This window comes from Panthera tigris, chromosome C1 (genome assembly GCF_018350195.1).
Source record: "Panthera tigris isolate Pti1 chromosome C1, P.tigris_Pti1_mat1.1, whole genome shotgun sequence".
NCBI classification, from domain to species: Eukaryota; Metazoa; Chordata; class Mammalia; order Carnivora; family Felidae; genus Panthera; species Panthera tigris.
Genome location: NC_056667.1, coordinates 9,460,019 through 9,530,561, shown reverse-complemented (window position 1 = coordinate 9,530,561; position 70,543 = coordinate 9,460,019). Strand labels below are relative to the sequence as shown.

General features: G+C 52.0%; 1 protein-coding gene and 1 long non-coding RNA gene across 3 annotated transcripts; both read left to right on the top strand.

The window, feature by feature from the left end:
* The first annotated feature begins 644 nt into the window (after positions 1 to 644).
* LOC107179762 lies at positions 645 to 4,685 on the top strand. Its single transcript, XR_001510476.2, has 4 exons — positions 645 to 1,609; positions 1,949 to 2,094; positions 3,981 to 4,111; positions 4,646 to 4,685. It is a non-coding gene; the product is annotated as an uncharacterized LOC107179762 (long non-coding RNA).
* A 10,272-nt stretch (positions 4,686 to 14,957) lies between these two features.
* LRRC38 (leucine rich repeat containing 38) lies at positions 14,958 to 50,814 on the top strand. Of its 2 annotated transcripts, none has more exons than XM_007083792.2 (2): positions 14,958 to 15,612; positions 49,389 to 50,814. In XM_007083792.2, the coding sequence occupies exons 1-2, from the start codon at positions 14,958 to 14,960 to the stop codon at positions 49,643 to 49,645; spliced, it is 912 nt and encodes a 303-aa protein (XP_007083854.2). In that variant the 3' UTR covers positions 49,646 to 50,814. The 2 variants fall into 2 exon arrangements, 1 of the variants encoding a protein (XP_007083854.2); XR_006221155.1 differs by lacking the exon at positions 14,958 to 15,612 and adding an exon at positions 45,756 to 46,029 and having other exon boundaries at positions 49,389 to 49,471.
* Positions 50,815 to 70,543: the final 19,729 nt, after the last annotated feature.

The following is a 70,543-nucleotide window of genomic DNA, read 5'->3' as shown; positions in this document are numbered from 1 at the left end:
TGTTAGGAGGTGGGGCCTTTGGGAAGGGATTCAGTCATTAAAGTGGAGCCCTCAGGAGTGTGGCCAGTGCCCTTGTAAAAGACACCCCACAGAGCTCCCTAGACCCTTCTGCCATGGGAGGACAGAGCGAGAGGATGGCCATTTATGAACCAGGAGTAGGCCCTCACCAGACATGAACTGATTGCTGTTGTCTGTAAGACATAAGCATTTTGTTCTAGCAATTTGAATGGATGAAGACAATATTTCCAGTTGTTTCTTTCCCTTTCTTGCTTTCCTTCTTTCTTTCTCTTTCCTCCCTCCCTCCCTCCCTCCCTCCTTCCTTCCTTCTTTCTTTCTTTCTTTTTCTTTCTTTCTTTCTTTCTTTCTTTCTTTCTTTCTTCTTTCCTTTCTCCTTCCTTCCTTCCTTCCTTCCTCCCTCCTCCCTCTTTCTTTCTTTCTTTCTTTCTTTCTTTCTTCTTTCTTTCTTTCTTTCTTTCTTTCTTTCTTTCTTTCTCCTTCCTCCCTCCCTCCCTCTCTTTCTTTCTTTCTTTCTTTCTTTCTTTCTTTCTCTCTTTCTTTCACCATTATAAATAATGTGATGAACATCTTTGTGCACATCTCTGGTCATCAGAAGGCTCTAGGCGAAGATCAGATCTCTCTTTGGAAGACCACAGGGGTAGGAATGCTGAGCGAGATTTAGGTGGTGGCAGAGACTGGAGACAGGAAACCAGCTAGGAGAAATGTCTCATAACCATCAAGACGATGAGGCTCACTCTCCTGGACCACAACTGTGCTCAGCTGGGGAAGGGGATAAGGACACAAGAAATAGATGAAGGGAGATGTCCAGGACTTGCTGTCAGTGGATGTGGGAGAAACAGCAGCATCTGGGGACATAATAGTGATAATGGTGAAGACAATTAGAGCATTAGAACTCATACTTATCAAGGGCTATTCTAAGCTTGTATTATTCTTTTCATCCTCACACAACCCTTGGACGGGGATCCTATGATTCCCATTTTACGGAGGAGGAGAATAAAGCACAGACCGTTTAAATAACTTGAGCTAACCTCGTGTAACTAGCAAATGGTAGAGCTGGGACTCAAATGCTGGCAGAGTTTTCTGCACCGTCTGCAAGCTCAGCTGGGTGCTCACACTGCCCACCTGTCCTCGCAGCCTGGACCACAGCATGGTGGCCGGTGGCCCTTCTAACACGGGAGGGGAGGCGTTGGACAGAGTACGAGCGTTTTATCTCTGAATGGAGCGCAAAGTCCCTGAGGCCCCAAATGACCCCGTGGGATGCCTGTCTGCATTCCCAGGCCGGTGCTTTGTACCTGGATGTTTGCACAACAGGTCTGAAGTATAGATTTGTCCAACGAGTACATGGCCACGTGACCAATCAGAGGCCCTGCCTTAGAAGCTGGGTGTGGTTGGAGGAACACACTGGTGACTGGGACCGGCTAGGCTGCCTGCTTGGTTTGTGGGGTCTTGGTGCATCTGCAGAGCCCCAGCCACTGAGTGCCCCTGGACCGGCAGCCACCTGCCTGGCTGACCCAGGGCCATGGCTCTCACCTTGACGGCAGCCCGGAGGAGATACCACAGAGAGAAAATGCTACCAACTGGCTATTGACAGGTAACTTCAGTGTCTCCTTGTATGCTTGCCTTCTTTTCTCATCCCTGCTCCCCGCCAGGGAGGGGGTCAGCCTTATATAGAGGTGCAGTAGGCAGTGATCAGAAGTGCAGTGACCACGAGGGACAGCCAGAAGCCCCCCAGTCCCAAATCTGCCCTGCCCCCCTCATTGTTACCCGTCTCCCCCCCCCCCCCGACCCCGCACTGGCTGCTGCTTCCCAACCTCCTGCCATCCCTCACCACTGTCAGTATTGGCCGTTCCCTCTGATGCACTCGACCATTTTCTTTACATAACCATACACTTTTAAAGTCACTTACTGACTTCTGCTTTGTGCTAAGCAGGAAGAGCTGTGAAATGCCCAGCCATTAAATGCAGATGTCCTGCAGATCCGCGGGAGGTCAGTTCTACAAGGTGCTGGTTGGTCCTGGGAGACTCCGTTTGGTCAGCGCCTCCAAAAGGACCTTATTTGATGCAAAGGCATTTCCTGGTGAGTGAAGCTTATTAATCCAACTTTACCCAGGAGTAAGATTCAAAAATGAGGGGGTCCTCCATAAAAGCAGGTGCTGGTATATTCAATCGGTTGGAATGGAGGGCGGTAGTGGAGGGGAAGTTGGAGGATGGCAGGAATGGACTATGGAAGGGATGTCCGGCACTCTCCGGGAGTCATGGCCGCCAGCAGACCTAGGAAAACAGCTGCGGGGGTGGTGGCTGTTGCTAAGAGTAGGTGAAAAATTGGAAGTCAAAATCTGGCACCCACTGAGGACTTCCATGTGCCGGGCCTCTCCTTAATCCTCAACAACAGTCATATGAAGGAAAGATGTTGGTCCACTTCACGGATGAGAAGATTGAGGCTCACCGTCTCAGCTAGTCCACAGCTGGTAAATGGCACCAGGGTACAAACTCACCTCTCTCCAGCTCCAGCACCCTCTGTCCTCCCGGGAAGAGGCAAAGATAGTGGACCATTCACATGACAGGGTCTCGACATCTCTGGTCTCAGCCTGGAGCTGCACACCAGCCCGAAGTCCATTTGAAGTTAAGGCCAAGTCCCTAGAACTATGCCCCCCTCTCCCCACAGTTGTCTTGGCTGAATTGTGTCCCCCAGCACTAACTCCTGCCCATTTCACCCAAGTCTTCCATTTGAAGATGAGGTATTGAGCAGTGAGGATAAGAAAAGGCAGGGTAGCGGGCTTTGGGGGCTCCAAAGGCAGGTCAGTGGGACCTGTGGTGGGCACACCCCCCACTCCACTCCTGTCCCTCACATCTGCCCCTTAAGAGATTTCCAGTCTCTTATCTCCCACTACCCAGACTACAGGTCAGAGCCCCATCGTCACCCTTGTTTTAAATAACGTTATTAAAATATAACTTACACCCTGCCAACTTACACTCATTGTAAGTGTACAATTCAATGATTTCTAATAAACGTATAGAGTTGTACAACCATCACCACGGTCCAGCTTTAGAACATTTCCATCATGAAAAGTTTCCCCCTGCTTGTGTGTTAGACCCCACCGCCACTGTTTTCCGTGGGCAGATGTGTTTTCAGTCTCTCTAGATTTCTAGATTTCTAGTCTCTCACTCATGATGTGCCACGGATCACTAGTTCATTCTTTTTTATTGTTAAATAGTATTCCACTGTGTGGACGTGCAAACTTTATCAGTCTCCTGTTGGTGGACATTTGGGTTATTTTCAGTTTGGGGCACTTATGAATAATGCTGCTGGGAGCAGTAGCCTTGATGGTTTGGGGTGCACTTAGATTGTCCTTTCTTTTGGGTAGATTGCTAAGAGTGCTGGTGACATCATCTCCCCCTTAAATTGCTGTGGAAGTCTTCTAGAACTGTCTCTCCTGACTCCAGTCTCGCCTCTCTCCAATCCAAGCCCAACGTTGTCCTCATAACCATCTCTCTGAAAGGCACACTCAGTTATGTCTTTCCTCAGCATAAAGCCTTGCAAGAGCTCAGAACAAGGTCCAGAGTCCTGACCCTGAAATATATATACAGTGTTCTCCCTGGTGCCACCCCACTGCCCCCTCTCGAGTAGCCCTCTCACAGTGGGGCTCACGCCATCCCGGGGATGTCATTGTATCCACAATATTCAAGCCCACTTAGAAGGCGCCCAGTCAGTATTGTTGGATGAATCCATGGAGCTAGTAGCTGTGTGACCAGAGCTTTTCAAATACTGATACAACACCCAGGTATTGGGCCACCAGACCCTGGGACAGCTGCTAAAGAGGGTCAGATAAAAGCATGGACTAGGACTCAGGAGGCCTGGGTTGCTTTCCAGCATTGATTTTAGAAGTTTAAAGAACCTTTCTCAAACATTCCTGGCCAAATTCGGAAGGATGCTGTAAGATCTCTTTGCCTTTATATACACAGTTCTCCCAGAAACGTATTTTTCTTACGTGGAGCAGACTCCTCATCTGCTTGAAGAACTCCTATTCATCCTTCAAAAACATGGTCTGCCATCACCTCTTCTGTTCATACCTTGCCTGTTCCCTCCCACCCAGGTAAAATTATCATTCCCTTCCTCCTCTGTGCGCTGCATTTTGTATACATTTTGATCTGGGCATGTTTAAAATTTTTTTAATGTTTATTTATTTTTGAGAGAGAGAGAGAGAGAGAATGGGGGAGGGGCAGAGAGAAGGAGACACAGCATCTGAAGCAGGCTCCAGGCTGCGAACTGTCAGCACCGAGCCCAACGCGGGGCTCAAACTCATGAACTGTGAGATCATGACCCGAGCTGAAGTCAGACACTTAACCGACTGAGCCACCCAGGCGCCAAGATCATGGCCTGGTTCACAAATTATTTGCTTGCAGGCCTGTATATGACACTAAGCTCCGTGTCACGGGATCTGGGGGAACTACCTCCCATTTGCCTCTTTATCCCAGGGTCTTGGCACACAGGAGCTCAGTGCGGTTTATTCTTTAACTGAACACTCTCAAGCTTCTCCTTCCCCCGTTGTCAAAGGGGAATGACAACATTTGCCCTCGCCGCCTGAAGGCATTTTTTTTTTTTTAACATTTATTTATTTTTGAGACAGAGACAGAGCATGAACGGGGGAGGGGCAGAGAGAGAGGGAGACACAGAATCGGAAGCAGGCTCCAGGCTCTGAGCCATCAGCCCAGAGCCCGACGCGGGGCTCGAACTCACGGACCGCGAGATCGTGACCTGAGCCGAAGTCGGATGCTCAACCGACTGAGCCACCCAGGCGCCCCTGAAGGCATTTTTTAAATGAGAGTAAAAGGACCAATAAATAAAAATCCCTTGAAAACGAGCATGAGAGTCTCCATGAAGGCCGAGTCCAATAGATGCTGCTTGGCCAGAGCCTCTGGTTACTCAGCTGGACACAAGTTGGCCTCACTTGGCTCAGGAAGTGCCTGGGGCTCTCCTAAGCCTTCAGGACCATCACTGTGACCATGGGTGTGGTTGGGGGGGTCAGTTCAGAACTGTGATTAAGAGCTCATGACTGTCTAAAAATCTGTCCTCATCACCCTCCAGCCCCTTCCCCTGCCTTGTTTTTCTCCCTTGTCCTTATCACTCTGGGACATCATCCAATTTAGTGATCTGCTTGATGAATGTTATGCTGTGGCAACAGCGGCTGTTTGCCCACCCAGATCCTCTGGCCCATCCTCTTTGGTCTCCGGCCAGATCCCGCTCCCCAGCCCCTCTTGAGGTTGAATGTGGCCACGGGACTAAGTTTCGTTCACAGAAAAGAAAACGAAAATGATGGTTGCCTCTACCCCCAGGCCTAGGCTTTAGCACGCTGGTGGTAGTCCCTCGGTGCTCCCTTCCACATTCCTGCCCACTACACAGACATAGTAGCAGCCAAGCTCTCTCCGACCAGGTGAAGACAGTGTCCCAGGTGCTGAGCAGAGCAATGGCTTGGAAGGAACCTGGGTTGTCTCCAGTGACCATGAGGGGCAGGGCTGCCCCTCCCACCCCCCAATCTGGGAAACACGCCTTGAATTGCTACTTGAGAGAGGAATCTACTTCTTTGTTCCTTGAGTTAATACATCTCCAGATCTCTTTGTTACCGCAACCCAGCCTTCCCCTAACTAATGCACGCTGATGCTCTGGGATAGCTGGGACTTTGTCTTTTTTTGTTGTTCACTGCAGTGTTTCCACTGCCTGGCCCATAGTAGATGTTCGAGCTCAAATTTGCTGTATAAATAAATGAAGCCAGATGTCCAAGTTTGAACAAGGGACGAGCCATGTTACCCTAACCCTGTGGACCTCAGTTTTCTCACCTGTAAAGTAGGGATAGTTATGGGACCCAACATTCAGATTATCAGCAAGATTAAGATAATATAGTTACAGCCCACAGAGCAGTGCTTAACATATAGCAAGCCCTCCATGTTAGATACCGTTATTATTATTATTGTAAAAATGTCATGTTCTCGGCATCCTTTGAGGTCTTCAGTAATATTGAAAATGATTTCATGTCAAATGAGAAGAAATCTCAGGGAAAAAATGAGCCAAAGCAGCTAGGAGAGCAGATGTGTCTACTTTTGCCAGTGGCTGGCACCAATGAAGTGTATTCACCCATTAATGGCTTGCTTCCTGAACTTGGGGAGTGATGGCTTTGGAAAATACATGCAAATTTATGCAAATCACATACAAAGTCCCATAAAAATAGCCTCCGGTGTGCCCCCGCATTTACTAGAAAGAAGTCGGGTGGCTCTACACTATTTGTTCCCATCTGCCCTCTCAGAAATTCCGACACACCTGGAAGGAGAGAGGTGCGTGCACGCACGTGGAGGTGTGCACGTGGGGGCACGCGCAGGGCTGTGTGCGGTAAGGTGGGGGGAGGGCAGGAGAGGCTAGCGAGGACAGCTTAAATACTGCTGTGCAATCAGAGATGTGTGGCTCGTCCAAAATAAACTTTAAAATGCCAGGCTCTGAGGGCCTGCCTCCAATCAGTGCCTCCACTCTGCAGCCCTGCGCTCGTTACTACAGACCCCGCTTGAGGACACGGGAGCCACAAATGGAGCACAGGAACCTCGTTCCTGGTTTGAAAGAGCTCGCCAGCTGTGCAAAGCTGAGCCCTCGGAGTCTTGGTTTCTGTTAAACGGACACAACGACCCCTGGCCTGGTCAACCAAGTGCTTTGAGGACTATCTGCGATTATGGGTAGAAGGGGCTTTGCAGTCTGACAAGTGGTTCATGAGAGTGCTTGGGACCACCGTGCTTATTACTGTGAAGGAAGATGTAGGCAAGGGGCAGAAGCCACAGGGCCACAGAGCAGTCTGCAGGCCTTGTGATGTTGAACAAATAATTCTGTGGCATCATTACAGAGACCCATACCTCTTGAACTTTGCTTTGTTTTATATAGATCTTTTCTTTTTTTTTTTTTTTTTTGAGACAGAGCATGAACGGGGGAGGGACAGAGAGAGAGGGAGACACAGAATCTGAAACAGGCTCCAGGCTCTGAGCTGTCAGCACAGAGCCCAACGCGGGGCCCGAACTCACTGACGGCGAGATCATGACCTGAGCCGAAGTCGGACGCTCAACCGAGCCACCCAGGCGCCCCTATATAGATCTTTTTTTATGCTTATTTATTTTTGAGAGAGACAGACAGACAGAGACAGAGTGTGAGCTGGGTAGGGGCAAAGAGAGAGGGAGACACAGAATCTGAAGCAGGCTCCAGACTCCGAGCGGTCAGAGAAGAGCCTGATGCGGGGCTCGAACTCACGGACCGCTCGAGCTTTGCTTCAAAGCTTTGGAAAGCTTCAAATACTTCCATATGGCAGAATCATTCATTCATACATATGTGCACTCATTGATTCATTCAGCAAAGACATGGGGCACCTGCCCCAGGCGGGGCCCTATGCTGGGTTCCAAGATTCAAAGATGGCAAAGACACGATCTTTGCTCACAAGGACGTTTCTCTGCTGTGTCCTTGCTCCCAAGGACCTCTTTCTTCTCACACCAGAGCTCACTAACCATCCAGCAGGGGAGACAAGTACGTCATCAATAACTGCCATGCCGCATACAAGAAACAATAATAGAAGCCTGGAGAGCAAGAGGTGGAAAATAGAGAAGATTTGGCTGCACCTGGGAAGGTCAAGGCCACCTGGAAAAATGCATGGTGTCTTCCAGGGTGAGCAGCAGTCTGCCAGGTGGGCCGGCAGAGGGAATGCTGTGTGCCAGGGTACAGAAGCATGAAGCCACATGGCCATGTGCTCCAAGATCTGATTTGGGAAATATGGCCAACCGTGTCAAGATGCGCCTTTCCCCACTCACGCCAGCCCGGGCATCCCTGACGCCTCCAAATGCCTGTGACACTTACGAACCCATGAGATTTGTGTGGTGGTTATATTATACAGCGAGTCCTTGAATGGCTTGCTGCCTGCTGCTCCCGTGTGTCCCGTCTCCTCAAGGGGACTGTGAGTCATCTGAGAATAGAGGTTGTCTCCTCCATCTTTGTCCCTCTAGGACCCAGGTCAGTGCCTTTCTTGTGACGATTAGGCAGGCAACAGACGTTTGTTGCGGGAAGTGTCCAAACGGATGACAGTGTTGGGACATTGGTACTTTTGAGATGTTGTGCCACATGCTGACTTGTACATTATCTCATTTAATCCTCCCAATAACCCTACGAAGTGGCTACTACGAGTCCCCATTTTACAGATGTAGCAACTGAGGCTTCGCGAGATTACTTGCAGGCGAGATACAGCTTCATCCTGGTGAACTAGGATTTGAATACTTGGGTGACTGGCCCAAGGACCAATGGTTTTAGCTCTGACTCTACCCAACTTTACTGCCCTTGTTCAGTGCACTTAATAAAACAGTATGAATTGGAGTTTTACAGACGGGCATGTAAGTCCTAAGCTCTAACCAAATTGTGGTTATTTCTTCTCATGGCTGCTTCCTAAGCCATGGCTCCGAAAGCATGTGCCTGTTCTGTCTTTGTATCCCCACAACTAGCACGGCACCTATTCTCCCAGGATGGAGAATAAGGGGACCAGGGAATTGTCTGAGCAATTCTGGAAGGACTCCCCGGAAGAGGCCAAGTTTCTTTGAGCCAAACTGGGAAGCTGGTGAGAGGCAAGACAGAAAGAAGGTGTGTGCGAAGGCTTGAAGGTGGGTGTGATAAAGCCATTTGCGGGTGGTGCGTGCTTTTGATGGAGTGGAGAGGAACTAGAAATGTATTTGGAGGAGCCCCCAAATCCCAGACTACTTTAGGGGTGTCACTGGAGCACTATGTGCTACACACACAGTTGCCTTTCCCTCCATGAGACCAGAGTTGAGGCCAGTTTTGGAGGGATGACAGTCCTTGCTCCCCAGAAGAGGTGGATGGACATCTTCAGGTGAGACACCACTGGAAGCTATTGATAAACTGGTAGGCCAGTTGAGAAGCATCACCTGCAGGTAGCAATGAACTTGATTAAACATTTCTTCCGGGCCTATTATGCTCTGGGGCTGAGTCTAGGAACTGGGTCTACATAATGGCCAGGTATTCCATTTAGTGGCAGAAGGTAAGTAAAGTGACAAGCAAGCTAGGTAATGTCAGGTGGTAATAAAAGCTTGGAAGTGGGTGAAACAAGATGGTAACATAGAGAGTAACTGGGGAGAGAGTGAGGCCAGTGAAAGCCAGTCCAAGGAGGTGACAGTTGAGCTGAGAAAGCCTGATGACCAAATGGCACCAGCCATGCTAAAAAGCTGGGGTGTACAGATGAATTAGAAGCACAAAGGATCAGAGTGGCTAGAGGGTGGGGAGCCAGAGGGGGAGTGGCCCCCAAATGGCGTGGGAGAGGCGTGTGGGGCCAGACTGCACAGGGTCTGGTAGGATTTTATGCCAAGTGCCACAGTGTATTAGCTAGCTATTGCTGTGTAACAAGTTACCCCAAGAAGTAGCACTTTAAAACAAAACACGCTTTATTTTTACCTCCCAGTTCCTGTGGGTCAGGAATCTGGGATGCCCTCACCGTGCCCTCTACTTCAGGGTCTCTTACAGTCAACCATCAAACTGTTGGCTGGGCTCGTGTGGTGGCTTGCTGCCCATGTGGTTGTTGGTAAGATTCAGTTCGTCACAGGCTGCTGGTCTGGAACCATCCTCACTTCCTTACCATGCAGGCCACTCCAATGTAGCAGCTTGCTTCATCAAAGCACACAAGCCAAAGAGGCAGCAGAGAGAGAGTCTGACAGCAGGACGGAAGTGACCGTCTCTTGTAACCTAATCTTAGAAACGGCATCTGTCACCTTGGCCATATCCTACTCATTAGAAGTAAGTCATGGGCCTTGCCCCCTGTCAAAGAATATCAGCAGGGGGCATCACCGGGGAGGTCCTGTTAGAAGTCTCTTGGCCTCGGGGCGCCTGGGTGGCTCAGTCGGTTGAGCAGCCGACTTCGGCTCAGGTCATGATCTCGCGGTCCATGAGCTCGAGCCCCGCATCGGGCTCTGTGCTGACAGCTCAGAGCCTGGAGCCTGTTTCAGATTCTGTGTCTCCCTCTCTCTGACCCTCCCCCGTTCATGCTCTGTCTCTCTCTGTCTCAAAAATAAATAAACGTTAAAAAAAAAAAAAGAAGTCTGTTGGCCACACACAGAAGGCCACTGGAGGTGTCTAAGCAGGGAGATGATGTGATCTGATGTATATTTTCAAAGGATCACGTTGACTTTCTTGAGGACGTGCAGTGTGGGCAGGGGTTGGGTAAGAATGGAAGCAGGGAGGCCAGTGGGGGCTTCTGTGTGAGATGATGCTGGTTTGGACTAAGGAGGTAACAGTGGAGAGGCAGAGGACAGCCAAGGATGCCTCACCAACAGATAGGAGGGGCTGGGGACAAGCACAGAGGAACTGAGGATGACTCCTGAGCTTGCAGTCACATGGCAGGATGAGGGTGCCTTTGACTCCTGGGACGCACGCTCTGCGTTTCTTCTCCCCCTGGGAAAGAGAATCCTCATCCTCCTCTGGCCCTCCCCAAGGTCACACGTTCGCTGGACGGTTAGCCAGCATCAGGAGCACCGGCCGGCAGCACAGCACAGATGTCTCCTTGTGCCGGGCTGAGGGACTGACCCCCATGTCCTCGATCTGATTAGTCCGCCCACGCTCAGACCAACCAAGCCAGCGAAGCAGGGACGTGGTTGGAGAACCGCTCGCCTGGAACTGCCCTGGCAAAGTCGTTCAGCGCCCCCTGGTGCGTGCGTGCGTGCGCGTGCGTGTGCGTGCGTGTGTGTGCGTGCGTGTAGGTCTCAGACGGTCCACGGTTGGAGTGGGGAATACGGTAGAGGGAAGGGAGAGTTCTGAAAACCCACCGTCAAGTTTTAGGCCATTCCAAACAAATACGTTCCAGAGAGACGAACACGTTCTTCACCTGAAGAACACCACCTCTGTGGGCGAAATGAGAGATGATTATGTGGCTGCCATTTGCTGTGACGGCCCCGTGGCTAAGCACTTGACAGATACCTCGCTTCATCCCCATAACAACCCAGTGAAGCAGGCACCAGGATTACCCCATTTCACAGATGGGAAACCCGAGGCTTCGGGAAGTTAAGCAACTTGCCCAAGGTGACAGAGCCAATGAGCGGGAGAGCCAGGATTTGATCCAGGTCTGTCCGACTCCAAACCCGCGTTCGAAACCACTACCACCTACTGCCTCTCATTTAGGCCGATCGGAGATTCGTTTCCTGGCTCGAGGGATGAAACTAGGGGCAGGAGATCTTCTTCTAAGCGGGCCCAGGCTCATTAGAGCTCTCGTCAGCCCTGACCTAGTGGTTAGGAGACGGAGCAGTCACCCCAAGGAAGGGTCCAGCCCTTACCAGTGCAGGCAGCGGATAGCGTGAGAAAGGGTGGGGGGGGGGGGATATGGAAGAGCTCGGGGTTGGCCAGTTAGTTGGGGGGACAGAGTCACAGCAGTGTCCATGGAGCAGGGAGCCGGCTCCATGGAGTCAGGCTGTCCCAGGCCGTCCCAGGCACAGCCTCCCTTCCTGGGGCCCTTGGGGTGTCCTCACGCCTCCTTCCCAGGTCAGCCAGGCGCTCATCGGAGGCAACACCCACCAGTAACCCAAATGACATCACCAAACACCAGCCACACTCATCATTCAAACCTAACATCCGCTCCTAAACCCAGACTCCTGCACATACCATACCGGCATCAGCTTGCTTACAATTTAGGGCCTGGGATTTTGGCTCATTTAGAGGTCTGTCTGCCAACCAAAGGGAGAAAACCTCATGACTGGGTTGTTTCTTTTTACGGGGAGCAGGCCCCCACATAGGAAATTTCCTGGGGGGGGGGGGGCATTGTCCACATAGCTTCCCAAGACCCAACCTCACGGGGAGACAGATATGGGGCACTTATAAAACAAGGCGGGGAGGGCTCCGGGAGCACAGGAGGAGTGGGGAGCTCTGCTTGGCTAGTTGGGGAAGGCATGACATCAGGTTTTGAACACATCAGAATACCTTGGGTATTTGCCACCTCTTGAATAGGAATCACAAAGAAGGAGCTGGCTGACAGTCTCTGAAGGTCTGTCCCTGTCACCTGCAACATTTTCCCTCAGGTTGCAAGAGGCCCCCTTCCTGGGGCAGGAGCAGGGTGAGCAGAGCAGCTGGGGAGTCTGGATGCCTGTGTTCTATTTCCAGCAGCTATCACTGACTCACCGTGTGACCTTGCTGAGGTCACAGCTATGTTTTCTTTGCCTGGGGAAAATCAGAGGTGGCAAAGTTTGCATTTCCCCAAGGCATAGGAGTCCTGGGACATTAGGGGCCCCTCCCTGCCCCCCACAAACCCCAACAGAGTCTTCTCCCACTGACATTAATGAAAAGGGCTTAGATTTAGATTCGAGGGACTTTGGGGGAACACTCAAAGCAAGAAGCAAAGAGTTCCTGCCATAGCGAGACTTACGGCCACTTTTTAATGTAGTGTTCCTCTAAATACGCTTCAGATCACGTCCCCTCCCGGTATTTCCCCACGTGGGCCTTACATAGTCTGTGGAAGAGGAGAGGGAAATTATTTTCTCCCTGGTTTCACGATGAGGAAATCCAGGCCAGGAGGGGGTATTTCTCAACATTTTTCGTTACCGGGAGCCCCTTTTGTTACGTTGCCTACCACCCTGCATCTCCGTTTTGCAAGCCCTTGCTAAGTAAATACTCCGCATTTATTAAGTAGGGATGCATCTCTGTTTTCATTCATCAAAGTCATCCATGAGTGCCAGCTTCTGCTCTGCACAAAAGAACTAGGGCTACCGTCAAGTTCATCACCAAGAATTCCAGCATTGGCTCCGGGTGAGCTCTTCACAGGTAAAGGTCCAGTTCTCACCAGATTTTTACAAAACTCTGAAAAGAGTTCACCATCAAGGGGCCCAAGGACCCCAGGCGAAGAAGTACTTCCCCAGAGACATCAAGGGGCCCGTGAAAGTTTCTCTGGCTCGTGGTGGGGCCAGGACCGGGCCAGGAGCCTGACTCCCAGGCCAGGCTTCCAGCAACCACACTACTTTGGTAGGAATGGCTGGCACACACTGAGACACACTCGCAAGGTGGCCGCCACCAAATGCAGGTGTCCCAAAGCAAGGACGCTGAGGGCTCAGCCCCGTGACAAACGGGTTCTCCTGGGGACTGCAGTGAGCAGCCGGAACCAAGCCTGAGACGGGAAAGGGGGAGGAGGTAACAGATCGGCGCAGGGTGTTCCCGGAGAGTTGCAACAGGGGGACCTGTCTATTCTGCCACCTGCCTGTGCTTTGTCTGACATTAAAATACTACCTCATTTATGCAGCCTGGGGTACTCTCACCCACTCTAGGAGGATTCGGATTATTTCTCCCTGCACCTGCCTCTTCAAGGGAATGATGCCAGAGCCGGGGCTGAACCCCTGCACCTGGGGATGATAAAGGCAAGCTGGGACAGTAGGGGCACAGAGGATTCGGGAGGTCTGGAATGGTGGCCTGGAGTACAAGCAGAGAAAAGAGCCGCAGGGCCCCAAGAGCTGTTCCCTGGAACTCTTATCCATGACCGCTCCCCACCCCCCACCCCCACCCGCCACCACGCCCTGGTCTTCTGCAAACACTTGTCATCTGTTGAGCTGTTGGCTCAGCCCCAGAGGCTCAGGTTTTTGATCCATCGGAAGGCATCAAGACTGCATGTACCTTTGGAAAAAGGCTGAGGCTTAGCTCTTACGGTTTTAGAATCTGAGCCTCCACCAGTCTGTGTTGGGCCAGGGACCAGGGCAGGGTCTCCGGGGGCCTGTTGCCCAACAGCTGTTCCCTGGGTTATTTTGGTTCAGTGGGAGCTTATCAATTCCAGCGTATTTGGATCAAGAGAGCCAACAGCAAGAGAATCTCCGGGTGGTTCTGTGGGGACCTCTCCAACATTTCTGAAATGAGCTGGGGTGGGGGAAAGAGTTGCTTGGGGAGTAGTTTCCCCAGGAGGGAAATCTGTCAGTATCATACCTATCACCTTCTCCAATTTTACTCGGGGTCCAGAGAGGTGAGGCCCTGGAACTGACGCCACACCCCTGGGGAGCCAGGTCTCTGACCCCAGGCCACAGTGCCTCTCCGCTGGGCCTCGGGCAGACCAGCAAGCCAGGTCGGATCGTGCCAAGGGGGATTCCGGTTCCCGACAAGCTCCGGCCAGCATGGAAAGCGCTGACTGGCCCTGGCTTCCTTTTGGGCCACAGCGAGGGGGGAGGGGGGTGGGGCAGGCAGCTGCCCGCCTCACTGACCCCAGTGCCTCCCTGAGATGGGTCGAGTGCGGGTGGGCGGAGTGAGGCAGGAAAACGAGCCACTCTGGAGCCCCGCCCAGCCCTAGGTCAGCAGCTCCTGGCTTGGCCCCCCAGAGCCCGCGGGGACTGCCCCCGGGCTCAGAGCCAGAGGGACCCAGGCCGCGTTCCCTTTGGCGACCGGGCTGGCGCCCGGGGAGCGCGCTTAGGCACCAGGCGGGCGCACGCCCCCCACACGCCCTCTGGAAATCGCCGGGGTGGGGGGCGCTCCGTAACCGAACTTAGTCGTCGAGCGCGCTCCTGGCAAGTCCCAGCGACAGTTCTTATTGCCGGATCTCAGAAAATGAGCGGCGCCGGGCGGGGCCGCTTCGGCGAAGTCCCCTCGGCAACCTCTATCGCTCCCGCCTCTCCCTGGGATTTTCCAGCGGGTTAATTTCCCGTCCCGGTAAGTCCTTCGCGAGTCCTCGCCCCTCCCTCCCCGACTCTCCCCGGTGCGTCCCCGCCGCCCCGGACTCCCCCAGTCCGTCCGCGTCGCGCTCGGTCGCCCCCGCGCGCCCGGGCGCACGCCCTCCCCGCCCCGGCCGCCCTCCAGCTCCCGGCGCCCGGCCGCCCGGGGCCCCGCGCACCGCCCCGCGCCAGGAGGGCTCGCCCCGAGAGCCGCGTCCGCGTAGCCGCGGCTCGCGCGGGTCCCCCCCCCCCCACCCCCCGGCCATGCGCCCCCGCGCCGTCCCCCGCGCCCCCTCCGGCGCCCCCGCCGCCGCCGCGCTCGGCGTCCGCAGCCTCCTCCTGCTGCTACTGCTCCGGCCCGGGCACGCGTGCCCCGCGGGCTGCGCCTGCACCGACCCGCACACCGTGGACTGCCGCGACCGCGGGCTGCCCAGCGTGCCGGACCCTTTCCCCCTGGACGTGCGCAAGCTGCTGGTGGCCGGCAACCGCATCCAGCACATCCCCGAGGACTTCTTCATTTTCTATGGCGACCTGGTCTACCTGGACTTCAGGAACAACTCGCTGCGCTCGCTGGAGGAGGGCACGTTCAGCGGCTCGGCCAAGCTGGCCTTCCTCGACCTCAGCTACAACAACCTGACCCAGCTGGGCGCCGGCGCCTTCCGCTCGGCCGGGAGGCTGGTCAAGCTGAGCCTGGCCAACAACAACCTGACGGGCGTGCACGAGGCCGCCTTCGAGACGCTGGAGTCGCTGCAGGTGCTGGAGCTCAACGACAACAACCTGCGCAGCCTCAACGTGGCCACCCTGGCGGCGCTGCCCGCGCTGCGCACCCTGCGTCTGGACGGCAACCCCTGGCTCTGCGACTGCGACTTCGCCCACCTCTTCTCCTGGATCCAGGAGAACGCGTCCAAGCTGCCCAAAGGTGAGCCTGCAGGCGGGACCGTCCCCTGGGCTGGGGGTGACGGGGAGGGAGCAGGCGGCCTCGGGTCCGGCCTGGACGAGGGGGGGACTGGGTGCTTCAGAGCAACTGCCCCGGGAGTGTCGCGCCGGCAGGTTCCCAGCCTGAACGTTGCCCGGAGGTCTGCCGGGGACAGCGGGTGGGCCGGCTCGCATCTGGACTCTCTGGGGTTTCTGGGCCCGGATGCCATGCTTCTACACCTGTTTCTCCAACAACTCACTTTCCAAAGTTAGGGACCTACCATCCCTCTGTTACCCACGTCCGAGATGGACTCATCGGGCTTTGGGTCCTAGTCCTGGTGGGTACAGATTATTTAGGGGCCCCTCCTAAGGGCGAGACGCCCTCCGTGTGGGAAAGAGCTGAGTGCCGTCCTCGCTACGCTGAACGTGGAAGGATCCAGCCAGTTCTGAGGGCTCTCCGGCAGCCTCCAGAGCCTGAGCAGGTCTGTTTCTCAGCTCTGGTGTCTGAGAGGGATGAGAGGTCTTTCTGGTGAGGAGTGATGGCAGCCTGCTAACAGCCAGTGATGCAGTAAAGATTTGCAGTTCTGGGGCTTTGCAGCCCAGATGTGAAATAGCGGAACAAAAACCTTGCAGGCCGGTGCCCCCTTTCCTTTCCTGGCGTGCTTTTCCGGTGGCGACATGGACATAAGGACCTCTCTGGCAGATGGGGACACAGCGGGCACAGAAGTTAAGGGGCCCTGCTAAGGCCAGCGGAAGGAAGCGAGGCAGAACTGAGAAGAGGGGACCCCGGCATCCACAGAGATGAGCCCCAGGATGGGGAGCAGGCAGAATGTCCCTACCCTCAGTGGATTCCAGTTTTCCACTGGCGAGCATGTAAGCATCAGTCCTAGCAGTGACCTTGCGAAGCCTCCCACCTTGCCCCCAAGGCTTTGGCACAGTGGGACCCAGAGCTGTAAGTCACACGTTAGAATAGGTGACATAGATGCGGGTTTCGCTTTGCTGTATCTTTTTTCCATTTCTTGCGATTTCAAGGTCGTTGCTCATCTATGCCCTGAATTCCTGTGATCCCTTATTCACTCCAGACTTTCCTAAGCACGGCCCCCAGGCGTCGGGGGCAATCACTCCCCAGCAGACGCAGGCCCCTGAGCTGGCATTTTCAGCCCAGGCCGGCTCGGCCACGTGAGCAAGTCCTAAGCAGATCTGACCTGCCTTCACTCAGCTGCCTGGTTCTCCCCACCTCCCCACCTCCGGGAGACAGGAATGTCCAGATAAAAACGTCATTGTGGGATGGCGGTACGCCCTGGTTCTCACCGCTCCTGCCTTTGCTTTTGGGTGGAGTTGGCCTCCCTAAGCCCTGTCAGTAGTTGAGTTGGCATAATTGGTTCCACTTGCATGAGGGCAAGGTGTTATAGATTTGGAGGCTCTAGATTTCAGTCTCACTTCTGCCACGGATGGCTGTGACCTCGCACAGGGCACGTACCCTGTCTGGGTTTCAGACTCCTCATGTCTAAAGGGCTTTGCTTGAGGGCCACCTGGGTGGCTCAGTCGGTTGAGTGTTCGACTTCGGCTCAGGTCATGATCTCGCAGTTCGTGGGTTTGAGCCTCGCGTCGGGCTCTGTGCTGACAGCTCGGAGCCTGGAGCCTGCTTCAGATTCTGTGTCTCCCTCTCTCTCTCCTCCCTTCCCCTGCTCATGCTCTCATTCTCTGTGTCTCTCAAAAAATAAGTAAACATTGAAAGAAAGAAAGGAAGGAAGGAAGGAAGGAAGGAAGGAAGAGCTTTGATTGACCCCCGAGGTGTCTACAGAACCCTGGATTGTAGAGTCAGAAGACACAGGTTTGAGTCCCGGTGTAAAAAACCGGGTGAGTCTGGCCAGGTCCCTTAACTTTTTTGAGCCCTGTCTTCCTCCCATGTGAAATTGGGACACGGATAATGCAGAGTGGCCCATCTGACCGCGTGGTCGTCCGGATCAAAACCAGATAATGTGGGCGAAAGTAGAGAGCAATGAGACTGCAAGGTGCTATTCCTCCCAGGGTCTGTGATAGAGGGAAGAAAAGGGACACCAGATGGGGATGTGTGGCCGGGGGAAAGGATGGACAGGTTCAGCGCAAGGAGCAGAGTCCGGGCCCTGGTTGACGGTCGGTCTGGTTCAGCGGGGAGAGGACAGAGGCAGCGAGGAGGGAGCGCGTGGTCTCCATGGGGGCTGCCGTGAGCGTGGCCAGAGCGGCGTCCCGAGAACCGCGAACCACAGCGGGGTGCGTGGCGAGGGAACTAGCCCGGGGCCTCGACGCAAGAGAGCTGAGTTCCGATTTTGACTCACGTTTCTCTCTGAGCCTCAGTTTCCCTTGCCTCTGCCTTCAGAATGCAGTAAGAGTGTCCCCCGCGTCATTTGCGGTGAGGTTTGAAGAAGGTCGGTTCTGGCGAGGGCGCAGCGGTGCTTAGCACAGCGAGGGTGCTCTCTGGAAGCCAGCCGCCCCGTCCCTCCTCCTCCCGCCTTGCGTCTTCGCAGAGGCTCAGGGCAGCGTGGCTGAGGAACCAGACTGGGCCCAAATCCTGCCTCGACTTCTTGCTAGTTGGGTGACCTTGGTTTCCTCCTCTGTGAAGTGGAGATGATGCCTAGCACCCACCTCCTGGGGTTATTGGGAGGATTAAAGAGGTTTGGTTTATGAAACACTAAGAACAGTGCCTGGCACCCAGCAATCCTGTGGAAGTGTTAATGCTGTTGTTATTATCCTGTTTTAACAGGAAGGCCCGGAGAGGTGAGGGCACAGAGAATTAACAACAGCTGGGGGGCACACGGGGACCTCAAGGCTTCCAGCCCCCTGCCACGATGTGGCCACCCACTTCCTGCCGAGGAAAATCGGGCTTCGTGGAGTCAGTCCGAGCTGCAGGGTTTTCTAGACAAGTGCCCTGCCTCCCCCAGGGGGAGGGGATTCAAAGGCAGGAGCAAAGGGATCCTGTCCTCATTGCCTTTTCCTCGCCTCCCTGTCCCCTCCCCCAGAGAAGCAGAAAGGAGCAGAGCAAGTGACCTTGACAGGCTCAGACATTTACAAAAATACATTCATCCACCAGGCGAACCTGAACCTCTCGTGCGGCCGCTGTGCTGATGGGAGAGCTTCCCTCACAGACCACACCACAGCCGGGAGGAAGGGACGTGTTGGGGATGACGGGTCCCCTCCATCCAGGCTCCTTTGGGGCTTAGTCAGGGGTGGGGCTGGGACCTTAGGAGGGACTGCCGGGCTGGGGCTGGGTCTGAAGGAAGAGGAGACAGAATGCCTGCTGGAATGCCCGTCAGCCAACTTAGCAACAAAACAAACAAAGCTGACAAACCTAAACAAACAACCAAGGGACACCTCCCCCAGGATGCCTAATTAACTCTGAACTTCAGGTAAATAATGCATAATATTTTAGTATAAGTATGCCTCACGCAGCCTCTGGGATATACTTACACACAAAGGTATTTGTTGTTTTCTGAAATTCAGCATAACTGAGCCACCCTGGCTCGACATAACTGGCCTGACCTTGCGGTGTGCGTCACTTTGTAGTTTACGAGTCCCACCCCCTTTAATACAACTGGGCCCGGCAGGTGCCTTTGCCCACAGTTTACCCAACAAGATGCAAAGAGGCGGTTTGTGGTCATGTGGTTAGTGGCTGAGATGGGTTTGTACTCAGGAGTGCCTGACCCTACAGCTCATTCTTTCTGGTGGGCAGAGATCAGGGAGGAGGGCAAGAATATCCCCAAACCCCCCTCCCCCCCCCCCCCCAGTCTCCAATTGCCCTGGGTGACAGCTGGCGGACCTTCCAGCCCCAGATCCCACACCTGGTCTGGTGAGACAGTGGGTCTCGGGCAGGTTGGGACAGTGTGTTGCCAAGGGGACAGTGACCATCCCTCTTTAGGTAGAAAGGACTCCAGACCTGGAAGCAAGAGTCCTCGGCAACCACTCAGGCGAGCCGCGGGGTAGAGAGGGAGAGGGTGGGAGGGTCTGGAAAGAGGGGAGCAGCAAGGTAACACCCTTGAGCTTTAAAGCTTCGTGCTGGCCCAGCACCTGGTCTCTTTAGCAACCCAGTGAGATGGATTGGGAATGAAGACACGAGGGAGCTTGGTGGAAAAGGAGATTCTTGGGCCCCCAGGCCTACTGAGTAGGCCGCTGCAGGTAGGGGCCCAAGGTCTGCAGTTTTAACCCCCTGCCCTGGGGCTTTCAGTATACACGGAGGCCCCTGCAGGTAGGAGGAGCCCTGGAGGGCCTCTGCATCTCTAGAAACGCAAGGTCTTGTCTTGGGTCAGTAAGCAGCTCATTAGCTATGTGCCAGTATCTCAGATTTTTCTTTTGTGAACAAACGAGTGGATAGGAGGACTTTAAGGCTCCTTCCAACTCTAAAATTTGATGGTTTCAAGGAAGGGGAATCTTGTCCTCATTAAGGATCAGGAAGTTGAGGTGAGGGGAGGCCAGGTCCCTCTAGAGAGTCCTCTGCTGGAATCTAGGGGGCTGTGGTCTCTGTGCAGTAGGGTGGGGGCAGAGCACTCAGGACTTGGGGCTCCCAGGACGCCTCACCTGTCCCCAGCCTAGCTCTGGGAGCCACAGGGAGGAAAGGCTGCTGGGTTTGAGAAACCCTAGGGACAGGCAAGGGGCTGTGTCTGTGCTCCACTTCGGAGGTGCATGGAGCCCGCGGACTGTCCACAACCCTCACCACACCCCAGAGTGCATCAAAGGCACATGCGGGTCCCAGGTGGAGGCCAAATTGCCTAGACACCTTCTTTCACCGTCTCTAACCACGGTGCACGTGGCCGGCAGGTCACAGCCCCCGGTCCCAGCAGAGAGATCTGAGCTTATCTTGTACCCCAAGGCCTTGACACAGGCAGCTATAGGTAGGGAAGGGCTGGGGGTGGGAAGGGGGACAGGGGGGCCACAGGTCATGCTTTGGGTCTGTAACCCTGGTCCCCTGCATGGGCAGCCTCCTAGAGAAGGTCCACTATAGTGCCTGGAGTATCCAAGCGTTTGGGGGGCTCAGCTCCTGGGGGTCCCTGAGCCCTCTCTAGGAAGGGGTGTTGTGACAGGCAAGGTCCTGGACGAGTGACAGGACTAACCCCTCCTTCCAGCCCCGACTCACTGCTCGCTGGGGGAGCTGCCCCCACTTGCCGGTAACCTACTTCCTTTTCTCATGTCAGACATAATGAGGGCCTGGCTTGGTCAGACGAGTGGGGACGTCTTGTCATACTGACAAAGTAAACAGTGTTTCAGCCAAAGGGACGAAAACTGACGCTTTGCTGGAGGTAATTCGGGGCTGCAGGTGACTCCAAGGTGACTCTATTTCTTTTTCTTTAGAAATAAAAGCAGTTTTATTTTCCCAATTATAATATAACAGCCTCCTTGTATACATGGGGAATATAGATGAGTATCGTGAAGGAAATAGAAACCACCCGAAATCCCACCACTACTAAAGTTTTGCTGTATTTTATTCCAGTCGTATTCTTATGCACATACATAGTTTTAAACAAATTGCTGTGGTATTATAGATCTTATTACTGATGTTTTTTTTCCTCTTATTGGGTTGTGAGAGTTTCCTGTCATTACAGTACTTTGACAATGTAACCTGGGGCACGTGGGTGGCTCGGTTAAGCGTCTGAATTCAGCTCAGGTCATGATCTCACGGTTCGTGAGTTCAAGCCCTGCATCCGGCTCTGTGCTGACAGCTCAGAGCCTACCCGCTTCAGATCCTCTCTCTCTGCCCCTCCCCTGCTCACGTTCTGCCTCTCAAAACTAAATAAACATGAAAAAAAAAAAGATTTAGAAGATGTAACTTTTTTTTTAAGTTTATTTATTTTGAGAGAGAAAGAGACAGAGAGAGAGAGAGAGAAAGCGCACACAAGCTGGGGAGGGGCAGAGAGAGAGGATCCCAAGCAGGCCCTGCCCTGTCAGCACAGAGCCCGATGCGGGGCTTGAACTCACAAACCGTGTGATCATGACCTGAGCCAAAACCAAGAGTCGGACGTTTAACTGACTGAACCACCCAGGTGCCCTGAAAATGTAACCTTTAATGGCCACGGAATACGTCATTTTATGGCTCTATTCGTTGAACCTGTCTCCTGTTGTTAGAAATGTGATTTATTTCTTTTTATCCTTTTTTTTTTTTTGGTATATAAACAGTGCTGATCTAAACATCCCACACATGTAAAGCTTGTGGATGCTTCTTGTATTTCATTTCTTTGGTGCAAATTCTTTGAAGCGGAAATGCAGGGTGAAAGTCTGTGGTTGTTTTAACCATACGTTTTTTGGTTAAACCATACGTTTTTGGTCTGGATACGTTTTTTGCCTAATGGCACCCTAGGGAGGTGGCACCATTGGCAGACAGGGGAAGACCTGTCTTGCCACATCTTTCCCAGCGTGATGTGTTATTATTTTTAAACCTGTTTCCCAGTAGACAAAACAGGGACATCTTCTTTCTTTAATCTGACCATTCAAGAGGATGTTTTGGGTATGTTTATACACCTGAGAACCACGTTCCTGGCGGAGGTTGACTGAGATCTTCTTCCCTTTGGCAGGTGGTCTCCCTCGTGCCTTTGATGGGTCTGTGCACGTCCTGTGACCAGCGGGTGTATTCTTAACTCGTCTCTTAATTAGAGTAGAGTCACGGGGTGACACCTCTCCCATCACCACCGGCATCCGGGGCCGAGCGTCAGCTTTCACGGGCACCGGGGTCTGCAGTCCCGGTGGAGAGTGAGCCGAAAACGTGACACAAGGCCACCTCGCCCTGTCTTGTTGGCTCTCAGGAGAGCCCGGCCGAGGCCTGCTGCTTCGTCCCAAACACTGGATCTCTCTGGAAATGTCACATTGGTTGTGCCGTTCTGTCAGTTAACTCAAAGGGCAGCCTCATCGCTGGGCAACGTAGGACGGTGGACCTACCTTCCTGTCCAACTAGGGCAGCCCTGGGGGACACAGTTGGGGATTTTTTTCGGAGAGGCCCCGATCGCTGTTAGCTGGCTGCCAGCTGACTCACATACCCAAAGAGTGAGCCTTCCAGCCAGTGGCCCGTCCAGTTTCCGCTATCCCAGAGTCTCGTGGTATTGGATGTGGTGTGGAAGGGAGGGCTTGGCAGGCCTCGTCACCTTCGGGCTGGCTGTGTCAGTGATAGCACAGCAGGACCTCCACGGACCTATGTGAGTTGTCGTGAGGACCCGGAAGGGACACAATTTGCAGAATAGCACATTTGTCCTGAACGTGGGCGTTACAGGCCCACCGCAGGGTGCATGACCCAGGTCCTGGGAAGCTGTCCTGGGCTCCTGCCCTCAGGGCTCTGCCGCAGCCGTCACAGGTCCCGATCCTACCCTCCTGCCCTCCCTCCCCATCCCCGCCTTTACTTCTTTATGTCTCTGGTTCCTACTTAGCCTCGCAGCCTCCAGCTCTCTGGCCCCCGAGGCTGGGTTGGGAGCCTTTCCTGTGTGACCTCATTGGATCCTGTACTGTCTCTGTGACCACTGCTTGAGACTGCCAGGTCACAGGAGTGGCCTGTTCGGAGGACACGAGATACGTCTTTTTCCTCCTTGAACCCCCAGAGGCTAGTACAGGATATGGCATGTTTGGACGATGGCTTCCCCTGCGCTTAGAACAAGCCAGCTCCCTCCCATGCCCCAGAAGACCTATCCCCACCCGCTCCCCCGTCCCTGCCCACCCCACCCCAGCCACACCGACCCCCAGCTGTCCCTGGAACACGCCAAGTGTCACTGTCCAACCAGGACCCTGAACTTACTGCTGTCTCTCCCGCTAGGACATTTCCTCCTCAGATGGCTGTACCTCCCTCACCTTCAGGTCCCCAGTCGGACGCCCCCGCCTCCGAGACCTCCCCTGTCCCCCCTGCCTAGGTAGTCCCGCACCACCCCCAGCCCAGCTCTGTTGCGTTTATGTCAGAGCACCCACGAGGTCCACGCTACCTTGTCCACGAGATATCTCGTGTCCCTGTAGACACACGAGCTCCCAGAGAACAGCATGCTCGCTGCTGTGTCCCCAGCACCTGGGGCCACGCCCAGCGTAGAAGGGGCTCGGTGGGGCTGTGGGCATATGCGAGCAGACGTGCCCAAGGCCTCTGTCACAGAGATCACTGGCCTTGGCTTCTGTCCTCAGCACATAGCCCTCTCCGACTGTGGTCAGCAAAGGATATCCAGAACATCTTTCAGCAAAGGCAGAGGCCTGGAAGGGAGGTTCTGCGGGTTCCTGTACCAGATCTGTGTGATCCCGGTCAGACCCCATCGGCCCCTGAGCTTCGGGCTCTCCACTGTGAAGGAGGAGGGGGGTGCAGCTGTGCCCGCCTCTCTGCTGGGGCACCGCTGGCAGGATGAAGGGGCGGCCATCTGGGGGTCCTGGGGCGACTAGTGCCCTGGTATTCTCTGCTGTGCAAGGTGCAGGTGAGCGGCCGGTGGACAGAGTTTGTGTCACCAAGGCCATTGATCTCAGCTGAACCGGAAGCCGATTCCATCTGGAGCAAACAGAAGGGGTTCTGGTGAGGATGTGGGGTGTCACCGGCAAGCCTGGGTCCCAGGCCGTCGGGCCCCAGGAAGTGCTGTGGCTGAGACCTGGGAGGCCACAGGGAGCACAGGGCCTCTGTCCCACTCATCTCTGCCTCCCACACTTCCTTATTCTCCCCTCCACGTGCTGACAGCCTCTCTCTACTTCCTCACCCACGTGGCAAAAGCAGACTGCTCCATTCAAGAGGCCAGCGGGGGGCGGGAGAGACTGTGCTCTGTTGGTCCCGATTTCCAGGTCCCTGTAGGAGGCTGTGTCTGGCTCCGTTTGGGAGCTGTCCCTCTCAGTCCAGTCGGCTGAGGGTACAGCCGCGGTGACATTGTACCCAGGGGCTGCCAGGGCGTGGGGGGCTAGGCAGCCACCGTGAGGCATCTGTGACCGTGGCCGTGCTTCCAGTTAACTGTCTGATGGCAGATAAATCCCCTGATGCTCCTGGGTCCCAGTGTCCCCTCGGTCAAATACAGGTGATGGCATCTGCCCTTTGACCTCGAGTGACATCATATGAAGAAGCTCAAAGTGCAATTTCCTTCACCACCACACATAGGAGCTATTTTTTTTTCTCTTTCTGCAGATCATAGAAATGCTGATGCACAGACCAGATATGCACACAGCCTTACAAATCCCACTGGGTTTCGGCATGGCTGGTCAAATCCCAAGTGTGTGGTGACCCACGCAGGTGGGCACTGTGTTTTTACGGCACATCCTCCCGGTGGCTCTCAGCCTGGCCTGTCCGCTTCAGAGGCTGCTGATCAAAGAGCCCCTGGTGCCCCATGACCCCCATCCTCTGGGCTGGTCGTGGCATAAATGCCAAGGGCAAGGGTCAGGACCTTGAGGGAGCATCGGACCCCTCGGGATTAAAGGGAAGAAGATCCTTAGAGGTGAACCCAAACCAAAGAGACAGGAATTAGGGTCCCGGTCCTGGCTGCATCTGTAGCTGTCAGTGGGACCCTAGATCGCCTCAGAGGCCCCTCGGGGTAGCAGGTGGGAGTCACTGGAGAAGGTGGGGCGGGAGCAGAACCAGAGAACACGCGCATGAAAGATAATCTAGAGCACCCGCTGGAACTCCCCAAACAAGCTGGTGGCTGTGCTCCTCCTACTGACTTCCAGTCTTTGGCCCCCCGGGCTAGATGGCAGTGAGGCCTCCTTCCTGCTCTGATTCTGGCTGATTCTGTTCCCTCCTGAGTCAGCCTCCTCCAGGTCACAGGATGAGGGGTCCAAAGGGACCCCAGCTCCTAGCAAGAATCTCTGGGGTGGGTTCCCTTGCCACAGGTCCTACCCGCCAGCAGCTGTCTTTTAAATAAGGAGGTACAAGAGTGTTTTCCCCTCTTCTCCCTCTCGATATCAAGAAAAGACCCCCCAAAGTTAGGGGCGCTTGGGTGCTGCGGTCGGTTAAGTGTCTGACTCTTGACTTCGGCTCAGGTCATGATCTCACGGTTTATGAGTTCGAACCCCATGTCGGGCTCTGCACTGACAGTGCAAAGCGTGCTTGGGATTCTCTGTCTCTGGCTCTCTCTCTCTCTCTGCTCCCCCCCCCCCCACTTGTGCTCTCTCTCCCCAAAATAAACAAATAAAAATTTTAAAAAAGACCCCCCCCCCAAAGTTATCAGGATAGCCTTGCTTTTTCACAAGATGCCAACGAGACAATATCTGTTTTTAAACACAACCACCACAAATGATTGTCTGCATCAGAAATGAAAGTTGCCCGGGGCGCCTGGGTGGCGCAGTCGGTTGAGCGTCCGACTTCAGCCAGGTCACGATCTCGCGGTCCGTGAGTTCGAGCCCCGCGTCAGGCTCTGGGCTGATGGCTCGGAGCCTGGAGCCTGTTTCCGATTCTGTGTCTCCCTCTCTCTCTGCCCCTCCCCCGTTCATGCTCTGTCTCTCTCTGTCCCAAAAATAAATTAAAAAAAAAAAAAAAACGTTGAAAAAAAGAAATGAAAGTTGCCCACGGTCACGCTGAGGGGCTGGGAGCTTAGAGCCGAGGTCAGGACACCCTGCCCCCAATGCCACCCCCTTGACTTGGGCAGGTCGCTAACTCTTCTGGGCTTTGGTTTCTTCGTCTGTCCTCCCACCCTCCCCCCCGGGTCATCAGGGAAATACTGACATGAAAAAGCTTTAGAAGAAAATTGGGGAGCATTTGCGAAAGAGAAGGGCCATTGTCAACCCAGTAAAATGACAAGACAATGGTTTCTAGGTCTTCAGCCCCCTAGACAGAACCACAGAACAGCGACCAGCAGCCAACGCTCTGTACCCCCTTGATGGGACGTAGGAGAGAGGGCGGACGTTCCAGGTCACAGAAACTGCTGGATGATGGAAAAGCCTCAGCTCTAATGTTCGTTGGTGGGGACGGGAGCAGAGGGAGGGGGTGGTGTGGAGAGAAAGGACTGCCCAGTCAGTGCAGGGGCGGGGAGGCTGGGGAAGCTTGTGGAGAGACCCCGGGGAAGCCGGGAGAAAGAACCGGGTCCCACGGGAAAATGAGTGGAAAAGGGAGGCAGCCAAGTGCCACTGGTGTTTTTTCTCTGGGTGAAAGAGTTGTTTTATTTTATTTTAAGAAATAATCAATAGACTTTTTTAGAGCAGTTACAGGTTTATGGAAAATAAAGCAGATGATACAGAGAGTTCCCATAAACCCCCTCCTGCTCAGTTCCCTATTACTGACACCTTGCATTAGTCTGGTCCGTTTGTCACAATAGAGGAACTGATGATACTATTACATTATTATTAACTAAAGTCCACAGCTTACACCAGGTTCACTCTTTGTGACGTACATCCTATGGGTTTGGACAAATGGATAATGTCATATACCCGCCATCGTGGTATCACACAGGGAATTTCACTGTCCTAAAAACGTCCTGTGCTGCATGGATTTATTCCTCTCCCCTCCCTCCGGAACCCCTGTCTGGGAAACACTAATTTTTTTTTTTTATTTTTTTTTATTTTTTTTTTTTACTGTCTCTATCATCTGGCCTTTTCCAGAATGTCATAGAGTTTTTAATTTATTCGTTTTCCTCTGTGTGCTTTTCCATGTTGGTGCAGTGGGGAAGTATTATGTTCCCCCTCCCCCACCTTACCTTTATTTTTAATACAGCACGTGACAGGTGCACACACCTGCGTTAGCCGCAGCTCTCCTGCCTCGCCAGGTTATCCCTTTATCCTTTCAGGTAAGGCCGCCCCGTCCCCCTGGCAGAGCCCTGGCTACCTCACTGCCCCTTGCTGACTTCCGGAGGCCAGTCCACACCTTTGTAAACAGCCCCTCGGTTAGATTCCCGTCCAATAACCCAATGTGGGTGGGCCATACTCGCCTGCTGGGACCCTGACTTGAGGAGCTCTTGCAGATTCTTCCGCAAGGAATGGAAAGAGAAAGAGAATGCTGTGGGCTAAATTATGTTTCCCCAAAATCAGGTGTGCAAGTCCTGACCCTCAGTAACTCAGACTATGACTTTATTTGGAGATAGGGTCGGAAGCAGGCTCCAAGCTGTCGGCACAGAGCCTGACGCGGGGCTCGAACTCACACACCATGAGATCATGACCTGAGCCGAAGTCGGACGCTTAACCCACGGAGCCACCCAGGTGCCCCGAGATAGGGTTGTTTTAAATGTAGCTGGGATTTGTTTTAATCAGGCCCGGTAAGACTTGCAGACACAGAAATGACCGTCACGAAGGAGGACGCTTAGCACTCACAGATCTCTACAAAGAGGAAGTGTGGATGCCATGCAGGACTGCCCTGGGAGGCACCAGGGATGGTCAAGGAGCAGAGGGGGTAACGGGAAGGTGCAGGCAAGAATCTTTAGTGTGTTTTTTGCAGGAGGAAGGGGCAGGGTAGACGGGCTGGCAGGTTTGGGGTTGGCTTGTTTGAAGAATTGGGGCAGGCTGGGCGCTTTAGGGGTGGTCCCCAGTCATCGGGTCCCTGGCCCTGGCGTCATCCAGGGCCCAGGACGGAGTTCCAGACCACAAGAGTCTGACAGGAAAAGGTGGGTGGGGGTGTGGACCAGTCAGTTTGCATACCAAAGGTGTGCTGTTGAGCTGGTTGTTGATTTTCTGTCTCTAGGAATTGGCGAACCCTGGGAGGGGCCGTCGCTCCCCAGGCAGCAAGGCCCTAAGATGTCAGAAACGTGATTAATACAAGGGTCATTGCAGATGTGTCTAGTCAGGATAAGGTCAGTAGGGTGGGCCCTAAAGGCTGAACACGAATGATGCCCTCATGAAAAGGGGAAATTTGGACACAGGCTGGAAGGGAGAAGGCATGTAATGATGAAGGCAGAGGTCAAGGTCCACAGGCCAAGGATTACCAGCAAACCCCCAGGGGCTGGGGTTGAATAGCCTCCAAAATGGTGTCCAGCCGTCAGATTTTAGGACGATTTTATGACGTCGAAGCAAATTGCCTCACTCTGTTTGCATGTTGGGGACATAAGCCCTCAAGGTGCAAATCGGCCTCTTGTTTATTTCACTGGGGGTTGTCCCTGCCCCCTGCCCTGAGCAGGCTGCCCCCCCGTGGCCTATTTTGTGTCTTACCGTGTCCCCGGCACTGAGCCAAGCACCCTATGGTAGCTTCACCCGGTGAAAAGACAAAGTGAGCCACAAATGAGCAGGTGAAGTTAATTTTAATATTTTATTTAATCCAGCATATCCGGAATGTTATTTTTTTTCAACTTGGAATCAGTAGAAAAGTCATGCATGAGATATTTTCCCGTTGTTTGTTTCACACTAAGGCTTCAAAATCTGGGGTGTATGTCACACCTACAGCACATCTCCTGCAGACTGGCCGTGTATCAACTTCTCGACATGTGGCCAGTGGCTACGGCAGTGGGTGGCATAGCTCCGAGTCTGTTAGTGTCTTCCAGGGAGAATGTTTCCAGCCGGCATCACCCCGTTTTACAGATGAGAAAGCCAAGGCACAGGCAGGTTAATATAACTTGGCCCAGGACACCAGCCAGAGTGGAGGTATGGCTCCAGGATCCTTGTCAGCAGTCACTGTACAGCTTCTCAAATCTCATGTCAGAAACCAGGGTACCTTCTCTACGAGCCCATCCTCTCGGGTCCAGAGCCTCTGTTTTGAGCTCAGAACCCCACTTAGTCAGTGAGCTTTCCAGATTCAGAACCTGGCCTGAATCCAGAGAGGACCTGAATGTCTTAGCAGAAACCAGAGCAGACCAAACATCTGTGAAAACAAATTCAGGGCCAAGTGAAGGACATGGCAGTGACTTTGCTCTCTTGGAGGGAACATTCTAGAAAACTCAACAAGCTTAGATTATAGAGTTTTCTGGTGCATCTTTCTTTATTTTCGGTTAGGAAAACATGGCTCAGAGAGAACAAGTGATGTGCCCAAAGCCACACAGCAAACTGGTGAATAGCAGACAAAGGTCAAGGCCCCCCAGTTCCGGGCTGGTGCTCTTGTCTCATATCACTCATCACTCACCAGATGGGGATGTGGCACCATGACTGAGAACTCAGGCTTTGCATCGAGAGCCCCCACCATTTGAACCCTGCTCCTGTATTTACTAGCTGGGTGAGCCTGGGCAGATCACTTCACCTCTCTTGGCTTCCGTTTTCTCATGTATAAAATATGGGCAATAATAATATCCATGACTCTCTCATGGGGGTCAAAGAGAGAACCCTTGTAATGGGCTTAGCACAGTGCCTGATACACTGAAAGCCCATTATAAACACCAGCTGTTATCACTATCAGCTGTAAATCAACACCCGTGTCGCCTCCCCAGGGACCCAGTTCTGGAGGCTCACGCCGAACCACCAATACGCGGTGTCGCTGCAGGTGCTCAGGACTCAGAGTCGGCTCCCAGGCAGGGCTCTGCCACTGACTCACTGTATGATCTTGGGGGCTGTGTTGGTTTTGTGTTCATTTCCTGTAACAGACTACCACAAAATCAGTGTCTTAGGATACCACAGATCTATAATCTTACAGTTCTGTAGGTCTAAAGTCCAAAACAGGTCTCATGGGGGCACCTGAGGGGCTCTGTCGGTTAAGTGTCAGGCTCTTGGTTTTGGCTCAAGTCATGATCCCACGGTTTGGGAGTTCAAGCCCCATGTTGGGCTCTGTGCTGACAGTGTGGAGCCTGCTTGGGATTCTCTGTCTCCCTCTCTCTCTGCCCTTCTCCAGCTTCCTCTCTCCCTCCCTCCCTCTATCCCTCTCAAAATCAGTAAATAAACATGAAAAAAAAAAACCACATCAGGTCTTACAGCCTGAGATGGCTGTGCTTCTTTGGCCTTTCCCAGCTTTAACAGGCTGCCCCACACTCTTGGCTCGTGGGCCACATCACTGTGACCTCTGTCACATCTCCTCCCTGAGGTCGGCCCTCCCGCCTCCGTCTTACAAGGAATCTGGTGACGACACTGGGCCCGCCTGGATGATCAGGATTTTCTCCCCATCTCAAGACCTTAATCATACATCTTCAAAGTCCCTTTTGCGTATGAGGTAACATAGTCACAGACTCCGGGGATTAGGGCACGGGCATTTTGGGGCCATTCTTCTGTCTACCGCAGGGACTTAACTGCGCCGCTGTGGGTCTTCCTCACTTGTGAAAGCAGAGGGTCAGTGAAGGTGAGGGCCTCTCTGCCTGCACAGGTTGTTTCTAATGACACCCCCCCCAACCCCAGCCCCTGCCGACCCCTGACCCCGCAGTCACTTCCAAACACGGCACAGCTCTGGCCCCAGTGACACCAGTTGTCACAGTGCTGGGATCTACTGAAAACTGCAAGGGGAGGTGTCTGTTTCGGGGACCCCAGGTCTACCCTTGGCCACCTAGCTGCTGGCAGATTCATAAATATAACAAAAAAATCCAATCTGATTCCTGACTTCCCAAGAAAACCAGAATTGCCGTGTTGGTTTCAGACGGTTGAGGCGTCAACGCCAGCAGGTCGCGGGCAGCTGTCCTGGGGTGACCGTCGTAAGCAGCCACCGGGGAGCTCCAGAGAGAGGCAGGTCTCACATGCTGAGAGCGAAGGATGGATGGGGCCTAGACAGAGAGGGAAGGTGGCACCGGTGAGCGGAGATGGGGAGACACGAAGGCGAGTTTCGCAACTGGGATGAAATTGTCCGCCCGATAGCGGCCCAGGGAAGTTCCAGAAATGACCACTGTGTGCGTGAGCCCACACGGTCCTGAGGACACCATGGTGTGACGGAGAGAGAACGGGCTTTGGTGACGGCCAGGCCTGCCTTTAAGTCCAGGCCCTCACAGACAAGTTGTGTGACTTTGGGAAAGCCACACAGCTTCTCTGAGCCCTGGTCTCTGCATCTAAAACATACCTCACATTTGTGCATTCAAGTCCATGGCGGTATTATTCACAACAGCCAAAAGGTAGAAACAACCCAAGTGTCCGTCGATAGATGAATAGACAAGCAAAATGTGGTTTGTCCTTACAATGGGATATCAATCAGCCTTAAAAGAAGGACATTCTGACACCTGTTGTGACAGGGATGAACCCTGGGGACACTACACCAAGTGAAACAAGCCAGTCACAAAGGACAAAATCACTCTAACTTCCACTTATGTGAGGCACCGTACAGGAATTAAATTCATAGAGACAGAAACTGAATGGAGGGTGCTAGGGACTAGGGTCAGGGGAATGGGGAATTAGTGTTTAATGGGGACAAGGTTTCAGTTTTGCAGGCTGAAATGAGTTCTGGTGATAGAAGGTGGTGATACCTCCAGATATCACCAAATGCCTGCTGAGGGGCAAAATCACCCGCCGTTGTGAGAAGCACTGGTCCAAAGGGCTGTTGAGGAAGAGAATTAAGTGAGTTGATAATGGTGCACCCATCATAGTTCCTGGTAAACAGTAGGAGTTGCAATAAATATGACTTCCCTATCGAATGTCATCTCAACAGTGTAATTGGAAGCGGCCCACTTCCCATGCACGCCCCACATTACCCCCAACACACTCAACACATCACTGTACCCACCTGGCCAGTGGGCCCACTGTTAGAGATTTCCTTGGGGCAATGAGAACTCCAAAGGACAGGTCCAGGGAGGGAGCCACAGTGGGTGTCCCTGAATACTCCATGGCAACGTGGAACATTGATCATTATAAGTACGGGAGGTACCAGACTCAGGGGGCCAGTCTTAGACTTCCCCACACAGAGGAGCCTGCCAGAATGTTCTCTTTAACTAGATCATCGATAATAACTAGACTAATAGATAATAACTAGACTAAACTAAACACTAGCAAATAGTGTTTGCTACTGAGGTGGCAGTGATGAGAGTGGTAGAAATGGTGGAGGTGGTTTCATGGTGGACACGGGACAGGCGGGGACATCACCATGGTGGCCGGGACAGGTGGTGGGCATCAGGGTAGAGATGGTGGCCATGGGACGGGTGGTGGACATCATCATGGTGGCTGGGACAGGCGGTGACATCATCATGGTGGCCGGGACAGGTGGTGGACATCATCATGGTGGCCGGGACGGGTGGTGGACATCATCATGGTGGCCGGGACAGGTGGTGGGCATCATCATGGTGGCCGGGACAGGTGGTGGGCATCATCATGGTGGCCGGGACAGGTGGTGGGCATCATCATGGTGGCCGGGACAGGTGGTGGGCATCATCATGGTGGCCGGGACAGGTGGTGGACATCATCATGGTGGCCGGGACAGGTGGGAGACATCATGTGGGATGGTGGCCATGGGACAGGTGGTAGAAGTAGTAATGGTGATAGTCGAGATGATGAGTGATGGTGGTGCAGGTGGTGGCAGTGGAAGTGAGTGCCTGCCTCCCCAGAGAATAAGATTTTCAGCCCTCGGTGATCATCTCTGCTCATTTCTTACCAGGAGGAGGACAGGCTGGGAAAACTGCACTGTGCGTCTGTCGATCTTCTGTGCATGTGCAGTGACTGACGTGGGTGTCCTGAGGTCCAGGGCTGCCAGTTAGGCTGGAGTCACAACCCTGGCACAGGATCGACTGCACTCTGCTGCCCATTCTACAGAACATGCTCTGTGGGGCCAGGACCGAGCAGGAGCCCTTGACCCGACGCTGCCGGTGCATCTTCCCCTGGTAGAAATGAGCTGATTGCTTAATCAGACAGAGTGTCTGTGGCTGAGACAGGGAGGACAGTTGGGAATTTCCCCTGATGCAGCAGCCCATATTTAATGAAAGTTACGCTGGGGAACAAAGGCCAGCACTACGGGAAATTAGAGCTGCCGTTCCCAGGGCCCCGCTCCCTTGCAGTCCATGCAGGGAGGCCTCGCTGAGAAGTCTTCCTCTGTGACACCAAGAGCCTACAGCAAGGGCCATGGTACCCACAACTTCGGGTGCTCATAGTAAACTAAGAGCCGGGTGCTTGGAAAGAGCACAAAACTAGGAGTTAGAGAACCTGGGCTCCATCCAGCTTCCATGTGACCTTAGGGTGTCTAACTTCATTGGACCTCTCATCTGTAAAATAAAGGGGAGACGTGGGGTGGGGGTAGACTCACAGATGCGTTTGGATCTAACCTTCTATGCTGCTGTGAAATCAGGAAGCCCTGGCTAGAAGTCTGGCTGAGCATGTGAAAGAACACAAGGGTGATTCTGTCTCCTGATCCTTTGGGTTTGGAGTTCCGGGAGGCTGGCAAGCAGGGCCTGGCAGGGTTTCACCAGCCCAAACTGAGCTCTCTTACTCCGGAGAGCAGGAGAGGAGAGTGATAGGAGGGTGAGCGCTGGCCAAGGGCAGTGGGACGGATGCCCAGGGGTTGGTCCTTCCTCCCGGGGGGTGGGAGCGGAGGCCCCTTCCCTGGAAGTTGGAGCTCTGGCAGTGGGCTGGGTGGAGACAGTCAGCTGCACTCTCTCCCCAACCCTCCTTGGTGCCAGGGCCTTCTCACCCCTTGATAAGCCTTGTGAAGTTTTTAGTACAGGACCTGGGCAGGCAGTTCACAAAAGAGCCACTCCAAATGGTCAGTGAGCACAGGATACAACATTTAGCTCTTCTAGTAATCAGAGGAATGTAAATTAAATCAATAATTGTGCTCTGTTATGGCTTATGAGATTGGCCAAGACGAAAAAGTGACAAAATCCCATCACTGGCACAAGTTCAGCGGACGGTCTTCAACCTGTGAGAATGTTATCGCGGGGAGATAATTAAGAATGTGTGCATCGATGCCCATAGCAGATTGCCTCTAGGAAGAAGTCACTCTGGAAGAGTGTTCTAGGATTGTGTAAGTAAATTATGACTCGTCTACATAATACAGTGCCCGCAACCGTTACTTATGATGTTTGGTAATTATACTGGTCGAATGGAAAGAGGTTCCCAGTATGTTTATCCAACAGAGTGGCTGAGTAGATCCCTACTTGGACGATTTATGTACACATACGCACAGAAAAAATCTAGAAAGGTATAAGCCAGTGTGTTAAACATGTATTTATGGGTCCTTTTATCTTGCTTCTTTTTGTTTATTTCTCTTCTCTCAGTGTATACACGGGCTTTGCGTAAGTGGAGTTGGGAAAACAAAAAAATATTTTTGATGACAAAAAGTGCTTCGGACAGCCTATCGCTGATCTGGATTAGGCAGTTCCCGGGAGGCCGGATCAGGGGAAGGGCCCCAAGAGATCCTCTGGCCGCCGGCCTGTTTGTTGGCAAGGGGCAAGAGATTAATCTCAATCTACCATCCGCTGTGTCACCATCTATTTTGGGAGAGTGGCAGCTCTTCACCCTCTCCAGCTCCGGTGTCAGCTGCTGGGAGAAGTCATCAGTCAAGGGGACAGAGCGGCAGCGGGCGGGGCGCTGGCCACCCTGCACGAGGAAGGAGGCATGTCCCTTTGGAGTGCGCCCCGTGGAGAAGGAAGAAATGTTTCTGAAGGGAAGGAGTGGTGGGGTCCTTCTGGCCTCGGCCGGAATGAGCTGGACCCCAGTTTGTTTCGGCGGACGGTGGATGTGGATGGGAGGGAACCCCCTAGCAAGACAGAGGTAGGAGCTCAACCTCCCGTCAGCGGGGCCCTTCCGCTGTGTCGTCTCCCCAGGAGGGGGCGGAGATGCACCGAAACATCTCCACCCCCTCAGGACCCGGCGGCCACGGAGCACATGCTTTTGTAGGACAGCTGCGGAGAGCCAGCTGATTTACAGCCGGGGAAACAGAGGCTGACAGCATGGGCGTCGAGCTCACCCTTGAACTCCGTTTTCGTGCAGTCCACTTGTGGGGCCTCTTGAGTGTAAGCAGCAGAAGCCAACCTCTGGCTGACATAAGCGAGGAAGGGACTCACTGCAGGGATGTCGGGGAGTTCACACAATGGAAGGGAAGCCCGGGAAGCAAGCTCAGAAAAGAGTGCATTTTAAGAAGCCCCCAGGGGGGTGAGAGGTGATTGCCCAGAATGAAACCTGGGAGCCAGGTTTCCTCCAAATAAGGAGACACAGAGGAGGAGAAGCCAAAGGGCAGGAGAGGACTGTCCCCCATATAAGACACCTGGAGTGTGTTGCATTGTGTCCCCCCAAAGATATGTCCAAGTCCTAAAGCCTGGAACCTGTGAATGGGACCTTATTTGATAAAAGAGTCTTGGCCAATGTAGTTAAGGATCTCAAGACGAGATCATCCTGGATTTAGGATGGGCCCTAAAATCCAATGACAGGTGTTTCTTTTTTTATTTTTTTAAGGTTTATTCGTTTTTTTTTTGAGAGTGAGCAAGAGAGAGAGAACATGTGTGCGGGAGCAGGGGAGGGGCAGAGAGAGAGGGAGACACAGAATCCGAAGCAGGGTCCAGGCTCCGAGCCGTCAGCACAGAGCCTGACGTGGGGCTCGAACTCATGAACTGTGATTGTGACCTGGGCTGAAGTCAGATGCTTAACCGACTGAGCCAGGCACCCTCCGCCAGGTGTGTTTTTATGAGAGGGAGGTTTGACAGACAGAGGCAGAAGGTGGAGCGATGCCATCGTAAAGCAGGGAAGTTCTGGAGCCAGCAGAACCAGAGAAGGCCAGGACCTCTCCTCCCCTTGTGCCTTCAGAGGGAGCCTGGCCTTGTGGCTTCATTTACAGACTCTGGCCTCCAGAGCTGTGAGGGAGTAAACTTGTTTGAAGACACCCAGTCTGGGGGCACCTGCACGGCTCAGTCAGTTAAGTGTCCAACTCTTGGTTTCAGCTCAGGTCATGATCTCCCGGTTCATGAGTTCAAGCCCCACAGCGGGCTCTGTGCTGACGGCTCAGAGCCTGCTTGGGATTCTGTCTCTCTGCCCCTCCTCTCCATGCTTTCTTTCTCAGAATGAATGGATAAACTTAAAAAAAAAAAAAAAAAAAAGCCACCCAGTCTGTGGTAAGTCGTCAGGGCAGCCCTAGGAGACAAATACAGCACCCAGATCCTTGAGCATGACCTTGTATGTTCTTTCCACTGAGACCCCTGGGCTGGGGCCGCCTCTGGAGGTGGCATGGATTCCAAATTGGGTTTGCACTTTTACCGAGCAGCCTTGGCGTAATTATATGACCCACTGGGGCTTAGTATCCCCTGCAAGAACTTTGTGGGAGCATTTTGAAGGCAACGGGGGGAGGGTCACAGCTGACCGCACAGACCCTGGAGTCAGACTGCCTGATGCCAAATCCTGGCTCTACCGTTTCTTAGCTGCATGACCTTAAGCAGGTAACACAACTGTTCTGTCTCCTTACCTGCGAACCAGTCGTCACAGTGCTGCCCCAGAGTTTGTTTTGTGGATTAAAGCAGCGTAGACAGTGCAGAGTGCTTAGAAGAGCACCAGGCGTTGGGGTTCCTCCAGGGGGTTAGCTGATCTGCCCCCACTATTTGTGGGGGCTCTTTGTTCCCACGCCATCCGTGCCCAAAGAGTGCTGAGAATTTCCAGCCTTCCAGAGGGAGAAGCGTGGGAGAAACACAGCTTCTCTTCCATCATAGGGAACGGAGAATTATCTGCTGCTGAATTTGGGGAGAAGGACTTTTGTCCTGCAGGGGAAGGGTCTGTGCTTGTCCAGCACAATCGGACATCAGGTGGGACGGTCTGTCTGTCACAGGAGATGGCTTAGGAAACTCTTCGTGGCTGTACAGCTAAGCCACATTCTCCAATCCTCTCTCTATTCATATATTCATTCAAAAACATGTTTTGAGAGTTCTAGTTACTGGGAATCCAGGAGGGAATAAAACCAAAAGCCTGACCTCACAGAGCTCACATTGGAGTGGGGAGGGGCAGGGAAGCAGAAAATAAACAAGTATATACATACGTCAGAGTTCACGCGGTGCTGAGTGCTATAGAGAAAACTAAAGCCACGTTGGGGGGCGGCTGGAGAAGGATCAGGGTGGGAGTGGAGTAGGGGGAGCGTCTCTGATAAAGCGCCATCTGAGCACTTCACAAAGAAAGTGAAGGAGTGGGCCAGACGCAGGGAGCAGGTGCAAAGGCCCTGAGGTCACCTGTGCTTGGGGTGTTTGAGGGATGGCAGGCAAGGTGCACTGAGGAGTTTGGGGGCGTGGCAGTAAGGATCGTGGCTTTCACTTTGAGACAGATGAAGAGGCTTGGGAGGGAAATGCGTCGAGCAGAAGAATGATGGGATGAGCGCTTTTCTGCAAAAGACACTTCGGGGCTGCTGAAGGGAGGACTGGGGCAGCCTGTAGAGCAAAAACATCAGGGCAGCTCCGAGGCCCCTGCAGTAACGAGACCGATTGTCTGGTCTCCTTCCTCGGGATCCCACGTCATCCACGCAGTTCTAGACTCAGGGCGGGAAGGGTGTTATCCGCTGAGCCCATCAGCTGTCACGGGTGTTCTTGCAGAGGTAGTATCTGTTACACGGCTAACTACCTGTAATGAGTAGGAAGAGTTCACATCTGGGATGCATGTCATTGAAGAAGGTCGAGGAGTCATAAAAATTGGTAGCTCCCAACAGTTTTGCCACTAAGAACCTGATGGGTTAATGTTTCCAGAGCCCAGCTGTGAGAGATTTTGTCCACCAAACAAACCCCATATTTGACGGATAGCTCTGTGGCCTTGTCACTAACAAGTGAGTGGCTCCTGATTGGCTTTCTTGAGAGACCGGTCCTCCCTTACCGACCCGCAGCCCACCTTTCGGGACCCTGGCCAGGCATCACACGCTAGGATCCTTCCCACCTAGACATTTCTGACCTGTTGTGGATTTTCTTGGTTTTTGTGACATTCGTATATTGTGTGCCAGCTCGAAGCTGGGAGCTGTGGGTGCAGACGTGGTAATCACAGCCCCCCTACCCCGTGGAGGAGACATGGGGGCGGGCAGGGAGGAGAGGGGAAGGGGGAACACAGGTAGCATTCACGGCAGGCTTCCCACAGGAGGCGTTTCGTGCACTGAGTTTTGAACAGGAACTGGCAAACCTCCTCTGAAAGGGCCAGATGGTAAATATTTTAGGCCTCGCGAGACATACAGTCTCTTGTAAGTCCTCAGACTTGCCATTGTAGTGCAAAGCCGCCCTGGATGATGTGTAAACCTGTGGGCCTGGCTGGGCTCCAATATGTCTTTGCTCACAAACACATATGGGAGGGGCAGAAGAAGGAGGGTGTGGCCCTGGGCTGTGGTTTGCAGACCTCTGCTCTCGAAGAATAAGGAAGCGATCTCCTAGCACTTGTCCAGGAGAAATGGAGTGTGGAATATGGCCCTGGAGCGTGGTAGATGGTGCTTCCCAAAGGCGGCCCTGGAACCGTGGTCACATGTCCAGGCACGCACGGACCCTTCGCAAAATGAGAACAATGAGGGCGTTGCGGTGAGTTGTTCTTAAGGCTCAACGTATTTACTGCTGTTCCCTTTTATCCCGCCCTTCCTAACTTTAATGGCGTACAAAGGTTTCTCTTATAAAATGATGATGTTGGGGCGCCTGGGTGGCTCGGTCAGTTAAGCGTCCGACTTCAGCTCGGGTCATGATCTCGCGGTCCATGAGTTCGAGCCCTGCATCGGGCTCTGCGCTGACAGCTCGGAGCCTGGAGCCTGCTTCGGATTCTGTGTCTTCCTCTCTCTGCCCCTCCCCTGCTCGTAGTCTGTCTCTCTCTCTGTCAAAAATAAATAAACATTAAAAATAAAAAATAAAATGATGACGACGACGATGTTGTTGATGATGATAGTGTGTTTTTCATGTCCTCACAGGGCAGAATTATAAACTGCTGTCCTATGTCAATCTCTCCGTTTCTTATTATTTATTTTTTTTTACCAGCATATAAGATCCAAAAGCCTGAGGACCACAGCTCTAGACCATAGGCTCTCGAGAGATCTTTATCACGGGCACACGGTCTTTGCCTCAACCTCTGGACATGCCTTTCACTCCAGGGCCGCCTCTGGGACACGGGACATGGGACAGAAGCCCACTACCCCGGGGGCACTCAGATGCTTGCACGGGGACCAGCCGGGTGACACGAATGAGTGAAGAGGCTCACGGCATGTGTCCTGTCTCATTATGGCAGCCTGACAGTTGTGTCCATATGACTATGCCGCTTGGTCTCCTGATTTAAATTGTGGTGTTTTGTTTTGTTTTTTTAGATTCTTTTTTTTTTAACATTTTTCTTTTTAACGTTTATTTATTTTTGAGACAGAGAGAGACAGAGCATGAACGGGGGAGGGGCAGAGAGGGAGACACAGAATCGGAAGCAGGCTCCAGGCTCTGAGCCATCAGCCCAGAGCCCGACGCGGGGCTCGAACTCACGGACCGCGAGATCGTGACCTGAGCTGAAGTCGGACGCTTGACCGACGGAGCCACCCAGGTGCCCCTTTTTTTTAGATTCTTAAAAGACCACCACCATCGCATTGACAAGAAAAAAAAAATGCAGCCTGAGTGGGGCTCATGGTTGCCATTAAAAAAATTTTTTTTATAATGTTTATTTATTTTTTGAGAGAGACAGAGCGTGAGCAGGAGAGGGGCAGAGAGAGAGGGAGACACAGAAGCCGAAGCAGGTTCCAGACTCTGGCTGTCAGCACGGAGCCCGACGTGGGGCTCGAACTCACAAACCACAAGATCATGACCTGAACCGTCAGTCAGACGGTTAACTGACTGAGCCACCCAGGTGCCCTTCATAGGCCGCCATTTTTAATCTCTTAATCCAAATTCTCAATTCCTGGCAATGAGTCTGCGGTGACTCCACACACAGCCCGACATCCGCCAAGAGACAGTCCTTTGGGAAGGTACCATATCTAGGGGGCTCCATCCTAGTCCTGAGGTGCATCTAACACCCACCCACACTTTCAGATTCCACCCGCGCCTCTTGTGTGCAAGGCCTTTCGCATTCCGCTCTAATAATCCCTCAAACTCAAAGGTATTCGCTCGTTCCATAAATATTGATGAGAACACACGAGACCTTCCAGACACCCTGTCTCTTCATTCTTCAATTTGTGAAGCCCTGCAGATTCTCCAACTGTATATTATCTTCCTTTCCGGTGGCTTCGTGTTTTTTAGTTCTGGTTCCTTTGTTGGATTATTAATGTCCTGGGGCCCGGGAACTCACTTTCTTCAGGACTGCAGACAACGTAGGCAGACGGAAAAAACACGGGCTTCGGAATAAAACCGAGTGTAGCTCGAATTCTGGCTCCATCACTTAATAGGAGAATTGCCAACGATTTCTGAGCCCCGTTTCCTCGCCTATGCCCTGGGCATATTCCCGCTCACCTCCCAGAGGGAAGTCAGCGATGAATGACGTGTGTTAAGGGGTATGCTCTGTATCACACAGTAGGTGCCCAACACCTGATACCCCCACACGGGCACACATGTCCTTCCGACTGAGGGCATGGGTGAGAGCTCAGGAAGGTGTAGGTGAATTATACTGAATGGGAGGTTATGCATATTTTCTCTTTTCAGAAATCGGCCCAGTGGGTCTCCCCTGGGCTCTCCCAGCCCTACCCTCCACTCAGTGTTGACTCCCTTGGGACTAGCCCTTTGCACTATGGCTGCTAATCCCTGATGAAATATCACATAGAGTCTCTTTAGGAGACTATGGCCTTCATTTAAAAAGAAGGAGCAACCCAATAAGTACCTGAAAGGATGCTCAATGTCACTAGTCGTTAGAAGAATGCAGAACAAAATCACACCCACAAAAAATGAGATAAGACTTTACACCCACTAGGATGGCCATTATTATTATTTTAATGTCACATAACAAGTGTGGGCAAGGACGTGGAGAAATGGGAACCTTCGTGCACCGCTGGTGGGAATGTAACATAGTGCCACCATTGTGAAACGCAGCATGGCGGTTCCCCGACGAGTTAAACGTAGAATCACCATGTGATCGAGCCATTCTACTTCTGAGTATATATCCCAAAGAACAGAGCAGAGACTCCCAACAGCTTTTTATATGCCGATGTTCACAGCAGAAGTATTTACAGTAGCCACAAGGTGGAAACAACCCAGTGTCCATCAACAGATGGATGGACAAACAAAGGTGGTGTGTCCTTGCAATGGAAGACCATTCCGCTTAAAAAATAAGGAAATTCTGATACGTGCTACCACATGGAGGGACCTTAAAAACCTTATGTTTGGTGAAAGAAGCCAGTCACACAAGGACAAATATTGTATGATTTCACATATATGAGTAGGCGAGTTCATAGACACAGTAGGATGAGGAAGACAGAGAGGGGGAAGGGGAGAGTTATTGTTTCTTGGACACGGAGTTTGGGGGATGAGAAAGTTCTGGAAACAGAGAGTAGTGATGATTGTACAACATCGTGGATATACGTAATGGCACTGAATTGTGTACTTATAAACAAAACGGTAAGCTTTGTGTCGTGTCGAGTTGGCCACAATGAAAAGTACAAAGAGGAAGAAGGAGGAGGAGAGAGGGAGGAGGAGGAGGAGGAGAAGGTTGGAGCGAAGATGAAGGAGGAGAAGCCGCCACCCCCTCTGTAGACGGAGGATGATTCTGGGCGTGCAGATCGTCCGTTCTCCTCACTGCTAAACCCTGAGCCGTTTCCGCCTCTTGGCAGCTATTCCAAGCAAGTAGAGGACAGAAGACAATTTCGTTTTAATTTCCACCTCAGACTAATATGATGAGAAAAATGTCTTCTCTCTTGTTGCTGAGGAAAAGCACAGAGAGCACTGTGATGGGCCTAGATATTTGGGCAGACATTACTGGGTGTGCCCAGGAGCGTGTTTTTGGATGAAACGAACATTTGAACCAGGAAAGTGGGTACAGCAGAGGGTCCTCCCCAAGGTGGGTGGGCCTCATCTAATCAGTTGATTAGAACAAAACCACTGGCCCTCCCCTCCTGTGAATAAGGGGGAGCTCCTCCTGCCTGATGGCCTCAAGCTGGGGCATCAGTTCTTTCTTTCTTGCCTTCTGACTTGAACTGAAACATCGTCTCTTCCTGAATGTTGAGCCAGTATTCAGACTAGAACTACACCCTCGGTTCTCCTGGGTCTCCAGCTTCCTGGCTGTGGATTTGGGAATTTGTCACCTTCCGTAATCATGGGGGCCAATTCCTTATAATAAATCCCTTTACACACACACACACACACACCCTATTAACTGTCTCTGGAGAACCCTGACTAATGCAAGCACCCTCCTCAGATATCTGGAGTCAGGTGTGGGCACAATTTGAAACCTTGAAAATCTGAACAAAACTAACACTTTTTTTCAAGCACAAATGGTGGCCAGGCGCCATGTTAAGAGCTTTTCAGATATCCCTTTATTTCATGCTCATGACCATGAGCCGGGGGTCTGTTCTAAGACTCACTAGAGGCTGTCCCTCCATGCCTGCATTTCAGAACCCATCTCCTGACAAGGGAGACTTCTCCAGTTTGTCTAGGTCAGGGTGTGGGAACAGGAGGGTTGCTGGAGAGTTCTAGAGAGTCTCTTTAAGAGACAACCTGCCCAAAGGGAACTTGTTCTGAGTTGCTGGGTGGGGCTGTGCAGCCCCGGGAGAGTGGGTGTGGCAGGGTAGTGGTCAGAGTGTGGACTTGAGCCAGACTGGCTGGGGTCACTCTCAGCTCTGTCAATCCCTGGCTGTGTGGCCTTGGGCAAGTCACACTTGATGTGTCTGTGCCTCAGTTTCATCATCTGTAAAATGGGGATAATTACAGTAGGTCGCTCATTGGGTTGGCATGAGGATTAACTAAGCTGACAGGTGTAAAACCCCAGTTGCAGCATCTAGCATACACAAAGTGCTGTATCTGTGTTGGCTTTTATTTGCTGTTCTTAACTCGGACAGCTGAAGAGATGCGGGTCAGGAAAGGAGGGAGAACGTTCCAAATCAAGTAGGGACATCCCAGCGACTCCTTCCCTTCCCTCACGTGCCCATGCCCACCCGCCTTTCCACTCACCCTGTCCTGGTGACCCTCCCGTTAGACCTAAAGTCCTTGAGGCCTGAACTGTGTCTTTCTCTTCTTCCTTCTTTCCCTCCCACCTTCCCTCCTTTCCTTCCTTCCTCTTTTCCTTTCTTTCTTCTTCTTCTTCTTCTTCTTCTTCTTCTTCTTCTTCTTCTTCCTCTTCTTTTTGGTGTGTGCTTCACAGCCTCTAGCATAAAGCTTCGCTTGTTTTGTTTCATGCCCTAATCAAAGAAAGCCATTTAATAACTAAACTCAGCAATGAATAATAGCCCTGCCTTAGAAGGTAACTTACTTTTCCAGGCACTTCCACCTGAAGTTCTCAACCAGAGGGACTTTAGTCCCCCCACCCAGGGGACATGTGGCACTGTTGGCAGACATTTGTGATTGTCATACTGGGTGGGGTGCTACCAGCATCTAGTGGGTAGAGGGCAGGAATGCTCATAAACGTCCTGTACCGTGTGGCATAGCTCTCCTACAAGTATATATATATATATATATATTTTTTTTTTTTTTTTAATTTTTTAATGTTTATTTTTGAGAGAAAGAGACAGAGACAGAGCGTGAGCAGGGGAGGGGCAGAGAGAGAGGGAGACACAGAATCTGAAACAGGGCTCCAGGCTCTGAGCTGTCAGCATGGAGCCCATTGCGGGGCTCGAACTCACAAACCACAAGATCGTGACCTAGGCCGAAGTCCGATGCTTAACCGACGGAGCCACCCAGGTGCCCCCCAACAACAATGATCTGATGCAACATATCAATAGTGTCAAGGGTGAGAAGCTCTGGTCTAGAGTAAGATCCTGCAGGGGAGAAGAGGGGACGGGATCCCCCAAATCAGATTACCTTGACTCCTGAGTTCTGCAGCCTGCCTAGAACGCGTCTCCAGAACGCTCTCTCTGGCAGCAATGCCCTGCCCCCTCTCCTGGGCCTTGTCTGCCCAGCTAACGCTCTTTGTCTGACTTTTTTTATTCCTCTGCCTTTCCTGAGCTACGAAAATCCATGAAGACAGTGTATCTTACCGTGTTAGCTCCATCGATTGTGGTCCCAGAGTCCCTCACCCCTGGTGGGTTTGCATGTGACGTTTGGCAAACAAGCCTGTTTCTTCCAGCCGCAGAGAAATGTGAGATGACATTTTCTAAAAGGGTCACTTTGTAAAAATGCCAAGCTTAATCTCAAGGCACAACAAACAACGTAGAAATCGGAATTGACTCAAGGAGTCTTGGCAGGCCAAGGTTGGGTTTAAACAGCAGGTGCTGTGGGCTGGTGTTGTTCTGTTGTGGTTGTTTTCCAGTGAATACAGCTTATTGAAGACAGGGACTGCTGGAAAGTTTCTCTAGATAACAGTGACCCGTTGCGGGTTTGAAGATTACAAATATGGTAAAACCTCGATTTGCAAGCAGAATTCGTTCTGGAAACATGCTTGTAATCCAAAGCACTTGTATATCAAAACGAATTTCAAGAACCATTGGTTCAGTTGTGATCACGTGACATGATGATCATGTCCCATACGACTTGTATTGCAAGACATCGCTCGTTTATGAGGTTAAAATTTACTTGGGGCGCCTGGGTGGCGCAGTCGGTTAAGCGTCCGACTTCAGCCAGGTCACGATCTCACGATCCGTGAGTTCGAGCCCCGCGTCAGGCTCTGGGCTGATGGCTCGGAGCCTGGAGCCTGTTTCCGATTCTGTGTCTCCCTCTCTCTCTGCCCCTCCCCCGTTCATGCTCTGTCTCTCTCTGTCCCAAAAATAAATAAAAAACGTTGAAAAAAAAAATTTACTAGAAATGTTTGCTCGTCTTGCGGAACACTCGAACAAGTTACTCGCAATCCAGGGTTTTACTGTATTATCTTAGAGTTAGAAACTGTGTTTCATGGAGTCCATTTGCGTCTACCTTGTTTATGTTCATAACATCTTTGGCTCGGGGGAAGGGGTGTTTAGAAGAGGCAGGTTAGTGGATTTTTCCACTTTTCCATTGAAGAAAACAGTGTCTACAAGGGAATCCCAATATAACTCTGTCTTCAAGTTCTCCTATTCTGTTCAAATGCATTTAAAATGCTCATAAGAAGTAAACAAAACTTCGGCTTCTGCCAAAGCATAAGAGACTCTTAAAAACTGAGAACAAACTGAGGGTTGATGGGGGGTGGGAGGGAGGGGAGTGTGGGTGATGGGTATTGAGGAGGGCACCTTTTGGGATGAGCACTGGGTGTTGTATGGAAACCAATTTGACAACAAATTTCATATGTTGAAAAAAAAAACCAACTTTGGCTTCTTTCAGAAAAAGAAAGTCAAAAACTAGTCAAGCATACCTGGAGAAAGACACAGAGTTTTGTCCAGCTAATCCCTTGGGGATATAAGGTTGGCATTGAATCAGGGAGAGGAGGTGCTGTAAGGCTGGTTGCCAGGCAACGGTTCCCATGGGGAGGAGAGCATCAGCCCCAGTGGGTTGGCTGTACATTACAGAAAAGGTGGGCCAAGACCCAAGGAGGGAGGAAGCCTCTGTTTCTGAGCTGGGGAAGGAAAGATATGCAAATAAAGACCCAAAGGGTGGTCACTGGGTTGCCGTGCAATTAGCAAGCTGCTCTTTGCAGTACAGAAGCCAGCTAATTAGTGAGATGTGAAGAGATCATTCTGACTTTCAGATAATTCGGGATATGGGTTGAGGGCCACCTTTCTGAAACCTGGAGGCACTGAAAAAGAGAGGAGTTGAAGGTTTTCCTGAAAGTTGAAAGGAAGCCAAAGGTAAGTGTCCTGCAGTGTCCTTACTGCAATGGTGTCCTCACATTTCCGGGAAGGTGTGTTGCTAAAAGCAAGCTGTGAAAACTCTTGATGCTTCAGTTTTTTTTCATCCATAGAACAGGCATAATGGTACCACCTACCTCATGAACTTGTTGCAAGAATTAAAAGTCAGTATGTACGTAGCAGTTAGAAGAGTGTTTGCACATAGTAAGTGCAGTATGAGTCCTAGTTTCTACTGCTTTATTTTTCTCCCCTCTTCCAGATTAGAAACAGATGATCTGATCTTTTTATGCATTTTAATATTAAGCATTTTCTTGGACCTGAAGTTTGTGAAATCATGGTAGTAACTCGACTTTGTATATAGTTCATATTATGTATCAGTCAGGATGTGTAGATTACACTTGGTAACAAACAGTCTTTGCTGGCTGACTACTCACACGAGTCTTTATCTTTTGTTCATGTCCAGTGAGAGTTTGTAGTAGTTTTCTAGGGCTGCCACAAGAGAATACCCCAGACTGGGTGACTTAAATAACAGAAATGTATTTTCTCACAGTTCTGGAGTCTGGAAGTCCCAGATCAAGGTGCTGGCATGGTCAGTTTCTGGTGAAGCCTCTCTTCCTGACTTGTAGATGGCCACCTTTTTGCAGACTTCTCACATGGCCTTACCTCCGTGCACATGCAGAGAGAGACAGTGAGTGAGATCTGTGAGAGAGTGAGATCTCTTCCTCTACTTTTTTTTTTTTATAAATTTTTTTTTAATGTTTATTTATTTTTGAGACAAAGCGAGACAGAGCATGAATGGGGGAGGGTCAGAGAGAGAGAGAGGGAGACACAGAATCTGAAACAGGCTCCAGGCTCTGAGCTGTCAGCACAGAGCCCGACGCGGGGCTTGAACTCACGAACCGCGAGATCATGACCCGAGCCGAAGTCAGACGCTTAACCGACTGAGCCACCCAGGCGCCCCAACTCTACTTTTTTTTTTTAATTTGTAAAAATTATTTATTTTAGAGAGACAGCACACATGCACAAGCATGGGAGTGGGGGCAGAGGGAGAAAGAGAGAATCTTAAGCAGGCTCCACACTCAGTGCAGAGCCTGATGTGGGGCTTGATTCCACAACCTTGAGATCATGACCTGAGCCGAAATCAAGAGTTGAACATTCAACTGACTGAGCCACCCAGGTGACCCATGTCTCTTCCTCTTCTCTCTTTTTTTTTAATTTTTAATGTTTATTTATTTTTGAGAGAGAGAAACAGAGCACAAGCAATGGAGGGGCAGAGAGAGAGGGAGACACAGAATCTGAAGCACAGAGCCCAATGTGGAGCTTGAACTCATGTACTGTGAGATCATGACCTGAGCTGAAGTCGGACACTTAACTGACTGAGCCACCCACGCGCCCCCTGTCTCTTCCTCTTCTTATGAGGACACCAGTCCTATGAGATTAGGGCCACGCCCTTCTGATCTCATTTAACCTGAATTATCTCCCATTATTATCTCTAATTACAGACACATTGAGGGTTAGGTCTTCAACATAGAAATTTCAGGGGGATACAATTTGGTCCAGGTTGGTGGTAGAGGTGGGGACTCTGTTCGTGATACTCATTTGGAGACCCTGGTGAGCTGGGGGCTTCATCTCCAGCCGTGCTCACCTCTCCCACCTCAGCTCATACTAAATGCCCCTTTGCTCACTCTTCTGCCCCTGGCTACGTGGTGTTCCCCAAACACCAAACCCTTTGCCAACTTCCTGTCTCCTCTGCCTAGACTGGTCTTTCATGACTGGTTCCATCTCATTCTTTAGATCTTCACTAAAATAGTACCCTGTGAACACCCATCTAAAGACGGTCCTCTGTCCCAGACGCTCATCCTTTCATGCTAGTGTGTCATGTTAACATTTATGTGTTTTTTTTTTATCTACTCACCAACTGTCTAAGCCTAAGCTGCATTAGGTTTTTTCACTGCTGTATCCCCAGGGCCAAGTATATAGTAGATAATAAACATTTGTTGAATGCATGAATGAGTGTCTGTCTTCTAGAATTGATACTCTTTGAGTGTAGGGGCCTTTTTTTGGGGGGGGGGGCTTGTTTATCACCAACCCCTTGGCACAGGATAAAATGCTCAATAAATGTGGGTTGAATGAATAAACGAGTATCTGGAGACCCATCCTTATGGTGCTCAGATTATCATGCCTTGGGCAAGTTTTCCTTTGGGCTTACTGAGTCAACAGAGGGTGTAGAATTCACCCACCTGCAATCCTCATAGCTGTCTCCCTCTCTTCCCCTGATGGCATGATGAGGAGTCTTATTGTATGTGAAGTGCATAGAATAGCGTCTGGCCCATGGTAAGTTCTAGTTAGCATTTATGGTTATTGTGGTTTTTTTTAATTAATTTATTTGAGAGAGAGAGAGAAGGCATGCGAGTAAGGGAGATGGGCAGAGGGCACGCTCAGCACAGAGCCTGACGTGGGGCTTAATCTCTGGGATCATGACCTAAGCTGAAATCCAAAGTCGGACGCTTAACCGACTGATCCACCCAGGCGCCCCATTCATGGTTATTGTTTTAAAGCACTTTCTCACATGTACTCAGATGCCTTGTTTTTCTGGACTGGAGGATATGAAACTCCTTTTTAAATGAGCCAAACACTCTTCCAGTGAAATCTTAAGGGGACCCTCAATATATAACACAGAGGTTAACAAGGGCTCCTCTGGGCACAGCTGGAGTGGATGTCCCGGAAGCTCTCAAACTCCCCGGGGGAACTCACATCTTAAAGCACTCTTCAGGTGGTTATGAAAAACACGGAGGCTTCGCAGAAGCTTCAGTACCTGCTGTTTGAAGCCCTCCTTCACATATAGCCTATTTTCCCCACTCCTGTCGCAGGAAAACCCTTCTAGGGTAGTGCTGTGCTAACCCTGTTTGTGCCCTGAGGACAATGACGGAGAAGATTCTAGCAGTGACGTTGCCCACTGGAGCGTATTGTATGGATGGGCACTGTCACCCCCCTTCCCCTCCCCCTGCACTGGCCCCTCCTCCACCCGCCACCCCCAAGGCCACATAGTACCCAGGTCTGGATGAAGGTCTACAGAGGCCCTGACCTTGAATCTCCCCTTCTATCACCATCTGAGTGGTTCAAAACCTAGAGTTCCACACCTTAAGAGCAGGGCAGGGGAGACCAAGGCATTCGGATTTTCTCATGGTGGTTACTCTGGGACTTTAAAAAACAAAAAAAAAAAGCTTATACAATCAATCCCCTCCCCTCTTCCGTTCTGGGGGAACACTCCTGCTCTGCACTCAGTAAGCACTCGCCTTGCCAACTTCTAGGCAACCCTGTAGACCTCTCTCTCACCCCTCCCCCTGCCTCTTTCACAGGCCGTGAGGAAATCCAGTGCTCTCTGCCCCTGGGGAACAGGAGGATATTCCTGCACGAGCTGTCCGAGGCCAGCTTCAGCGAGTGTAGGTTCAGCCTGTCGCTCACGGACCTGTTCATCATCATCTTCTCGGGCGTGGCGGTGTCCATCGCTGCCATCATCTCCAGCTTCTTCCTGGCCACCGTGGTGCAGTGCTTCCAGAGATGTGCCCCCAACAAGGACACCGAAGACGAGGAGGACGAGGATGAGGACGACTGAGCCGCCCCCTCCCTTCCTGGATTGCCAGAGCCCAGGCGGGGCTCCCCTCCGAGCCTAGCGGGAAGAGGGGAAGCTGGAAGTGGGAAGCAGTCAACCCGCGGTGCCCAGAGCAGCACCTGCCCCTGGCCGTGCACCTGGCCGTGCACCTGGCCGTGCACCTGGCCGCGCACCTGGCCACACACCCCGGGTGCCTGCTGGGACCTCCCATCTCAGAGTTTAAGACCTTAGGGGTGGACGAGCCCAGGAAGGATTCTGGAGAGACCTGCCTCTTGGCTTGAGGTTCGAGAATGGGGTAGAGAGAGGCTTCCCCGCTGACCCTGAACCCCAAGCCGGGGGGAGCAGACGCTTGCAGCTCTGACCACCGAGCTGGCTTGTGCATCTGTTCTCTGGCCTGGCTTGGGACACTGAGCAGCAGCCTCTTCGTCCTGGGATGCAGCCGCTCAGACAGGGACTCACGTCCAGGGCCCTGTCCCTGGAGTGGACTTCTGCCGTACCGGGCTTCGGCAGCCTCTGGAGGTCCACAAGACAGACCCCCATTTGGCTAAAGTGGCACCGAGGGAAAAGCTAAGATCTGGCCAAAGGGCGTTTGTCGCTGTAATTTGGTGAGCAGGTGGGGAAGACTTTTCCTGACAGAGGTCACACCCTGTCCTCAGCCCGAGAGGAAGCAACTTGTAGAGGAAGGAGGGTCCGTCTTGTATACAGTCTCCTTGGCCTCTGTGCCCCATCACTCCTTCCCCTGAAACACAGCCACTTGTCTCCCTTCCCCGGCCCCTTCCCCAGTCCCCCCACCACTGGAATCCCTCCTCAGCCAGCTAATGCCTGGCTGGTCTCTGTGCTGGCACGGGTCCAGACTTTTCACCTCCAGAACTTGTGGTAAACTTTCCCCCGAGGCCAGGATTCCAAAAAGCAAGTTGTGCTGGACCAAGAAAATGCTAAAAAAACAAAAAACAAAAAAACCCCAGAGATTTGGCCTCTGAGAAACCTCCATCAGTGGCCTTAGGGTGTGTGTTACATTTCCTTGGAGCATAGTTTGTGACAGGCAGTGTTTTCCTGGATGTGGAAGACGGCGCTGGGTTCAGAGATAATATGAAGCCACGTCATGTGCCTGGCGGGTTAATGTAGGGCGACGGTGTCAGCAGCATTGGACTCTGCTGGGGACTGAGACTTTGAGGGAGCCTGAGAGAAGTCCTGGGTGTTTCTGGGAACCACCTCTCCACTGTTTCTCCTAATATATTCCTTATGTGCTCTTCCTCCATTACTCCCTCCCATCTCTGCCTCCACAAAGACCCACCGTCGCTTGCTAAGGGCCAGGCACTGGTCTGGGCAGCGTGGGTGTGCGCTGAATAAGAAGACGGGGCCCCTGCTCGCTTGGCCTCTTTGTTTTTAAGTTTATTTATTTATTTTGAGAGAGAGAGATGAGGAGGGGCAGAGAGAGAGGGAGAGAGAGAATCCCAAGTAGGCTCTGTGCTCTCAGGGCAGAGCCCGATTCAGGCTCGATCCTGCAAACTGCCAGATCACGACCTGAGCCAAAACCGAGAGTTGGATGCTCAACTGACTGAGCCACCCAGGCGCCCCTCTCTTGGCCTCTGTTCTTGCGGGGGAAACATAAAACAAGCAGGTAGACAGGACTGTAATGAAGGTGGTGATAGGCACCGTGAAAGAAAGAAGTGAGGTCCTGCAACAGAGTAATGGTAGAAGCTATACAAGAATGGGTAAATGGGTATATTAGCCAGGGCTCTCCAGAGAAACAGAACCCACAGGGGATATGTATTCTATATATCTATTACTGTTTGTCCATCCACTCATCCACCCATTCAGCCATCCATCCATCCATCCATCCATCTAGATTATAAGGAATTGACTCACATTATATGGAAGTTGCAAAGTCCCAGTATCTACTGCTGGCCAGCTGGAGACCCAAGGGAAAACAGTGGTGTAGTTCCAGTCTGAGTCCAGAGGCCTGAGAACTGACAGAGCCACTGGTCTCCGTTCTAGTCCAAGGTCAGGAGAGGACTCAGCTCAAGCAGTCAGGCAGACAGAGAAAGCTGGGGCTTGGGACGGGGGTGGGGGGGGTGGGGGATAATTCTCCCTTCCTTCACCTTTTTGTTCTATTCAGACCCCCAATGGATTGGATGCTGCCCGCCCACACTGGGGATGACATTGTGCTTTACAGTGTCTACAGATACAATGCTATTCCCATCCAGAGACATCCTTAAGGTCATACCCTTAATAATGTTTCACCACATATCCAGGCACCCCGGACCCAGGCAAGTTGATGCATGAAACTAACCCTCACATCAGGGAAGGTCTCATTGGGTAGCTTCAAGCTGAATCCTGCCTCCTTCCCTCCCTCTCTCCTCTTCTTCTACTCTCTCTACTCCTCTTCCCTATTCCCCCTGGAGGAGACTCGGGCCCCTGTCTGGCCCCCAGCATTGTTGGCCCCAGGGGAGACCACTAGCTCAGGAGCTGTCTTGTCACAGAGTCACTGGGCAGGCGGGCAGCATCTTTCACACGCTCCGTTGCACCCCAGCGCCAGAAGGAGCCACCTCTGTGGGCTCCCCCTCAGCTCAGGTACCACTTCCCTGGAGAAAACTGTATGAGCAGCCTGAAGGCGGTCATCATGAACGTTAGGTGCTGCGTGAATTCCAGGTTCCAGCCATCATGTGCACCTTCCTGTGAATGAAGGCTCACGGAGAAGGTGCTCAGCCAGGGGAGGGGACTCTACTGACACCGGGCTACCTGAGAACGGGGAAAAGACCATGGCAGAGGTGTGTGTCACGGGCTCGGAGGCTGAGAGTGTGAGGCACAAAACAGTCTAACGTCAGCACCTCCCCAGCCTGGCCGCGGACTCACTGAGTTTTGTGTGGGGTCAGAATTGCTGCCTGTTGTCGCAGGGTCCGGTCCCCACCCCCGGGAGCACCCTACCAGGGACACCGCTAAAGGCCCTGGATCCAACTGGGCCCCTGCCAAAGTTACAACTTGTTTCTCCCAGAATCCTGGGGAATTGGTGCCCCGGGCTGTGAAATTAGTACCACGGCCTTGGTCTGATGGGTTCCAGTGGGACTTAATGAGTCTTAATGAGACTTAATGAGTCTATTTCACCCCTCGTGGCCAACAGAGTCAGCTGTTTCCTTAGAAGGCACAAGCCCTGCATGGCACAGGGGCCCGTGGTTGTTTCCTAAATGAACGAGTGAGTGGGGGAGGGACAGCCAAGGGCTCGTTGGGCACAGATCAACCCCCACTTCTGCTGGCTGCACCCCAGAGTTTTGGAAGGAACATGACTCTGGGGAAGAAGGGCTTTAAAATATTACCAGCTGAAACCATCACTGCCCGGACATAAAGCCTGTGAAACGCTCAGGACGTTGGGGACAGGAGGGACATCCAAGCCCAAGAAAATATATACTGACCGGGAGCCCCGGCTCCACTGGGAAAATGCCTTTCAAGAAGTGACAGTGGCACAAGCCAGAGGCAGTGACTCAGTGATCTCTGGCTGGCTGTGGGGTCTCAGGTTATAACTAACAGCAACAAGGACAAGGCTACATACCGACTGAGGGCCTCCTGCACCAGAAATACCCCGTCAGATCACCACCAGTGTCATTGTGTCTCAGATGTCACCTCCTCAGAGTAGCACAGTACCTCGTGCTACTTTCTGCACAGCACGTACCCATGATGTGACATTGTTCCCCCTGTTTACGTGGTTATAGTCTACCTCTCTGGACTGGAACAGGAGCTCCCCAAGAGCCGGGATTGTCCGTGTCCCCAGCCCCGTGGGCTGTCCGTGTCCCCAGAGCCGTGCCTGGCACACAGCGGTGGCACAACCAATATGCATGTTGATTAAAAGACCAAACAAAAGAATTCCATGCACCATACCAGGAACACCACAAACATAAGCTCTTTTCAAACCTCTTTGTAACTCCGGGGGAGAGCTGCTACTATCCCAAGTTTATAGATGAGGGAAACTGAGGCTCAGAGAAGGTGGGTAGGTGACAGGACCTGGCAGAGCTAGACCAGATTCACATTTGGGCTTGGAGGCCTGTGCTCCTGGTTACGATCATAGTTCGTGTGCATTGAGGACACTCTATGCTAGATGCTGGACGAGACCCATTAGGCGACTCACAACCCCTGTAAGGCAGTGTATTCATCCGGGTTTCCCCAAGAAATAGAACCAATAGGATGCGTATAGACAAAGAGATTTATTCTAAGGAATTGGTCCGTGTGATGGTGGAGGCTCACAAGTGCAAAATCTATGGAGCAGGCTGGCAGGCTGGAGACCCAGGGAAGAGCCAATCTTGCAGTTCAAGTTTGGACACCGTCCCCTGTATAATCCCCTTTTAGTTCCACTTAATGGAACTGAGTCCACGAGGCCACATCATGACTGGGCGATTTGCTTTCCCCAGAGTCTACCGGTTTAAATAATGTCAGCTAAAAACACCCTTGTAGAAACATCCCGCGTAACGCTTGACCGCACATCTGAGCACCAGCCAACTTGACCCAGGAAGCAAACCATCACACACAGGTACCATTATCACTTCCCCTTTTACAGACCCATCGCCTCTGCGTGGCAGTTGAGAGAACTGGTTTGGGCCTGGGAGTAACCGGCCTGGCAGGACACAGCCCGTGAGGGAGTGGAGTTTGGCCACAGGTGCGCCGACCACCGCTCACTCTCTCTCCACCCAACTGCATGCCCTTCTCAGGCCAGTGGGAGCGGGCTTGACGGGGACAGCCCGGGGTGGCGCTCTTCTCGGAGCGGTGTGCTGGGCTCCAGGAAGAGTAGCTGCCCTTGCTGGGTGCAGCCAGGATGAATTTATTTGGAGTCTCGAATCTAATGTCTCAGACCCCTTCCGGAGAGTCAAAACCACCAAGACATCTTGTCTCATTGTCTTGCTCTCCTTGATGTCTGATGACCAGGATTCTGGCAGGCATCACAGATGAATTCACCTTATGATGATGACAGCGGGTACCCCCAGTACAGCCCTTGACCCCAGGCCTGGGGCCCCAGCGCTTTAGAGGGTCCTATCCCCGCCTTACTCTGAGCTCTTCCCCCTGGAGTGAAGGATCTGTAGGGGACAGGGTACATACTCACTCAAAACCAATGCCCTCTTCTAGAACATTCTCTGGGAACACAGGACCCCAGAATTCCCCGCACAAACGATGTCAAATGATCTGCACCCACCATCCCTCTGCCAGGATGGACCGAGTGGCCAGGCAGTAGAGGTTGGCAGGGTGTGCGAACAGAGGTTGGCTGTGCAAGCTGGAGTGTCCATGTAAGACCCCCGGAGGCACAGGATAGAAGAGAACGGGGGAGGTCTTAAATAGCTCAGCTCTCCCCACATGCCACATTCTGGTGCAGATTTCTAGGAATGCAAGAATCATTTGAAGCCGGTTTTCCAAGCGTTAAGAAGGTAGTTCTGCCAAGGTAGCTGGGTGGAACACTTCTTTATCAGCTCATCTTCATTTATGACGTACAACGGTTTCGATGTGGGTATGTGAAGGGTATTTTTACTCTTGTCCTGGCTTCATGGATTCTTACAGGGGGGCCTGGGTACCACAGCAGCAACCAAAGGGCAGCCACAAGCCCCGGTTGGGGCCCTAGGGGCCAACACTGCTTCTGCTCTGCAGAGCTGACCCACACCAGCCTTTGTACAGAAAGCATGAAAAACGCATGCACACCAGTTGGGTTCACCACCCACAGAGAAGGTTTGCATTGAACGTCCATGCTTCAGCCACCCCTTTCTCCCCCTCCTCCTCTTCCTTCCCCCCACTCCCCGCCATGTCCCTATAGGCTCAGATGGCCAAAGTTACAGACACGAATTCTAGGTTCCAACAGCGGCTGGAGGCGGGTGTTTTTTCCTATCGCTATTAAATTTAACTGGACCCCGGAGCATATCAAGTCTCTAAGTCTCCTTAACATCCCGCCACCACCAGCTGAGCCAGCCAACAGCCCTGGGCCTTGGCCATAAACTCCTTTTTAGTGGCTCCCAGTAGCCTTGAGGGTTAAGTAATTTATTATTTGCAAAAATGGTCTATTGAACCCTGTATGGTAAAACCACCCCAAAGCAGACCCCTGTGGGTTTCATGTGCCTGCAGTCAACAAGGTAGCTTTGTTCTTTAAGACTCCAGGCTAATGAACAGACATCCAAACTTGAAATTGTTTTTCCACGGAAAAGACTTTTTAAAAATGAAAAAGAACACTTTTCTGCTATTTGCAAATGTGATCCATTTTTGGAAAACACACCTTTCCAGGGTGCGAGTTGTTATATTTTGGCCTTGGCAAAAAATACGACGTGCTTTTTGGTAAAACCTCATACCTGTGTTTGGGACCGTTCATTAAGAACTCATTTGCTGTCTGGAGTTTTGCTGGTATCTAAGCTAAGGATTGGTTTTCCAAGAATCATTCTTTTAGGGTGTGCTACTCAGTATAATACCACTATCCCCATCCAAGCCTCTAACTGAATAATCAGAGTGAAGTAACCATAGGTCTACCAGTCTCCAAAAGAGCCCTGGGGCATGGAAGGTTAGCTCTCCAATGGAGTGCCTCTCTGCTCCGTCCTTGTAGCCAAGTGCCCTTGGCCATGCCATGGACCCTCTTGAGCCACAACAATGAAACAATGGGAGGGATGTCCCACCCAGCACCTGGCACACAGACCCGCCCCACTCCTTCAGAATCCCAGTGGTGTCTCCTTGAGCGCTCACAGGTGCACAGTAGAGGGGACTGTCTCAAGAGAACTGGATAATCAGAGCCAGAATCCCAGCATCAGATAACAGGAGCCAAAGGCGAGCAATCTGAAGACCTCTGACACATAATGAAGGAGCTCAGTTGTCCTTGTCACCATATAATCAGTCCCCAGCCCCACTGCTAGTGGCCTGGCTGCCCTCGATGCGTTTTGGTGCTCACGGAGTCTGCATAAATGTCAGAGGCGGCTCTTACATGCGAAACCTGAGCATCCCCGCAGGTCCACTCGCCAGAATACAAATGGCGCCACATGAAGATTCGTTCAAATTGTGTTGTCGTGCTGGATCCCTGCCTGACTGCAAGTCCGTGAAAGTATTGCCCTGCCCACTCCCCACCCCACAGACTCTAAGTATTTCCAGGGATGGAGAGTCTCTCTCAGGCTTAAAACCCACCCTGAACTGGCGTCCACCGAGCATCCATCGTGTCTGCTGAAGGTTTACCTTTGTCCTGGACAGCGTGGCCTCCATGAGCCCTGCTGGGGCTCCTTGGGGGATGCTTACCACATGATCGGTGCCCTGCCCACGTGTTTAGTCCCACACCACCATCCCTGGAGGTGCTGTCACGGGCCACCTTCCTTTCAACCCTCACTCACCCCACAGAGCCTCAGTGTGTTTCTCATGGAAATGGGGACAATGCCCCCTCCATGGGGTCAGACTAGTCTCTAGGCTAGGCTTAGAAGCAGACCTTCTAAGATCCTTCTAATTTCTCCATTTCTTGGGCTTCCTCCCTGAACACCAAAACCTCCCTCTCCTCAGGCCCTCCTCCACTCAGGTTTATCGACACGAACAAATAGATTTCCCAGGCAGGGACACCACCATCCATAGCCATGGCAACAAGCCAGCTTCGGAACCAGATGAGGCTCAGGTGGGACAGGAAGGGATACGGACATTGGTGGCATTCAGCACTTCCATTCCTTCCTGATTGGTAGGGGAGGTTGCAGGGATCTGCTGAGACGGGGAAAGCCATGGGCTCTCCACACCCTTGCAAAGCTGCCTGGGAAGACAAGAAATGCAGGGCAAGATGTTCCCACCACAGGGCTCCAAGCTGGCACCATGGACGTCTCCCCCAGCCCCATGGAGCCCTCTGCCCCCAAAGATGCCCGTGGTAGTGTAAACTCCATGAGGTCAGACGCAACAGGTCCCCATCACTAAACACCTTGAGCAGGCCTGGCAGAAAGGAGTCCTCCACTGTCACATGAACGAGCAACACACACTCTTCTCCATCTGAAGAAGCCACACTAGGGGCTTCCCTTAAGGAAGTACATGGGGGTAAGGAGGCAGAGCAGAGTCCCGGTTGGAGTCCAACGCAGCCTATTACATTTGACCCACAGCCACCGAGATGGTTGCAACAGAGTATTTGGGAGTGGTAATACTGGAGCATCGAAACAGTAATAAAATATTCTGGTATGTGAATTGTACTCACATTCCACCTGACTCTTTGCAGGGTGACTGAGCTGGGCCTCTGTTCATGCAGCTGACCCTCGGTCCGTGTGATACTGCTGTGAGTGGTCCCAGCCTTTGCCAGCCTGCTCCCGTCCCCAGTGCTCAAGCCTGCAGCCCTAGGGCATGTAAGCCTTGCTTGCTCCAGCCTGAGAGCCCTTGCAACTGGCTGTCCCCTCCACTTGGGATGCTCTTCCTCCACATCTTTGCTCCTTCCTTCTGGTCACAGCCCAAAGGTCACCTTCTCAGTGAGGCCTTCCCCGTCCATCTCAGCTAAAGAACCGTCCCCTGCCCACCTCTAAAGCACCTCACTCTGTTTCCTTCTCTCCAGAGCGCTCATCGCTGTGTGGGCGTCTTGGGTTTTGTTTCCTTGTTTGTTTGCTCTGTCTCCTCCTCTCTTGATGGTAAACTGCAAGAGCAAGGTCCATCCTTGTTTATCCTGTAGGACCAGAGCCCGGATCTGCCATGGGCTCCACAGAGCCTCAGTGGTAAATATTTGTGAAGTGGTTGGATGGGTGGGTGGATGGGTAGATAGATGGACGGATAGATGGATGAATTGGTGGATGGATGGGTAGGCAGGTGGATGGATGGATGGATGGATGGATGGATAGATGGGTGGATGGATACCTGGATGGATGGATGGATGGATGGATGGAGGGATGAAGGGATGGATGGATAAATGGGTAGATGGATAGTTGGGCATGTAGATGAATGGATGGGTGGATAGAAAATTTTCTACCCTTTCCAAGGACTTGAAAGCCACACATAATGTGCGAGGAATACAACCAAGAAAGGATTGACAAGACATACTGAGTGTGTTAAAGGAGAATGCCTCTTCACCTTGAGGGGGGCAGAGTTCTGAGCCCAGGGCTATAACCACATCGGGGACCACTTGTTGTGTTTCCCTCCTTAGCAGTTGCCCACCTTTGCTGTAGCTCAGGAGTCTTCCCCTCTGCCCCAGTGCGGGCTGCTGATTACGGATACAACCCCCAGACTTTGCACCTCGCCTTTTGTCTGAGCCCCAGGAAAACAAGCCCTGGTCAGACTGTCAGATTGCCGAGTCCTGTTAGGCTATGGGGCCACCTCCTCCCCGCTCCTCTCCTCCCCAAGCCCTCCTCCCCCTTACTCTCCTCTCCTTGGCTCTGCCAGCCTTGGCATCAGCGGCGGGGTATTGAGTGATCTCCATCCATGACCATCTGACCCCTAATTACTTCCGTTAATTACTTGGACAGGCTTTCCCTGCAAGAAAGGCTTAAAACCCGGCGATGGCGAGAGGGGGATGTTCTTCACCTGTCCTTGTCCACCACCTGCCTCTAGAGGGAGGAGACTGTGCACCAGTCAGGTTATTCGATTTTTCCAACCATTTGCTCACAGTGGAGGTCAGTCTGTCCCTTTAATGAGCTCCCTCTAAAAGCTTATTCTCTTGCTAATCCTGAATCTTCTAAAGTGCCTGATTGCTTGCTGGGAGAAATCAGTGTGAGGGCAAGAGAGAGGTGGGGGGAGAGCTCTCTTCAGCGTGGGATTAAGTGCCGGGATGATTTCTGGTCCCCACTCTGACTCCCTCGCCCGGAGCCCCCCAGCCCACAGCACAGAAGCCCAAGCAAGGTGTAGATGCCCCTCAAACCGGTTCTAGGGAGGTTGTGTGGGCCCACACTTCCTCCTCATTCTCCCCCACCCTGCATCAATCCTCCTGGTCCTAGATGCTTCTCACTTGGGACTGGCTCATTCACTCATTCATGCATTCACTCAGTATCTGAGCGTTGACACGGATCCAGGCACCGTCCTCCATCAGCAAACAGAACAAACACGGTCTCTGACTTCAAGCACTGTCGTAGCAGAGAAAACAAGTAAAGCAATGATCACGATAGAGGTAACGCGTTACCCTGCCAGGAAGTGCAGGTACCCGAAGAGCCCAGGGCAGGGGCCAGCCCAGGGTGAGGGACCGGGAGAAGGGTCCGTGGCTAGAACTAAGGACTGTGCCCAAACCCCTGCTCTAGGACATGAGCGACTTCCAGCAGGCCTTCTAACAGCGTATGGCTGTGTCCCTAGGAGGACCCCAGCCCCCTATCAAGTGCCTGCCTGAGGAAGCTTATCAGAATTCACTGTGCTAGCCAACACAGGACAATGCGCCCAACTTCCCTCTCTGAGAGCATTTACTCAAAAGGGCTTTCAGTTAAGGGTGCTTCCTCTGTTCCTTTGAGATTATGCATCTGTCCTATAACTCAGGAGTTTTTCTCTGGGGCCTGGGAGCCATTCCTTTGAAATGTAACCATTAGGAAGGGAGGGCCCCGGCTCCCAGTCCCTGTGCGGGGAGCACAGGATCCTCACTTCTGTAACCGCCAAGCTGGCAAACGCAGCTGGCCTCATCTCAGGTGCACTGACCACCCTTTGTAGTTTTTCTGAGCAGCCCCCCACCCCGCTCACCTCCTTCCTCACTGTCCCTTTAAAATGCACAGTCAACTCTGGCAGGTCAGAAGAGAACTCCACTCTCCCCTACCGTCAGGCCTCACCGAATAAAACGTTTTCACCCCTTTAACTAGGGTCCCTCTGTATTTATCTTTGACACCGTGGAGGGGAGGTTTAATCTGAAACTAGAAAGCTGAGCAGTAGTTAGCCAAGCTGAGGGGGTGGGTCTAGGGCAAGGAGGTGGGGGAGAATGTTCTAGGCAGAGAAAAAGGGAGAGATCAGAAGAGGCTTAGGGGACTGGAGATGGGAGGGGTGAGGTCTTTGGTGCCTGGCCTGGCCCTGGGAGAGCCTGGGGGCACTGCCTGAGGCTGCACACACCCCACCTCCTTCCCTCTCCCAGTGAGCTTCGCCCAGCCCGCCCTGCCCAGCCCTCCCTGCTGCAGCCCCAATGGCTTCCTTTCTTATTAAAAACAAAACCTGAGGGGTGCCTGGGTGGCTCAGTCCGTTAAACCTCCGACTCTTGATATCAGCTCAAGTCGTGATCACAGGGTCATGGGATCCAGCCCTGAGTTGGGCTCTGAGCTGACAGTACAGACCCTACTTGGGATTCTCTCCCTCTCTCTCTCTCTCTCTGTCTCTCTCTCTCTGCTTCTTCTCTGCTCATGCACGTTCTATCTCTGTATTTCAAAATAAATAAACTTGTAAAAACTAAAGTAAATAAAATAAAATAAAATAAATTTTAAAAATATTTAAAAAACCGAGGCACCTGGGTGGCTCAGTGGGTTAAGCATCTGACTTCAGCTTGGGTCCTGATCTCATAGTTGGTGAGTTCAAGCCTTGTGTCAAGCTCTGTGCTGACAGCTCAGAGCCTGAGGATTCTGTGTCTTCCTCTCTTTCCGCCCGTCTCCCGTTCGCATACGTCTTTCTCTTGCTCTCTCTCAAAAATAAATAAACATTAACTAACTAACTAAATACATTTTAAAAAACACAAAAATTGAGATAGGACATACCACCCAGTCCCCCTTTGAGTGCACTTGAGTGGTACAGGGGTTACTACTCTCTAATTCTGGAACATTCCATCACACAGAAAGAAGCCCCATACCTATGAGCAGCCACTCCCATTCGCCGTCCCTCACCCCTGGAACCACTCATCTACTTCCCGTGTCTGTGGATTAGCCCATTCTGGACATTTCATGTAATGGAATCACGCAAATGTGGCCTCTGGTATCTGGCTTCTGTCACTCAGCATCCTGTTTTCGAGGGTCACCCCTGTTGTGGCATGGGTTCGTATCAGTGCTCCCTTTTCTTTCTTTCTTTTTTTTTAAATTTTTTAATGTTTATTTATTTTGAAGGAGAGAGAGACAGAGTGTGAGTGGGGAGGGGCAGAGAGAGAAAGAGGGAGACACAGAATCCAAAGCAGGCTCCAGGCTCTGAGCTGTCAGCACAGAGCCCGATGCGGGGCTTGAACTCATGAACCGTGAGATCATGACCTGAGCTGAAGTCAGACGCTTGACCGGCTAAGCCACGCAGGTGCCCCTGGGTGCTCCCTTTTCGTGGCTGGATAATATTCCACCGGGGGGCTACATGGCCCTTGGCTCATCCATTCATCGGGGGACAGACGTTGGGATTGCTTCCCTCTTTGGGTACCGTGGATAATGCTGCTGTGAACACTCATGTGCACAGGTGGGGTTTAAGGGTTTTTTAGTGAACAAATGTTTTCGATTCTTTGGGGTGTATACATGGGGGTGCAATGGCGGGTCACATGGTAACTCTTTAACTTTTTGAGGACCTGCCTGTTCTCTGAAGTGACTGCACCACTTTCCATCCCCCCAGCGACGTACCAGGGTTCCAATTTCTCCACGTCCCTGATGACGCTTGTTATTGCCTGTCTTTTTGCGTATAGCCATCCCCATGGGCATGAAGTGGCACACAGCTTCTCTTCCTGTCCCTCCGGTCTCCGCTGTCTACATCTGGCTTTGCGTGCAGAGCGGCACTGTGTGCTGCTGAGAGACCCTCACGAGTCGGTGAGAACACGGCAAACCCAGGGGCTCTGACGTTTCTACCCTTCACCCTGCTCTTTTCTGCATCGCCAGGGAGAAACCCCTTCACCGGGGCAGGTAGCTGATGGCAGCTCATGTCCCAGGTTCCTCCCCATAAAAAGTGCTCAAAGAGGCTGAGCTGGAGAACCTTCCAGCCACAGCATTTTCTGTCCTCATCATCACAGCCCATCTTTGGGTGCAGAGCGTGGTCCTAAACGGCGCTCTGAACTGAACCACACTCTGAAAGGGAGGTCAGCGCCCTGGGGAGAGGAAGAAATGCTCTCAGAACACTTGCTCTGACCCAAGCTGGGTGCAGGTGGACTGTGTCCAGGAGGGCAGGGCCGGGGGCACGGAGCAGGCTGGTGCGGCCAAGGGTCCTGTGAAAGGGAGGCTGTCCAGACTCTGAAGGGCTCTTCCTTCCCTGCGGCTCTCTGCTCTCGGCAGATGGCATCACCTTTTGCTGGGATACAGCTCCACTGCAGGGGCGGGAGCCAACGTTCGCTCAAAATCACAATCTCTGACTTAGGAGGACGTACATCTGCCTCCCAACAGGGCAGCTGAGTCACTTGATAAAGGCAGATTGGCCTTCACTGAAACGTCTGGGGCAGGGGTGTGGGGCGTGCGTGCATGCGTGTCTCTGTAAGCCCAAGCAGCTGGGATGCAGTTTCCGGTTAGGCTTTGCCCCTCCTGACACTCCCGCAGGGACTGCGCCTGACAGAAAGTTAGGAACCTTCTGTTCCTTCTGGAACCTTCTGGAACCTTCTCTGGCATTTGGCCTTGGGTGGTTGAAGCCACCACCCGGGAGTTGCCCCGCCCTCCCCCAAGTGGTGTGCTGGGACAACGGCTCACAGAAAAGCGTTCCTGAGTGGAGCATTGGCCGATTCCTGGGGTGTAAATATAACCGCCCCCCTGGGTGGATTTCAAGCCACCAAGGTGATGTCACTGAACTGGGAGCTGGGAAGAGATGCATAGAGTTGGTCTCAACCACTGATGGGAGCAGGCAACAACATACCACTGGCCCTGCCCAGAGTCCCCCAGTCCCCCAGTGACTGATGGGGGAGGTATCAGGGATTCAAAACCGCTCTCCTTTGTCCCAAGGTGGGACTGGCCCTGGGAGGCCAGTCATGCTCTGGGGGTCCCTGCAGGACCAGCCAAAGCCAGCCTTCTGAAACCAGCCTCATACCGTTTCTTCCCCTGGTTTCTTCTGTTTCCTTCACTCCTTGGTGGTGTCTTCCGAGGACTCTCACTCACTCAATCACATGTGCCGCAGATCCTTGGTCTCGGCCTCGGCTTCCGGCAGACACGACCCAGGACAAGCCTCTCTGCCAAGTGGTGCACATGGGTTTTCTGACAGTGGCGGGAGGGAGGGCGTGACCATCCCCCTGACTTTTGCAGGTAGTCAGAATAGCCTGCACCAGGAAGCAGGAAATTGGCCCCCGACTCCGCCACCCATCGGGGCCAAGGCCCTTCTGCTTGGTCTACCCCACGTCGGACAAGGAGAAAGCGTGGGTGTGGACCCCATCACCTCTGGAAGATTTGGAAACTTTGGTCAGGCCCCATTCCTGGAATCTCCGGTTCATTGTGCCCAGGTTGGGATGCTTCTTATTTAAAAATGCCTCAGGGACATCTGTTGACCAGGTGAGCATGGAAATCATGGTTCGAGGGCAAATTTCTCAGCCTATGCACTATTGACATTTGGACCCAATCATTGTCTGTCAAGGGGGCCGTCCTATGCATTAGGCCGCTGAGTGACAGCCCTGGTCTCCACCCCCAGATGCCCGTAAACCCTTCCCCGGCTGGGACAATCAGAAATATCTCCAGACTCTGTCAAATGTCTCCTGGTAGGCAACATCACCTCCTCCCCGCTCCCTGGTTCAAGATCTATGCCCATGAACCTTGAAATGTCACGGCCATCCATCAAACCATGGATTGGACTCCACACAAACCCTTTTATACTTTAAAAAAGCCTTTTGCATTATATTTTCCAGTTATATTTGCATACAGTGTCTAAATATACTTCCTCTTTAACTTTATTGTTATTATTACCATTATTCTGATTTTAAGTGAGGGGAAGGAAAACTCCCAATTCTAATTCTATCTCTGCGGACACATTCATTTTGCTTTGCCCCACCCCCCTTCGTAACCGTGTCCCCTCTCCACCACTATCTTTTTTTTTTTTTTTAGTTTATTTATTTATTTTGAGAGAGGGGGGGGACATAGAGAGAGGGAGAGAGAATCCCAAACAGGGTCCATGCTGTCAGTGCAGACCCTGACATGGGGCTCAAACCCACACATTGCAAGATCTTGACCTGAGCAGAAACCAAGACTCGGATGCTAAACTCACTAAGCCACCCAGGCAGCCCCCCCACCCCCCAACTATCTTTAATAGAAGCAGTCCCTTCTGAGTCCCTCTGTCGCTGCTGCTGTCAACAGAAGCTCCTGGAAGATCTAGGGAGATTCTGGGACGTAGGAGGGACTGAAGGGCTTGGGAAACCAGCAGAAAGTAGGAATGTTGGCTGGGGGCGGGGATGGGGAGGCAAGCCACTGCCCCTGGGAGAGGGGTTCATAACCAAACCACGTCAGGGTCACAGCATTTTCCTTAGCTCCCAGCTGAGCGGTGGGGTCCAGAGGGTCCTTCTAAAGGAGAGCAGAGTGGGTGAAACCCCAGAGATAGGAATATTCAGCAGCTCTCAAAAGATGGTCCTCTGTAAGCAGTCACTTTACATCCCAATAGAGCCCTTGACAGCCAGACAGAGGAGTTTGGGCCCACCATGTTGTGACCTAGGGAGCCACTGAAAGTTCTTGAGTAAGGGCATGGTGGCGCCAGTAACATTCCACAACACAGGAAGGATCCTGACAGTTGCTAAACCTCCAGGCTTTCTGATGTCTCTCCAGCTTACAGCAAGCCATCCGACAATAATGGGGCGGGTGGGGGGATGCTCTTGGCAATGGGGGTGCTGAGGGAGCAGGCGGCTCGTCTAGCGGACGGGTACTACTAGCACTGATGGGCCCTCATGGTCAGGGCCTGTCTGGACTATGGCGGGCTGGCCGGCCATCGCTGTAAGCCGCACCAGCTTTGTAAGCCAGGCTCCGACATTGAACCAGCAGCTTCCAAGCGCTCTGATATATGGGGCCCAGGGATTTTCTCTTGTGTAAGAGGAGGATTTTCTCAGATTAACCAAAAGGAGACAGGCATACATAAGGCTCTGGATGAGGCTTTGGGAAGGAAATCTCAGCCTTTCTCTAGGCATATTCTTAATTTTACTGAATCCTCGTGAGTGACGGCGATGCTTCTTCAAACCATCTAGGGATGAAAGACAGAGCAAAGAATATGACTCATAAGTCCTTCCCGTTTCTCTCTCTTTTCTTTTCTCATAACCTGAGTCTCTAAATCCAAGTAAATATGGTCCTCCCAGGAGGGGTTTATACAAGTCCACAACCTTTGGCTGGCAGATTGCTTTTTTAAAATCAGTTACTCAAAAAGGTAGTTGAAACTGTCATTTTCAAACCCTGAGGTGGCATCCAATTCGAAAGTGTTATGCAGACTGCGCCTTCCCCATCGCTGGGGGAGTGGACCCACATCCCTTAGGTTGGGCGGATTCCCACCCTGTCCCAGCAAGACACAGCAGCCCAAGAATGCATACGGGGGTGATGAAAATGTTTGGGGACTTAAAAGAAGTGATGGTCGTGCAGACTATGAATGTACTAAATGCTACTGGATTATGCACTTTTTTTTTTTAAATGTTTATTCACTTTTTGAGAGATGGAGACAGAGACAGAGTGTGAGCAGGGCAGGGGCAGAGAGAGAAGGAGACACAGAATCCTAAGCAGGCTTCAGGCTCTGAGCTGTCAGCACAGAGCCCGATGCGGGGCTCAAACTCATGAACCGTGAGATCATGACCTGAGTTGAAGTTGGACGCTTAACCAACTGAGCCACCCAGGCGCCCCTGGATTATACACTTTAAAAGATTAGTTTTATGTTACGTGGATTTCAACGACATTGAAACTAGGGCAGGGTAAGATATATTTTATTGAGGTCAGCATGTAGCCCCTGCCCACTCTTAGTCTCTACCTGTTTGACCCCAAACAGAGCTCCTTGATCTTATATCCCTCTGGCTCCAAACACAAGGCTCCTTATTTTATTTTATTTTTTTTAATGAAATTTATGTCAAATTGGTTTCCATACAACACTCAGTGTTCATCCCAGCAGGTGCCCTCCTCAATGCCCATCACCCACCCCCCCTCCCTCCCACTCCCCATCAACCCTCAGTTTATTCTCAGTTTTTAAGAGTCTCTTACGGTTTGGATCTCTCCTTTTCTAACTTTTTTCCCCCTTCCCCTCACCCATAGTCTTCTGTTAAGTTTCTCAGGATCCACATGAGTGAAAACATATGGTATCTGTCTTTCTCTGTATGGCTTACTTCACTTAGCATAATACCCTCCAGTTCCATCCACGTTGCTACAAAAGGCCATATTTCATTCTTTCTCATTGCCAAGTAGTATTCCATTGTGTATATAAACCACAATTTCTTTATCCATTCATCAGTTGATGGACATTTATGCTCTTTCCATAATTTGGCTATTGTTGAAAGTGCTGCTATAAACATTGGGGTACAAGTGCCCCTATGCATCAGCACTCCTGAATCCCTTGGGTAAATTCCTAGCAGTGCTATTGCTGGGTCACAGGGTAGATCTATTTTTACTTTTTTGAGGAACCTCCACACTGTTTTCCAGAGTGGCTGCACCAGTTTGCATTCCCACCAACAGTGCAAGAGGGTTCCTGTTTCTCCACATCCTCTCCAGCATCTATAGTCTCCTGATATCAGACAAAGGGCTAGTATCCAAAATCTATAAAGAACTTACCAAACTCCACACTGAGAAACAAATAATCCAGTGAAGAAATGGGCAGAAAACACGAATAGACACTTCTCTAAAGAAGACATCCATATGGCCAACAGGCACATGAAAAGATGCTCAACGTCACTCCTCATCAGGGAAATACAAATCAAAACCACACTCAGATACCAACTCACACCAGTCAGAGTGGCTAAAAAGTCTCCTTATTTTAAAGCTCCAGCCACATCCCTGGCTTCCTCAAAATTTGACATTTATATCCGTTGTTCCCAGAATTATGATCTCCAGTGCTGTTCCAGCTCTGACCTGCTCACCCGGCTTCTTATCTCCTGTCTAAATGGGAGTTCCAAGGGCTACTCCAAGCCATCTATGGGCAAGGTGTTCTTGGTAAAGAACACCAAATGATGGGGGTGTTCTTTAATACAATAGCTCATGAGAACACTGAACCAAGAAGGAAGTAGGAAACAAGCAGGGAGTTGAGGGGGCCACTAGATCATGACTCCAAGCTGCTCTGCCCTTCCCTCCGAAGCCTGTCTGTACATCTTATTTACTGGTTTTCTTGTGCATTGCTGGACAGAGATATTACAGGGAGGCAGGGCTCTCAGATGGCCCCCAAGATTCCTACCCCCTCGTGTGCAGACCCTTGTCCATCCCCTCCCTTTGAGTGTGGGTGGAACCGAAAAAATGATGGGATTTCAGTCCTGCCATTAGGTGGCATCTCAAGACTAAAGGTGATTGGATTTTGCAGATGTTGACTTTGGGTTGATCACACGGGAGAGTGCCCTGGGCGTGCCTTTAAATGAGCATCTTGAAGAGAGAGACTCTCCCGCTGGCCTGGAGGAAGCACGGGAATGAATTCTGCCACAGGAGCTTGGATTAGGACCCCGAGCCTCACCTGAGACCCCAGCCCTGGACGCCCCTCAACTGCAGCCTCGAGAGACCCCTGAGCAGAGGACCCGGCTGAACCATGCACGGACTCCTAGAAACCCAGAGATGATAAATGGGTATTTTATGCTGTTTTAAGCCATTAAATTTTGTGGTAATTGCCATTCTTTGTGGCACATGAATATATAGTGACTTAAGAAGAGAAAGACATCCTGGCCAGAAAGCCCTAAGTGTCAAGAGATTGGATAAATCAAACTTTAGATCTGCCGTCCGAATGTGATTTTGGGGGGATGGGGGCAGAGTTTTTTGTAAGCAGCGTTATTCAAGTATGATTGACATGTAATAAACTGCACATTTAAAGAATATAATTAGACGGGTGCCTGAGTGGCTCAGTCGGTTGAGTGTCCAACTCTTGACTTCGGCTCAGGTCATGATCTCGTGGTTCTTGAGTTCAAGCCCCACATCGGGCTCTGTGCTGACAGTGCAGAGCCTGCTTGGGATTCTCTTTCCCTCTCTCTCTCTGGCCTTCCCCTGCTTGTGGGCACACATGCACACTCTCTCTCTAATAAATAAATAAACATGAAACAAACTTAAGAATATAATTTGAGGAGTGCCTGGGTGGCTCAGTCAGTTGAGTGTCTGACTTCGGCTAAGGTCATGATCTCACTGTTCATGGCTTCGAGCCCCGCGTCGGGCTCTGCACTGACAGCTCAGAGCCTGGAGCCTGCTTCGGATTCTGTTTCCCTCTCTTTCTCTGCCCCTCCCCTGCTCATGCTCTGTCTGTCTCTCCCAAATATAAAATAAAAACATTAAGCATTATTTTAAATATTAAACATTATTTAATTTTTTAATTAAAAAAGAATATAATTTGAAAAGTTCTTATCCATCCCCATGAAAGCATCACCATGATCAAGATCGTGAACGTGGCCTTCCTCCGTCTCACCGCCCCTCCCCATGCCCAGACAACCGTGATCTGCTTTGTCCCCAGAGACTAATTTGCATTTTCTAAAGTTGTAATAAATAGAACCGTTACCAATCCATCGATCACAGCCTCTAACTCGGGAAATGGGCAGGTAAGTCCTGGCGCACTGCCGCGGCCATCCCGAAGGGGCTGGACGAATTGAGGGCACAGCTCCTGGCTGGCTTTGCCAACACTAGTGCTGGAAAGACATCACAAAAGAAGCCAGTAACTCAAGAGATGAGAAAGGGAGACATTTACTTCAGGTGCAGGCAGCTGGGGGTGGTGGCAGGCTTGAGCCTTAACAAGCAACCTCTCTGCCTGCAAGAGGGACATTTAGCATTTTCTAGGCAGAGGTTCAGGGGGGTACACGCGAGAAAGGAGGAAGAGAGGGCGTGATCACGGGCGGGGGCACCGGATGGTGGGCAGGGAAGGGGGCGTGTGGGGTGTGATCTTCCAGGCATTCTGTTGCTATCAGGGCTTTTCTGGCATCTGGACTAGAATATTCCCGTCGTTGCAAAACACGTCAACGCCTTAAGAAAGTGTGATAAGAGATAAGAACAACGGACTTTAGTTAGAGCGTGAGTAAAGAAATCTCGGCTATTTCTGGTTTTAAGTATTGGGGTCTATGGTTGAGCAAGACGGCTCTCTGACAGACCCAGAGCCTAGGAATTCTTTTTGGTTGGGTTTCCCCTTCGCCCAGCATGTCCATTTGGAGACTGATTCGTGTTGTTGCATGTACCAGAGGTCATGCCTTTGGTTGATGAGTTGTCCTGAATACCCTTTGATCTTAAGCAGGACACTCAGTGTCTCTGGTCTCAGTTTCTTTAGTGGGTGAACAGACACCAGGGGCGCCTGGGTGGCTCAGTTGGTTAAGCGTCCGACTTCGGCTCAGGTCATAATCCTGCGGTTCGTGGGTTCAAGCCCCGCGTTGGGCTCTGTGCTGACAGCTCAGACCCTGGAGCCTGTTTCAGATTCTGTGACTCCTCTCTCTGTCTCTCCCCGACTCATGCTCTGTCTCAAAAAATAAATAAACATTAAAAAAAAAAACAGACACCAGATCCCTTGGGAGCTATTACCTGGCTAACTTCCACGTCTTCTCTCCTGGGCTTTGGGACCCAGCACACCTCTTCTAGTATTTTCTTGTCTGTGTACTAGATGCCTGGGTTTTTTTCCATGGGTGGTAACTGCCTCTAAGTCTGAAAAATCTTAGTTTTTAATTTATAGAAAGAGAGAACTTTGGGGGCGCCTGGGTGGCTCAGTCGGTTGAGCGTCTGCTTTCGGCTCAGGTCATGATCTCACTGTTTGTGAGTTCGAGCCCCACATCGGGCTCTGTGCTAACAGCACAGAGCCTGCTTTGGATCCTCTGTCCCCCCTCTCTCTGCCCCTCCTTCTCCCTCAAAAATAAATAAGCTTAAAAAAAAAGAAGAAGAGAGAGAAATTTGAGACTCCAGTATTCCAGGGACCCTCCACGACGCTGAGTGACCTCCCCAACAGCAGACCCTGCTCAGGGAGCGGCCAGCATGCCCATCGCCCTGAGCACCCGAGGGCTCTGAAAACAGGATCCCACCTCAGTGTTGCAAA

What these genes read in the sequence shown, in the direction of transcription:
- LRRC38 (XM_007083792.2), top strand. Translation starts at nt 14,958, where the DNA reads ATGCGCCCCCGCGCCGTCCCCCGCGCCCCCTCCGGCGCCCCCGCCGCC. An exon ending in CGCGTCCAAGCTGCCCAAAG is followed by an intron (nt 15,613 to 49,388) that starts GTGAGCCTGCAG and finishes CCTCTTTCACAG; the next exon opens with GCCGTGAGGAAATCCAGTGC.